The following is a 72,089-nucleotide window of genomic DNA, read 5'->3' as shown; positions in this document are numbered from 1 at the left end:
CCCATTTGGATACAGAACTGGCTCAAAGGTAGAAGACAGAGGGTGGTGGTGGAGGATTGTTTTTCAGACTGGAGGCCTGTGACCAATGGAGTGCCACAAGGATCGGTGCTGGGCCCTCTACTTTTTGTCATTTACATAAATGATTTGGATGCGAGCATAAGAGGTACAGCCAGTAAGTTTGCAGATGACACCAAAATTGGAGGTGTCGTGGACAGCGAAGAATGTTACCTCAGATTACAACAGGATCTAGACCAGATGGGCCAATGGGCTGAGAAGTGGCAGATGGAGTTTAATTCAGATAAATGCCAGGTGCTGCATTTTGGGAAAGCAAATCTTAGCAGGACTTATACACTTAATGGTAAGGTCCTCGGGAATGTTGCTGAACAAAGAGACCTTGGAGTGCAGGTTCATAGCTCCTTGAAAGTGGAGTCGCAGGTAGATAGGATAGTGAAGAAGGCGTTTGGTATGCTTTCCTTGATTGGTCAGAGTATTGAGTACAGGAGTTGGGAGTTATGTTGCAGCTGTACAGGACATTGGTTAGGCCACTGTTGGAATATTGCATGCAATTCTGGTCTCCTTTCCTATCGGAACTATGTTGTGAAACTTGAAAGGGTTCAGAAAAGATTTACAAGGATGTTGCCATGGTTGGAAGATCTGAGCTACTGGGAAAGGCTGAGCAGGCTGGGGCTGTTTTCCCTGGAGCGTCAGAGGCTGAGGGGTGACCTTATAGAGGTTTACAAAATTATGAGGGGCATGATAGGATAAATAGACAAAGTCTTTTCCCTGGGGTCAGGGAGTCCAGAACTAGAGGGCATAGCTTTAGGGTGAGTGGGGAAAGATATAAAAGAGACCTAAGGGGCAACTTTTTCACACAGAGGGTGGTACGTGTATGGAATGAGCTGCCAGAGGATGTGGTGGAGGCTGGTACAATTGCAACATTTAAGAGGCATTTGGATGGGTATATGAATAGGAAGGGTTTGGAGGATATGGGCCGGGTGCTGGCAGGTGGGACTAGATTGGGTTGGGATATCTGGTTGGCATGGACGGGTTGGACTGAAGGGTCTGTTTCCATGCTGTACATCTCTATGACTCTAAATTGGAAATTATAGTAGAATGATGCATTTTGTTTACTTAAATTTTATTTTGCCTCAGTAAGCTCATTTTGAACTTGTTTATCCCCAAAGTGTAATTGTCTTGTTTCACTACAGCCTCTTGATTTCTGCATAAAACACTTTTCAAATGTGTCATACATTCAATGCAAAAAATGATGTTAAAAACATACATCAACCAACTAAATTAAATACATCTTTACAGGTCAAAATTGCATTTTTTTAAAACCAATTCAAGAAAGTACAATTGTAGAGGCTATCGAACGAAGGGACCAAACAGACAGTCATAACCGTAGCTATTTTTCCCATCCATGGTTACATGTATTTTCAAAAAAATGGCCATCAAAGCTTCAATATATACAACCATCCTACACCATATGAAGTTGAGACTGCGGTGTGTGTTATAAAGTCAGATGACATCAGGTTATAGTCCAACAGGTTTATTTGAAATCACAAGCTTTCGGAGTACGGCTCCTTCATCTGACTTCTGACTTTGTCCGCCCCAGTCCAATACCGGCACCTCCACATTAAATCCATTGTTAAATTTATTAAACATTGACTTACCTCCATGAATCAATCTGAATGGTTTCAGCAACCATTAACAGCCTGAAATATACAGTAGTAACTGTGAGCAAGAGTCTGACCTGGAAGTGAGTGGCTCATCCATTCCTGACTTGTTGTTTGAAGATGACCAAATAGCAGTTATCGGGTCAGTTGCCAGCTAACAGTATGAGTACTCATCCAATTGTCTTTAGAGGGAATGGCATTCAGGCACAGAGTTGGTATCGTAACCAGGAAGAGTTCACAGCCACTCAATTAAAGGGATTCCTGGCATGGAACTGTGTCAGATGCACCAAGGGTGGAAAGTTTGATTAGATTAGATTCTCTACAGTGTGGAAACAGGCCCTTTGGCCCAACAAGTCCATACCGACCCTCCAAAGAGCAACCCATACAGATCCATTCCCCTACATTCACCCCTGACTAATGCACCTAACACTACGGGCAATTTAGCATGGCCAATTCACCTAACCTGCACATCTTTGGACTATGGGGGGAAACCAGAGCACCTGGAGGAAACTCACGCAGACTTGGGGAGAATGTGCAAACTCCACACAAACTGTTGCCCGAGGCGGGAATTGAACCTGGGTCACTGGTGCTGTAAGGCAGCAGCACAAACTGAGTTTCCTGAAGGGAGGTAATTTTGGTGTTAATTATATATATTTGGAACCATCCATACAGCTGAGTGTATTCATTATTTCTTTTTTTTATTGTTTTCATTGAAAAGTTCAGAAACTTTGAAACAAAAAGCAAAATTGTTGGAGAAACTTAGCAGGTCAGGCAGTAACTGTGGGAAGAAATCAGAGTTAGTGCTTCGAGTCCGGTGAATCCTCATCAAAACTTTTAATGGCTAGAAAAACCTGTTATTTACATTGAAGCTGAAGTGGGGAAAGAGATAGAAGAAGATGGAGTCCAGAGAGAGAGAGTGAGGGAGATAAGAAAGGGGTGGGTAAACAAGGAGGTAATAGATAGCAGGCTAGGACTGAAGAAGAGATAATAAGAATTAAGAGTGAGTAACTGGGTCCACTGTGCTAAATGCAATCACATAATGTGATATTGGGAGAAAGTGAGGACTGCAGATGCTGGAGATCAGAGCTGAAAAATGCGTTGCTGGAAAAGCGCAGCAGGTCAGGCAGCATCCAAGGAGCAGGAGAATCGATGTTTCGGGCATAAGCCCTTCTTCAGGAATGAGGAAGGTGTGCCAAGCAGGTAGGGAAGGGAAGAGGGACTTGGGGGAGGGGTGTTGGGAATGCGATAGGTGGAAGGAGGTTAAGGTGAGGGTGATAGGCCGGAGAGGGGGTGGGGACGGAGAGGTTGGAAAGAAGATTGCAGGTCAAGAAGGCGGTGCTGAGTCCGAGGGTTGGGACTGAGATAAGGTGGGGGGAGGGGAAATGAGGAAGCTGGAGAAATCTGCATTCATCCCTTGTGGTTGGAGGGTTCCTAGGCGGAAGATGAGGCGCTCTTCCTCCAGGCGTTGTGTTGCCATGGTCTGACGATGGAGGAGGCCAAGGACCTGCATGTGATATTGGACCTAGAAGTACAGTGGGAATGAGTGACTGTACTAAAAATAACCCGTAGGCTGGCCACTGATATCCATTATAAACCCACAGTTACACTGACTATACATTCTTGCACCCTGCTTCCAATAAAGACTTCATTCCCTTCTCCCAGTTACTCCGTCTCCATCGTGTCTGTTCTGACGATGCCAGCTTCCATAGGGAGGCCTCAGAAATGTCCACCTTTACTCTCAAACACGGATTCCTTGCTAACGTGGTCAACAGGACCCTAGGCATGTTTGACCACCCCGTCCCCCTCACCCCGCCCTCCACTAAAACCCCACTTCAGCTTCAACATAAATAGCAGATTTTCCAAGCTTTAACCAGAGTCACCAGAGGAAGGCAATGGGATGGTGAGATCCAAGGGGCATTTTCTACAGGTGAAACAGAAAGAGCTTTTCCAAAGGGGGTTGCATGGTGACTGGATTGCTGATAATGAATCACCCAGTGGTAGTGTGTGATTTTAAAGGCTCTCAATGATTGGGATGCATGCTGCAAGCTGTGTAATGGAAAGAAAGAGTAATATCTCAGTGTGTTTGTTGTGTAGGAGATGTGCCTTTTCATTCACAATGTAGTTAGGAAATGTTCACACCCTTCCTGTTTTAGTCTCTTGCATTGGTGTACCATTGAATGGTACAGCACAAGCCCTGAGGGACCCACATTCACCTCAAAAGAGGAAGCTTCAGAGGATACAGCAGCATTTTGAATCTTTGCATTAAGAACCATTTCAGGAAGATATCATGCCTTGGAAAAAGGATAACATAAAACAATTGGGCAATTCACAATGCCACCTGTAGATGGAACAGGCTCAGACAGTTGGACGAGTGCTAATAGTGGTGTAGGTGCTGAGTCCCAGTAATTTCTGGAGTTGATTATAAGGTCAGGTATCAGGTGCAATATGTCGATTCCATGATGCATGAAGATGTGATGGAACCACCAGAGGGCTTGTGCATTCTGGCACTGACTTTAGAGTTTCCATCCAGGCATGTTAGCTCAGTGGTTAGCACTGATGCCTCACAGCGCCAGGGACTCAGGTTCAATTCCAGCCTCGGGCAATTTAGCATGTGGCATAGACTCGGGCGTAGACTGTCTATGTGGAGTATGCATATTCTCTCTGTTTCTGCGTGGGTTTCTTCTGGGAGCTCTGGTTACCTCCCACAGTCCAAAGATGTGCAGGTTAGGTGAATTGGCCATGCTAAATTGCCCGTAGTGTTCGGAATGTGTAGTTTAGGTGCATTAGTCGAGGGTAAATGCAGAGCAATAAGGTAGGGGAATGGGTCTGGGTGGGTTACTCTTCAGAGGGTCGGTGTGGACTTGTTGGGCCAAATCGCCTGTTTCCACACTGTAGGGATTCTATGATTCCATAGTACTCTGATCACCCGTCCTGCAATGAACCCTCCTTGGAGAGGCCAGTGATTGCACTAGAGATCCAGACCCAGCTAATTGCAGAAGCGATTGTGGGAATGTACATTAAATCCATTACCCTGTCATTGCTCAGGCTAAGAACATCAGGGATTAGATGCCTGGAGTTTCATTTAGCTCCTGGCCTCTCTCAGGAAAGCAAAGTCAAAAAACATCTCCTGGTGAAGGTTGTGGTGCAGCTGGCGCCATTCTCTAAGGTGTTTCTGATGGAGGTTGCCTTTCCTTTGTTCCTCTACCATTGGGACAATCACCATTGACTGCACCTAAGCCCTCATGACCTCATCTACCCAAAATACACCATTAAAGCCATTAAGCCTAAGGATGCAAATGAATCAATGGCCACTCTGTATTGCAGGCTCATGTCAGGGAGCAGCAACAGGCCATTTCATCAAGAAGAAACTCTAAAACTTTCACATTGCTATGTGGGTGTATTTAAATTGTGTGGACCTGACCAATGTCCAATGGATCATATTTAATGAAAGAGGTGTTTCATAAGCATCATGCGTGAGTACAGTGTTTTGGTTAGAGGTTGAGAAAATGGAGAGGGGTGACTTCCATGCAGTGTATTAGGTGAAGGAGTGAAAAGAGGTGAACTTGTGCCTGTAGTGATGATATTGGCATGATTTATGGACTCAGTTCCCATGAAGGTGGGATGGATGCAATGGAACTGGAGTCGATCAGTACAGAGGAGTTGTATGAATCTCAACAATATGAAGTATTCAGATGTCTCACGGGCATCCTGGAGCTTCCTTATAGGTCCTTACACTTCCCTGTGCAATGATTACCTCATGCCATCATGGATGCCATCATCAGAGGATTATCTGGTATCTTAGGACCCTTCTCCCTTCAGAGTATCCCCTCTCAGCAATATTATGGGTTGTGCAGGATGCACCACACACTGATTTGATTGATTTATTGTCATGTGTACCTAAGTACAGTGAAAAGCTTTGTTTATGCGCAGTATAACAGATCATAGGGTGAAAAAAACCAAAACAAAGGCAGACGGGTTACATTGCACAGGGCGTGCACTAAGCAAGATCAACATTAGCAAGATCAGTGTTATTTGAAGTTAGAGAAGCCATTTATCAGTCTAATAATGCCTAGGAAGAAGCTGTTCCTGCACCTGCTGGTGCATGTGTTCAAGCTTCTGTATCTTCTGCCTGTTGGAAGAGGTTGTGGGAGAGCATTAACAGGGTGCAATCAGTCTTTGATGATGTCTGCAGCCTTTCTGTGGCAATGACAGGTGCAAATGGAGTCCATGGATGGAAGATTGGCTTCCGTGATGGTCTGAGCTGTGCACACCAGTTTCTGTAGTTTCTTACAGTCCTGGGCAGAGCAGTTGCCATACCAGGTCATTATGCACCCAGACAGTATGCTTTCAATGGTGTATCTGTAAAAGTTGGTGAGGATTCTTATGGCCATGCCAAATTTCCTGAGCTACCTTAGGGAGAAGAGGCATTGTTGTACCTTCTTGACCATCGTATCTACGTGGGAAGTCCAGGACAGGTTGTCAGTTACCGTCACTCTCAGCCCTGTCAACCTCTGGTGGGGAGGGGGTGGAGGTGTTCTCTTCCTTTCTTTCTGAAGACAATAATAAGTTCTTTAGTTCTAGTGCTATGAGTTACTTCTTCAAAGGGTATCCTTTGTCACCCATCCTGCCAAGGCATCAGCTGGGACCCAAGTTCGAACCCCACATTGGTCACAGTGGAATTTGAATTCAATAATAAAAGCCATAGAATTAAAAATCTAATGATGACCATGGAATGATTGTCATAAAAACCAACCTGTCCTTTAGGGAATAAAGCAGCCATGCTTACCTGGTCTGGCCAACGTGTGACTCCAGGCCTACAGCTTAACTGCTCTCTAAAATAGCCTAACAAGCCTCTCAGAAAGGAAAATAAGACCAGATGGACCACCTGGAATTGAATAAGACACTGGAAATGACAATATTAAAGACAGCCCTGGCCACCCACCAAAGTCCTCCTTACTGACTAGTGCCAGAATTTGAAGAGATTTCTCACAAAACAGTCAAGCAGCAGCCTGACATAGTTATACTATGTCACTACAGAATCATATCTTACACACAATGTTCAAAACACCATCATTACTATCCCAATATATGCCCTGTCCCATTAACAAGACAGACCCAACAGAGGTGATGACACAGCGGTCTACAGTTGGGAGAGAGTTGTCATAAGAGTCCTCAACATTGACCCCAGACCTGATGAGGTCTCATGGCAATAGGTCAAACATGGGCAAACCCCTTGCAGATTGCAACAAATGGCATCCCATTCATCCCCTCAGCTGATGAATTAGTATTCTCCATGTTGAACAACTCTTGAAGGAAGCACTGATGATGGCAAGAATGTACTCCGGGTGGGGGACTTCAATGTCTACCACCAAGAGTAGCTCGGCAGCAGCACTACTAATCCAGCTGGTTGGGTCCTAAAGCACATAGCTGCCAGACTGGGTCTGCTGCATGTAGTTAAGGAACCAATAAGAGGGAAAACGTGCACTACCTCATCTGCCGGCTGCAGATGTATTTGTCCATGACAGAATCAGTAAGAGTAACCACTGCACAGCCCTCATGGAGATGATGTCCACTTCCATATTAATACCACCTTCCATCATTTTTTGTTGCATTGTCACCATGCTAGATTTTAAACAGATCGAGCAATGTAAAACTGAGCATCTATGAGGCACCGTGAGCCATCAGCAGAATCATACTCCAACACAATCTGCAACGTGAAATATCCCTCACTCTACTATGAGCATGAAGCCAGTGGATCAATCCTGGTTCAATTGAGAGTGCAGGAGGGCAAGCCAAGAGCAGAACAGCAAGGATATCTAAAAATGAGGTGTCAACTTGATGAAGCTACAAAATAGGACTACTTAGAAGCCAAACAGCATTAGCATAAAATGATAGAAAGGACAAAGTGGTTCTACAGCAGAGTGTCCCAGGCTCAACCAACTTCAGCTGCTTCATCAATGACCTTCTCTGCATTATGAAATCCAAACTGGGGATGTTTGCAGATGATTGCACAATGCTTAGCACCATTTGCAACTCCTCAGTTACTGAAGCAATCAATGCAGAAATGCAGCAAGACCTGGTCATCATCCATGTTTGGACTGACAGGTGACAAGAAACATTCACGTTACACAAATGTCAAGCAATGACCATCTCCAATAAGGAATAATCTAACCATTGCCATTTACATTCAATAGCATTGGCCTCACTGATTTGTCTGGATGGGTGCAGTACCAACAATTGTTAAGAAGCTTGACTCCAAACAGGACAAAGCAGACCACTTGATTGGCACCACATCCAAATATACACTCTTCCCATCACTAAAGCCCAGTAACTGCAGTGTGTACCATCTACAAAATGTACTACAGAAATTCACCAAGGTTCCCCAGACAGTACCTTCCAAACTCATGACCAATAGTTTCTAATAAGGACAAGGTCAGTAGATAGATGGGAATACCATCACCAACACGCTCCCTTCCACATTAAATATCATCCTGACTTGGAAATATATCACTCTTTCTTCATTGTTGCTGGGTAAACATCCTGGAACACCCTTCCTAATGGCATTGTAGGAGTACAGACATGAAATAGACTGCTGTGGGTCAAGAAGGCAGCTCACCACGACTTCTCAAGGGATACTAGGGATGGGCAATAAATGCCAGTCAGCCAGCAATGCCCAGGTCCTATGAGTAAATATTAAAACATCTGGCACTGAGGGTTCCTATGAATATAAGAGTCATGGCTGTTGCTCTGGCACAGATCTGCAAAATCTCTGCTGGCATCATATACTAATTGCACGTTAGGCAATGAGAGTCCTTTCCATTTGTAAATGCAAGGCTGCTCTGCTGGAGCCTCACTGATAACATGCATGCAGTCTACCCCTCAATAAACACTTGGAAATCCTGCCAATGTCCTAAAGCCTCTGGCAATTTCAGTCTGATGGGTCATGGTGACGGCAGTATACTGCCCTGCCCAGCTGATACACATCTGTAAAGGTGGTGTTGGGCTGCAGGTTATTTCACTGAAGTCCCCACACACAGCCTGAAGTGAGAATTATGAAAAAATGGATTGAACCCTAAATCACCCTCATGGCCATGACATTCTATACCCCACACCCTGGCCAGATTGATTGGAAGCAACATTCCCAGTGAGCATGTCACATAGTAAGGTCAACTGTTGCTCTTGAGGGCCTGAGACACCTCCAGCACTGTGTCCCCAACATTTAAAGATATGTCATTCTGACCCCATATAAACAGCTGGGCTGAATAAAGCCTCCTTCCACAGCTCTATTGTTGCACTAAATGTACCTTTTATCCTGTGCAGACTCGGCAGCCTCATTCTAATCAAGTGCTTCCTGCCCCTAAACATTTGATCTCCCCTCTCCTTTGCTTTCTCCTTCATCTCCGCATCACGAGAGAATTGTCTCTCATGAAGAGCACTGCCTCCACGTTGCTGCAAAGATACAAGCTGCAGTGCGGGACAGGCATCTGACTGCACAAACCAGCAGAGAACTTTAGAAGGTTAAAAACGTTGTCACTGATATTTGCTGAGAACTACTATTCACACACCTCCCAACAGAATGTACCTGTACTACTGAAATCAAATACAGTTATAAACTGTATTTGTGTTGAGAAGCAGCCATAGAGTTGCCCACCTTGCATTTTTTCCATGCTCAGATCATGTATTGTTGAGGTTGTTTGAACTAATAATGACTTTAATTAGACATAAATTGACAATTTGAATATAGTGGGCTCCCGATTTCGAGGACCGTCTGCCCACCATGTTATTGCCTTCTGGGGTGATGACATTGGACTCATGATTGACTTCACCACACCAGATATTATGGCTCAGTTTTACAATGAATCACGAATTCTTTCCGCAGCAAGATGGAAGTTGTGCATCGGTAATCCGTGGAAGCTTCAACCAGACCCTGAGGGACTTGTGGGCAAACTAAAGATTTTGAGAGGCAATTCCCTCATGCCTGAAATGTTTGGAAATGATTCAATTTTATCAGAGAATTTGGAAGGTTTTGCTGCAGTTAGACACATGTGAAAAGTATGAAACGTTAGACTTATAAACTTATTCAAATTAGTAACTATTCAAATGACCCTGCAACTTACCACACACACTCTTAACTCTACTTCCCCCAAACCTCTTACAATCCCAAATCCTGACCCAACACCCGACCTCTCATCTGCACACTCAGGACCCCCAGATCCAATTCTGCCTGCTGCTGAATGGGACATTCTCCTACCCCAACACCCCCTTTTCCCAAGACTCACACCCTCCCCATTGTCCATCCGGGGACCTGACACCGTTTTCCCTGTCACCAGACCCAACCCCTGCCTACTCGACTTCCAGACTAGTCATCAACCCTTCCACCTCTTTTCCTCTTGAGACTTAACAATCCATTGCCCATTTAGGATTTGGCCCTCTGCCCGCCATATTGTCTGCTTCCCCTGTCCCCCTTGGACCCATCGCCCCACCTTTTCCACCTTCCCCAGATCCTCCCCCTTCCACGCCCAGACCCCTCACAGTCCTGTTGTTACCTCAAACAAACCCGCATTGGACCTGACATCACCTACCACTCCCAACATAACCTAAACACTCCTTCACTCAACTGACCTCCTTAGCACACTATTTACCTGGCATCCTAACCTCACACTTTCTCTAATGTTCCCTTTTATAGGAGCTGTCTAAGTGGCTGTCAAGGTGGACCTTTACATTTCAGACAATAGGAACTGGCTGCTGTAAAAGATAGGCTGTAGTTTGCCTTCTCATAACCAATCTGTGCTACGAGGGACCCATCTAAATTAAAGGATGATTCTACATTTCTGATGAAAGCACTGACCGGAATCTCCAGCCAGAAATGTTGAGCTCTTGGCTTTTTTTTTTGCAGAGATGAAGAAATGGAGTAGCAATAGCATAGCACCACACACAGATTGCCAATCATCAGAAAATCTGGCTCTATGCCCACGCAGGCAGAAAGCAGGTCCATTTTCAAACCATACACTTCAGTCTAATAATTATCTTGTTATTTCTGTCCGGTGTTGTCACTTGTGGGGCTGGAATAAAGGTTCTTCTTCTTCAATGACAACAGCTTAATAACACCACGTGTCAAATCACAAAAAGCTTTGAGATTATCAAGGTTCTGCTCATGCTATCACATGCTTTCACTATTTTATTCTCCTGAGGAAACCAAATAAGCAAGGATAATATCTCCACTTGGACAAAACATTAAGACACTTATTTTCTACTCAGAAGGTAATTAACCAAAAAGCCCAGCATATCCACAATAGCATCATCACTCACACAATACAGCTCTGATTACTCTCAGATCTTATCAAAGTTGAAGTGTGCTGTTATACACAAATAACATACAGCACTAACATCCGGTTATTAAAGAAAGAAACAAAGAGTCTGCATTTTAGAAAGGGCATTGTCTGTCCTCAGGATAACCCAAAGTCCTTTACAGCCAATGAAGTACTCTTGAAGTGTAATCACTGTTGTAATTATAGCAGCCAACTTGTGTACAGCTAGCTCCCACAATTACCAGTACAATTTGATCAGATAATCTGTTTTAATGATGTTTTAGTGGTAAATATTAGCCAGGACACTTCCCTGCTTTTTTTGATTGTACAATGGGATCTTTTGAGTACACCTGAGTGGGCAGACAGAGCCATAGTTTATTATCCCATCCACAAGTCAGCAGCTGTGACAGTATGTCATTGTGTCTGTAGTGTATTGAAGTATCAAAAGCCTGAAGTATGGGCTCTAGTCTTTTGACTGAGATTTAATCCATCACTTTATAATGCAGGCACGAGAGTGCTACCACTGAAGGGTTATACACAAAACGTTGGCTTCTCCACCTCCTGATGCTTGCTGCCTGGCTTGCTGTGTTCTTCCAGCTGCCTGCTCGTTTACCATTGAAACATGGCAGATGCGATGACACGTAGAAGTATTGTCAGACTAGGTTTTGATCTGACAGAGTCAATTCTGCAAACTTACTGTGGGAGAAAATTCACTACCCTGTCCACCCACAGCATGGCTACAAAGAGCATAAGGAACCATGTCTGCCTAAGCCACAACAGAAACTACTCAGAGTGCCTCAGCCTTGACCAAACAGGCTAACTAAGACACTAGGCAGCAAACAGGAGGTGACTCAAGCCACATCCAGACTGGGGAATACACTTCCCGAGACAGCCAGACAATAGACTTCCTCGCCCTCAATAAGCAGAACTACTCCCGAAGACCTAAATGCAGCCTCACCCCTCACACATACTGGAACTCCACTAAGGATGCTCAGACTGGAATGCACCAAGGTACCTCGCTTGCAGATTCACCACAATGGAAACCCATTGATGTCAGGATGAGAAATATTAGCACCTACTCTCACAGAGGATCGGAATCTCCTAACTCAATCACGGACTGATAGCTGCTACCGGACAGCTGATTATCCTCCCCGTTGATTGTGTTTTACACGATTGTACTGTAATTAACACCACATTACTGTACCCCTACAAAACTGCCTGTGCCCACTGCGCAAGGAAGAGAACCCTTGGTCTACCTGTACAGACTTTCAGTTCTGTGTCAGTCTAGACAATTTCTCTTCCAGTGATGTCACTTGTAATAAATAGTTTGTCAATTTCACCCCATCTGCGCTTGTGTGGTCTCTGTTCAATTGGGTAATTTCTCTGACAGTTACCATAGCAACAGAAAGCTCACATGTTGTGAACTACAGGCATGTTCCCCATTGTTTTCAATGGCTAAAGTTTTTTCCTCGATTTAGGGATATGCTGTACTTTCTTCAGTATCCTGTACTATAGAGTTATAGAGTCATGGAGATGTACAGAATGGAAACAAACCCTTTGATCCAACTCGTCCATGCCAACCAGATATCCTAAATTAAACTGGTCCCATTCACCAGCACTTGGCCCATATCCCTTAAACTCTTTCCATTCATATACCCATCCAGATGCCTTTTAATTGTTGTAATTGTACCAGCCTTCACCACCTCCTCTGGCAGCTCATTCCGTACACGCACTATTCTCTGCATGAAAAGGTTGCCCCTTAGATCCCTTTTAAATCTTTCCACTCTCACTCCAAACCTATGCCCCCTAGTTCTGGATTCCCCCACCACAGGGAAAATACCTTGTCTATTTACTCTATCCATGCTCTTCATAATTTTATAAAGATCTCCATAAGATCACCCCTCAGTCTCCAATACTCCAGGGAAAACAGCCCGAGCCTATTTGGCCTCATCCTGTAGCTCAAATCCTCTATCACAGGTAACATCCTGTGATAAAGCTCAGCATTATGGTCCTTAAGTTCCAAAGTAGCGAATCCATGATAGATTTCACTTCCAGGACAGGAGTCCACTCTGGGCCTAAGAGAGTCTACATGAAGAATTGATCTAAGAACAATTAGATGAACAGAAATATAACTTGGGTGGTACAGTAAGCTTTGTTGATGTCAGGGAATGTTTTCCTAATGGTGTGCATTTCCTGCCTCCCTCATTACGTAACTATTTCTATGTGTACTGTCATCAGTACTACAATAAACATGCATTTTGGTGGACCCTTTGCCTAAAATGAAAATTTTCCAGAAGGGGCTGTAGACTGGGAACTAGTTATGTTATATCTATATTGGGAGTGGAGCTTCATAAAATATCCTTTCTTTCTCGTCAAGAGACAAGAGTTCAATGCTTATCCAAAGTTTGATATTGCTTGTTTAATGAAAGTGCAAGAACTGGTCGGTTTCTGCCAATTTTCTCAACTACTTACAAATCCTGGACACAGACAGCTGTAAAAGACAAGATTTCTGAGAATGGAACTCTGTTAGCTGCTGCAGAAAAGTTGCAGGCACTCACCTAAATCAGAGCAAGAAATCTTGATTACATGTCGTGATCACATGGTCCAGATTGGCCTCCCAGTGGGAGCTAGCTATTATGAGGAAATAGAGATGGATTTTAAATTAATCAGTTCAGAGATGTTGTTACATACTTCTGGAGCTGTTGAGACTTAAAACCAGGCCTCCTAGTCTAGAGGCAGGGATGCTACCACTGCAACACAATAGTCCCATTCATAATGAAATGGACACTAGTGTAAAGCTGTAGCCATTAAGGGGTTTTATTTAAACAGGCTGTTTAATTCTTGCAGAGTATCAATCTGCAAATGACTATTCAAAAGAGGAAACATGTTCCTTCGTTGACTTTACATCAGAGATACTTATGGAGCAGCAAAAAGGGTTTGGATCCTTGGCTAGAATCTCAGGCCTGTCTCAAAAAATACATCCATAAAGTGTAAAAAGTTAAAAATCATACAACACCAGGTTATAGTCCAACAGGTTTATTTGGAAGCACTAGCTTTCAGAGCACTGGTCCTTTGTCAGATGGTTGTGGTTCCATAAAGTGGTAATGGTCAGTTCTATGTCTAACAAGTGAAACAATAGGAGTAAATGAGGGAGAAGAGTTAACAGCTGGTGGATGTCTATTATGATTGGGCCACTGACTATGTCACTTACACAACAGAGGAACCCTGAATTTCCTCTCGTTGTGTCAAACTGTCACATAATATTCAATATACTTGTTATGGTGAATTATTGTGCGAATTCACATTCAGCTTCTCCAGAAATTCATCAATGAAGGAAAAAGGTTAAATTCCCATTTCAAATTGAAACTGTTAGATTTCTTTTCTGTTTCAAGATAATGGATCTTCAAAACAAAGACATTGCTGATGTAACAGATGACAATAAAGTTCAAAGAAAGATAATGCCCACAAACAGACAAAAATACATTCCAGTACGTAGAGAACAGGCTGTTACTCATAAGAAGACACTTCTATGATTAAAAGTGGGACTAAAGGTTGTTCTGATATGACAAATCTCTGAAGAGCAACAAGGGACTGTTAATAGGCAGAGAGACCTTAAGAATGGCTAAGCACAAGATAAAGAGAATAACAAATGTCAGAGGTCTGCCCTTATGGTTCAACTATGATAAGTAACCCATGAGAACTGGCCCTGACAAGTAGATTATAAAAAGCCTGCAGAGACTAGGCATACTGGTGTTGTCAGAGGAGAGGACCAAGTGGCAGATCAGTAATGTGCAGACATGATTACTATTAACCCTGGATGTGGAAGAGAAAGACTACAATGTTGTTCAAGTGCGTGAACCCAATCATACCTTGAGAGGACTGAGTGTTAAGGTCACATTGTGGTAATATGTTTAATGATTGATGCATTGCAGAAATGTTGAAAAAAAACAAAAAGACAGACTTCAATCAATGTTTATGACCCTCTCTGATTCTGAGTGAAAAAACAATTACCAGAATGAATAATGGGTGCAGTTGCTTTTTTGCAACTAAACATTTGTGAGAATGCTCAAAAAACAGGTAATGCTGATAGGTAGACCAAGGCTTGGTCTTGTACAGCTAAACCAGGAGCACATTACACATGTAACAAAACTACAACCTACAGGTGTGGGTTAAATCTTCACAAAACAATTCCTTTGAATTTTCACACATCTGCCCATTCTACAACATTCATTCCTGAATGGCTACATCAAAATGAACTGTGATACATTATTATTTCACATGACTCATAGATATATGCATGCTTATTCATACATAAGTTTGGCTATATAGTTTCATTCACTTCAAATCTCTAACAACCGAACACGATTTATTGATTTGCAAAACGGAAGGAAAGAAAATCTAATCAAGAACAGACCAAACTAAATTAAACTAATGAATCAGTTTGAACAGATTAACATCCTGGAGCCTGAAAATGTAGAAGATGAGACCATTGCATTGCAGAAGACTTTGGAAATATTCTGGATTGGAACTCTCCTTTTCATAGGATATATAAGGGTACAGCACAGGAACAGACCCCTCGGTCCACCATGTCTGCGCTGACCATGTTGTCATTCTAAATGAATCCCATCTGCCTATATATGGTCTGTGTCTCTCTATTCTCTGCCTGTTCCTGTATCTGTCTAAAAGCTTTTTAAATGTTGCTATCCTATCGGCTTCTACCACCTCCCCTGGCAGCATGTTCCAGGCACCTACCACCTTCTGTGTAAACAACTTACCTTGCACATCTCCTTTAAACATCTCCACTCTCACTGTAAATGTATGTCCCTGAGTATTTGATATTGCCAGCTGGGATAAGGACTCCAACTGTCCACCCTGTCCATGCCTCTCATAAGTTTATATATTTCTGTCAGGTAGCCCCCTCATCCTCTGACACTCTGGCAAAAACAATCTAAGTATGTCAAACCTCTCGTTATCACTAATACTCTGCAATCCAGGCAACATCCAGTGAAACCAGACATTGCGAGAAATGAGGTGTCAGCCTGATCAGCTACCAAGCATGTGACCTACGAGTTCAAAGGTCTCCATCTTACCCCAGGATCATCTGAAGCATGAGACACTACTGAAAGTTTGCTGTTAAGTTGTCATCTAAGATTTATGTACAACAGTTAGTTGTAATAAATGTTTTTTTTTCTTCATTGCCACACTATCCATACCTAGGTCAGAATCCTATGGGGGTCTGAGTGACATGAGTTATGGTGAAGCGTGTGGCAAAACCAGTCTCAAATTTGGCAAGGCCCATCTCAACTTCAAGGTCAGCTCACTCCATGCTCGGGAACTCCTGACTCTGAAAACACAATTTTGCTTTGCAGACTGGCATTGAAAACCTGCAGTGGGAACACTTTGTTGACAGGGGTAAACAGACATATGAAGCAAACCAAATGAATCAATCCCAGCAATGGAGAGGCCTCCACATGCACATGATGGTCTATTTTTTCCCCCAGATGTAAATACGTTCACAAGGTTACCTCTCTAAATTTCCCATGATTTTACAAATTAACAACACAGTAAGCATAGCCATTGTTGTCAGCATGAGTGCCAACATCAGATACTGTCCAATAATGACATTCGTCTTCAAAGATGAGGAATGTGAAAGAGATACATGACAAGGAACCAGGCAGAGAACTATCACAACTGTGCACTGGGCAGAAAGTGCAAGTTAGAAAGTCAAATACAAATACTTGGATGCCAGCAAGGTTTTATAAAATATGCACCAAACCAGATCATTTGAAGTCATTACTGATCATAATGCTACATTGCAAAAGGATGATAGCCAGCTCAGACCAATATACAACACACCAATTGTGCATGAATAGAATGAGGGAAAACACTCCAGTGATGATGATTGATGATGTTGAGTGACAACAACCAGTAGCAAGGCAATCAAGTCAAACAAGTCCAACACACTTCTCTGGCAAAAACAATCTAAGTATGTCAAACCTCTCGTTATCACTAATACTCTGCAATCCAGGCAACATCCAGTGAAACCAGACATTGCGAGAAATGAGGTGTCAGCCTGATCAGCTACCAAGCATGTGACCTACGAGTTCAAAGGTCTCCATCTTACCCCAGGATCATCTGAAGCCTTGCTGTTAAGTTTGCTGTTAAGTTGTCATCTAAGATTTATGTACAACAGTTAGTTGCAATAAATGTTTTTTTTTTCTTCATTGCCACACTATCCATACCTAGGTCAGAATCCTATGGGGGTCTGAGTGACATGAATTATGAGGATATGGTCATCAGACTGAGATAAGTTGTCAGATCTCCAAAGTGTTGCATTGAAGCTTGAATTGCAAATTGAGTAAAGTCTGTTTTAAGTATCAAGTTGATAATCATACATATCTGCTTGGGGTAAGAGTTTATCATTGGAAAATGGGGATACTACAATAAGTCTCATAGTCAGTATGTCAGTATACCTGTTAGTATGCCTTTAAGAAACATGCTCATGATACCATCAGTGTATCATAGCATGCAGCTTAAGAGTACAAAGGTATCATAGGGCCCCTGTCGTTTAGCAATAAAGCCACTATATCTGAGTCAGAAGGGCTTGGGTCCAGTCTCACCTGCTCCAGAGGCATGGACGAACATATCTGAACAGGTTGATCAGGAAGTATCTATGAAGGTCTCATACCCTATGATCAACTGAAGCATGAGATGCTATTGAAAATATGCTACTCTGATGTAATCTAATGTTTATGTGTCACAGTAAGCTATAATAAAGGTGTGTTGGATTCTTCAATACCACCTAGTTTCTTATTGAAATAACTGCAGACAGGTAATTTCCTGTCACTGAACCAAACTTCATTTACATGTGCACAATATATGGGTTCTAAGCAGCCACCTCAAAACCAGTCCCTAGAATAAGGAGAAAGTGAGGTCTGCAGATGCTGGAGATCAGAGCTGAAAATGTGTTGCTGGAAAAGCGCAGCAGGTCAGGCAGCATCCAGGGAACAGGAGAATCGACGTTTCGGGCATAAGCCCTTCTTCAGGAATGAGGAAAGTGTGTCCAGCAAGCAAAGATAAAAGGTAGGGAGGAGGGACTTGGGGGAGGGGTGTCAGAAATGCGATAGGTGGAAAGAGGTCAAGGTGAGGGTGGTAGGTCAGACTGGGGTAGGGACGGAGAGGTCAGGAAAAAGATTGCAGGTTAGGAAGGCGGTGCTGAGTTCGATGGATTTAACTGAGACAAGGTGGGGGGAGGGGAAATGAGGAAACTGGCGAAATCCGAGTTCATCCCTTGTGGTTGGAGGGTTCCTAGGCGGAAGATGAGGCGCTCTTCCTCCAACCGTCGTGTTGTTGTGGTCTGGCGATGGAGGAGTCCAAAGATCTGCATATCCTTGGTGGAGTGGGAGGGGGAGTTGAAGTGTTGAGCCACAGGGTGGTTGGGTTGGTTGGTCCGGGTGTCCCAGTGGTGTTCTCTGAAACGCTTCGCAAGTAGGTGGCCTGTCTCCCCAATATAGAGGAGGCCACATCGGGTGCAGAGGATGCAATAGATGGTGTGTGTGGAGGTGCAGGTGAATTTGTGGCAGATATGGAAGTTTCCTTTGGGACCTTGGAGGGAGGTGAGGGGGGAGGTGTGGGCGCAAGTCTTGCACCTCCTGCGGTTGCAGGGGAAGGTGCCGGGAGTGGAGGTTGGGTTGGTGGGGGGTGTGGATCTGACGAGGGAGTCACGGAGGGAGTGGTCTTTACAGAATGCTGATAGGGGAGGGAAGGGAAATATATTCTTGGTGGTGGGGTCCGTTTGGAGGTAGCGGAAATGACGGCGGATGATGCGCTGTACATGGAGATTGGTGGGGTGGTAGGTGAAGACCAGTGGGGTTCTGTCCTGGTGGCGGTTGGAGGGGCGGGGCTCAAGGGCGGAGGAGCGGGAAGTGGAAGAGATGCGGTGGAGGGCATTGTCGACTACGTCGGGGGTGAAATTGCGGTCCTTGAAGAAGGAGGCCATCTGGGTTGTACGTTTTTGGAACTGGTCCTCCTGGGAGCAGATGCGGCGGAGACGAAGGAATTGGGAGAATGGGATGGCGTTTTTACAGGGGGCAGGGTGGGAGGAGGTGTAGTCCAGGTAGCTGTGGGAGTCGGTCGGTTTGTAGTAGATGTCCGTGTTGATTCGGTCACCTGAGATAGAAATAGAAAGGTTGAGGAAGGGGAGGGAGGAATCTGAGACTGTCCAGGTGAATTTGAGGTCGGGGTGGAAGGTGTTGGTGAAGTGGATGAACTGTTCAACCTCCTTGTGGGAGCACGAGGCGGCGCCGATACAGTCATCGATGTAGCGGAGGAAAAGGTGGGGGGTGGGGCCAGTGTAGTTGCGGAAGATGGAATGTTCCACATACCCTACGAAGAGACAGGCATAGCTGGGGCCCATGCAGGTGCACATGGCTAGTCCTTTCGTTTGGAGGAAGTGGGAGGATTAGAAAGAGATTTGGAGGAAGTGGGAGGAATGGAAAGAGATTTGGAGGAAGTGGGAGGATTGGAAAGAGATTTTCCTCATTCCTGAAGAAGGGCTTATGCCCGAAATGTCAATTCTCCTGTTCCCTGGATGCTGTCTGACCTGCTGCGCTTTTCCAGCAACACATTTTCAGCCTAGAATAAGGAGACTCTTTAACTCTCCTGTCTATATCTCTCAGCCAGGGGTCCCTGATTGGTCCAGGTTAACAGCCCCATTCATGGATCTCATAGTCAATGAGATCCACCTGGCCCTCATTCCAAACAATGCATTATGTTATGAGGGATAATGTAAGCATTGACGCATTAGGCAAATTATCCTGCATAATCACATCATCCACAGATGAGATTATTCGTGGTGAGGAAAGAAAGAAGCCTCTCCTCTTTAAGCCATTATTTTACGAGGCCTCTAATCAGCCACTGGCTCCAAAGAACTGGAAAAGCTCAGCCCTGTCTGTTCCTTTTCTGTTTCAGGACATCAATGCCGAGAAGCAGCTCAAGGCTCTGCAGCATCAAAGGCTGATCTTTCACTGTAGCGAGTGTCGTCCATTCTTTTTGCTGCAATTACTAGTGCAGGTCTACTTAATCCTGTATATTTAGAAAGTTTAAGTGTTCTGAGTGAGACACAAAACAAGAGTGAGCATAAACAGTTATTATAATCCGGGGATTTGAACCTGATAGAGATTGGATAGAAACTATGTGGAGCGCCAGTGTGCCTTGTTTTTATTATAGAGTGTGCCAGGTACCCTTCAAAGACTGGGATTAACTAAGCTACAAGTTACTTAGTATAAACTATAGTAGTGCTTTCCACATACATGGGGAACAATTTATTGTACCTCCCAAAAACAAGAATCCAGCTCATCCTATTTGGCCAGACGTGCTATCTGCTGCCTAATATCAAGCAGTTGAGAGACCAAAACTGTAGACAGATCCAGAAAATCACCTCCTACCATTTTTCTGATTGAATGTTTACAGTTATAACAAAACAAGTTCTGAAATGTAGGGCAGGTGTTCAAACAAGACATGTTCGGAAGTTGTCCGATGTCTCAACAGACATGATTTTGCATTCCTTCAAATCTTAAAGAGCTTCTTGTATCTAAAAACATTATGAGAGCACAATTCTAACTCTGAATGCTACAGTTCAATATAACAACCTATTCAACAGCATTTGGAGATGGGCTGGTCAACAATGTCCAGGTCATGAATTAACCCTTGTGGAAATATTTGCAATTACATTAGCATCGTGCAAAGCTTTTGCCTCTACCTCTGACATTTTGACAACAACATATTAATAAGCTGTCATTGAGTTAAATGTTGCAATTTACTATCTATTATTACCAAGTGCACTAATTCCAGTGATGTTCTGCCAATATATATTTAAGATAGTGTAGCTGAAATAATCATTCTGATTGAGGTAACCACATTCCAAATATTTTTAGGCCGGTTGATTGAAGTGTTGGTTAATATTGAAAAGCTAATGCCTGCCTTCACTTGTGTTTGTGATTCACGTTCTACACATTGTTAAGGCCTCTCTTTTTAACCCTCTCTTGGTGGGTCTGAACAAATATTTTCATTCCTTTTTTAACGCAGCAATCAGACTTCAGTTAAATATTAGTCAACAGGAACAAAATGAAGAAGTCAATTACAAGGTTTTCTTGAGTGAAAGGAGGTAGACTTACTGTATTTTCTTCACTACGCTTAAAAAAAAAGTGACATCAAACACACAGAAACACATTTAGTAAGTTTGAAAAGAATGGGGTGGGGCTGTGTAGACACAAAGTTAAAGACAGCTGCAATTTAAGATCTTTAGACCCTTTCCGTTCTGAGAGTGAGACCTGAGTCCCAATAGTTAAGTTGTTGTCCTGCTTGCCCAGCTAAACTTGATTTTTTTGGTGGACAGTAAGCTTAAATGTTACTTTCTTACTGGCACTGCTTTCTGAGATTGAGAGGGGGTGGGGAAGTGGAGACAGCAGCTTTTCGTATCCATGTTTCTATCAACCCATGTTGTTTTCTCTCACTCTTGTTTTTTGCTCAAAGGTTGGTGTTGATGTACCTACAGTCTGTACAGAGATTTTGGCATCTAATGTTATTGTTTTAATCCAAGCTGGATAGTTGTATCAATGTGTCTATTTATCACGCAATATCAGTAAATCAAGGGATGCAATTTTTTTGACTCCTCACTGAGTTTCATTGCCTTGTGATTAAAATGGTAACTTCCAATGCAACCCATTGATATATTCCATGTGGATTGCTTTGGCTTACCAGGTGAGCACTGCAGCTATTTTATGTCAATACTGTTATTTTTAAAAACATTTGTTTTTGTCTATGAAAATCTTAGGTATTGAAGTCAAAAGATGAAATTAAATATTTGTTGTTCATTTTCACTACAATCATCACAATGTTATAGAGTCAGTTTTTCTGTTCCTTGTTACATTTTCCATTTCCAAACCTATTTGTTTTCCTTCTTTTCTCTCATTCCTTATCTCTCTTTCTGGTTTTATTTTAATTCATAATGTTTCCTCTGCACTCTTCAGACATTCTTTGTCATACATTTGGCCTCATGACTTGTTTCACACTCCACTTCAGACAGCACCACTGACCTGAGGTAACCTCACTATTGTCTAACACAAGAACAGAAATTACTGGAGAAACTCATTAGGTCTAGCATCATCTGTGATTTCTCTCCAGAGGTAATGTTTCAAGTCTAGTGACATTTCTTCAGAACTGAAGATGCTACCAGATCTGCAGCAATTTCTGCCCCAGTTTCACCAGCAATTTCTGTTCTTGTTTCAGATGTCCAGCTCTTTGTTTTATCTCACTATTCCCTGCTTGGTTTAATAGTGTCTACCTCCTGTCAAGTCTGCTGCCAACTATTCATACCTTTTGGTGTTTGATTGGGCTTCTCGCCTCAGGAGCCTAACCTCTGACCAGTTAAGCCAAGTTCGCACTCTTGAGGCTGCTCCATCTAGATAGGCAGCTCTTTCCTGGCTAACTTGTAACTCTCAAGTGCCCTGCTCTTTACTCAAACTTTCTGACCTACTAGGAGTCAAGAAATGTGGTGCTGGAAAAGCACAGCAGGTCAGACAACATTCGAGGAGCAGGAGAGTCGAAGTTTTGGCTTTGACAGAGTTTTTGCACTGTGCCTGGGTTTGTACTTGCTGCATCTTTCTGTTGTCTCTTTCTATTTCCTCATGATCCTGATATGGGCTTGGTTTGAGATCATGCCTTAATAAGGGAATCTCTGTGTACATTTTTTTTTCCATGAGTAATTCCACTCTTGAGCATACTTCATGTACTGAACATCTGTCTTAATGACACTAATTCCCAATCTGTATTTTTGGCCATTTCTGATTTTAACCACCCTCTCTGCTTCTCTTTGTGCCTATGGATAAAGTGAAGAACTTGTGATCTGGTTGATACCTGCTTCTGTCAAGAATTTCTTGAACACTTCACTCATGATCTGTGGCCTATTGTCAAAAACTATCTTCAGTAGAAAATGGCACTTTGAAAACATTTCAGTATCTTAATCTCTGAGTCACCCATGATTGTATGAAGTCCAGAAACTTCTTTCCACCTATTAATCTACTGGTACTAATTGTGTTTTACTCAAAAGTTGAATAATACTATGCAATCCTTTGCCAAGGCCTATCTGGAAGTAGTGATGACATTAATGGTTCTATTATTGGCCAACCAATACAGATATCAACCTGACTGTTGGTAAATTCCTGTAATTTCTTTATTAATGTTCTTGAATACAGAATCCTGAGACAGCTCCCTAGCACAGTGTTTCCATTCCTCTCTTCTTTGAGTCTTGATAGCATGTACCTGATGATGTCAGTCTATCCACACTCGGGAGCCCCTGTTCAGCATCCACCTCTGCTAAGACCACTCAAATGCAGGAATAGCAAATCAGGAATCCAATCTGACACAACACTCTCGGAGGTTGCACGCACCCTTACCTTCAAACCCATTTTGCAGGGAAAGGAAAATTCCCCTCTTAAATCTTCTATGAGTGGGAGTCTTGTTCTGGTTATCTCAGTGTTTAAAAGCTGTTGATCTCCAAAATTTTCTCATTCTGATGAAGGCCAATGAAATTAAAACACTAACTCAGTTTCTCCCTACATAGATGCATCATGACCTGCTGTGATTTCCTCATATTTTATGTTCTTAATCCTACACCTTCAATCTAATTTTTAACATTTTATTCATTCCTGGGATGTGGGCATCACTGGGAAGGCCAACATCTATTATCTATTTCTAATTGCTTGGATGCCAGTCAAGATCAAACCACTTTACTGTAGGTCTGGAGTCACATATAAGCCAGGACAACAGATTTCCCTCCCCAAAGGACATGAGTAAACCAGATGGTTTTTACAACATGGGGCGGCACGGTGGCACAGTGGTTAGCACTGCTGCCTCACAGCGCCGGAGACCTGGGTTCAATTCCCGCCTCAGGTGACTGACTGTGTGGAGTTTGCACGTTCTCCCTGTGTCTGCGTGGGTTTCCTCCGGGTGCTCCGGTTTCCTCCCACAGTCCAAAGATGTGCAGGTCAGGTGAATTGGCCATGCTAAATTGCCCGTAGTGTTAGGTAAGGGGTAAATGTAGGGGTATGGGTGGGTTGCGCTTCGGCGGGTCGGTGTGGACTTGTTGGGCCGAAGGGCCTGTTTCCACACTGTAATGTAATCTAATGTAATCTAATCTAAACAATTACCAGTGGCTACATGGTCACCATTAAGCTTTTTTTTTTATTTTTCAAATAAACTCACTGTCTGCCATCATGGAATTTGAATCCATGTCCCAAAACATTAGTATGACTTTCTGGATTACAACTTCAGTGAAATTACCATTACACCACCTTCCCAAAGTAGCCACTTTGCACGTTAACTTGCTAGCATGTATGCTTACTTCGGAAGAAATTGTATTCTTAAAATAGCTTCTTAAAATATTTCCCAGATGCTTCTGAAACTCAGTAATAATTTTCTTCTAGAATTTTGAGTGAATTCCCTTTAAAAGTGACTAATAGCTTTTAAAGCAGTTGCTATTAGCTCCTCCATCCAGACTCTTGCGATTTCTTCAGCACCTTGCACAGTGTGCTGATAGAAAATGAGCTGATGTTTCATCAACATCAAGAATGCATCAGATGCATGTAAGCATATGTGTTTCCTTTAGAACATCAGTCCTCCTATACTGTACTGCACAAAATTGTTCCAAAAACAATTACCATCATCTATGTGATCAAACATACTCATGTTTTATTCATTTATTGTTAAACTATTGATGGGATTTGGCAATATTCTAGCTCATGTACCACATATTGGTTAAAGAAATGAAAATTTAAACTAACAGGAAATTAGTTTAGCAGAAATTAGCTAATTTATCTTCAGTTATATAGATACGGTTCTTTATTATACATACTTACATTAACTGCTGTTATCAGTACTTTATTATTGAGATCATCACTTTTCAGAACCCTATATAAAGGCACCAAGACTGCCTCATACTTACTCACCAAATCTCTGCATTAAATACTAACACACCATATACCTTCCTATTACTTGCTACATTTGTATGTTAAATTACTATGATTTGCATACAAGAACAGTCAAATTCTCCTGCTTATCGATATTTACACATCTTTCACCTGTTAAAAATATTTTTACTTTTATGTTTTTCCAAGCAAAATGAATCATTAAATATTTGCTGATATTATACCCATCTATCAACTCCTGGCCCACTCATTTAATACTTTGCAATCCCCTTGCACCCTTCTCAGTGTTTACCTGCTTTGTCTTCTTTTACCAGCTTTGGATTTCAGCAAACTTGGCTATTTGGCTTTCAGTTGCCTCTTGTAAGTCATTGACGTAAATTGTAAGTAGCTGTGACCCAACATGATCTTTATAGCACACCACTCATTATGACCTGTCAGTGTAAAATTTACTAATTTTTGTTGTCTATTTGTCAACCAATCTCCAATCCATGCTAACAAATTACAAATAATCCAATCTTGTGCCCTAGATTGTACAAAAATCTCTTGTTGGCACTTTATTGAATGCTTTTTGAAAAGCCAAGTATAGATTTACCAATTTTGCCTTCCCTACCCTGCTAGTTACACCCTCAGAAAACTCAAATAAATGTGTAAAACATAATTTCTTTTTCATTAAATTGTCTGCCTCAGATATTATAATTTTCCAAATACCCAATTACCACACACTCATTTGTAGCAGATTTTACATTACCAGAGTATGACAGATAATATCATTTGCCATTAGACACCCTTCATTTAACAAATTGACTTATATTAACAGATCCATACGTTAGATTGTGATGAGGTTAATGTTTGCATGTTGATAATGCAAAATTCATTCATTGATAATTCCTCAGTTACATGATTGTACTCTAGATTGTTTTCAGAGGGCTGATATATAATTATGGTTAACAGGAATGTATTCACCTCTGCCTTAAAAAATATTCACATGCTTAGCTTCCACCACCTTTTAAGGAGAGTTCCAAAAATTCAGAACCGTCTGAGAGAAAAAAATTCTCCTTATCTCTGTCGTAAATGTGATGTAGAGGAGCCAGTGTTGAACTGGGGTGGACAAAGTTAAAAATCACACACCAGGTTATAGTCCAACCGGGTTATTTGGAAGCACTTCCAAATAAAACTGTTAGACAATAACATGGTGTTGTGTGATTTTTAACTCTGTCATAAATGGACGGCTCTTTCATTTTAAATGGTGACATCTTGTCAAAGTTCTCCCACAAGATGAAACATCCTTTCTCCAACTACCTTATCAAGTCCCATCAGGAACCTATATGGTACAATCAAGTCATATTTTACAATGATAAGGTCTAATGCATACAAGCCTGGCCTGTTTTCATAGGAAAACCAGGAACTAATAAGTCAATCTTTTCTGAACTGCTTCCAGTGTATTTACATCCTTCTTCAACCAGGTCACAAATACTGTGCACAGTATGCAATACATTGTCTCACCTGCACTCTCTGTAATGAAGCCTAACCTTCCTATTTGTGTGTTTACTTGCCCTAGCAATAAATAACCATTCTATTAGCTTTGCTAATTATTTGTTATACCTGCTTACTAGCAATTTGTGATTCATGTATTCGGACTTCCAAATCCCATATATCTCTGTGTTTTGCAAACTCTCACAATTTAGTTAGTGCCAAAACAAAACAATTCACACATTCCCGCATTACATTCCATTTGCCATATCTTTTTCCACTTGCTTAACCTATCTGTACACCCTTGCATGTCCTCTTCAGAACTAACTTTCCTATCTATCTATCCTTGTGTTACCACTGTGCCTCTTTATCCAAGTAATTCAGATAAATGGTAAAATGTTGGAGCCCCAGCACTATACTTGTGGCACACCACTCGGATGCTGCCTGAATTGCTGTGCTCTTCCAGCACCACTGATCCAGAATCTGGTTTCCAGATCTGCAGTCATTGTTTTTACCTCATTATATCATGCCAATCAGAAAATGATGCATTTATTCCTGCTCTCTGTTTCTTCTCTCCTTGCTACTGTTACCCCTTTACCTTTATTTCCTGCAATAACCTTTGATGCAGCACCTTATGAAATGCCTTCTGAAAATCTAAGTGTTATATGTCCAGCAGTTGCTCTCACCAACAGCATTTGTTACTTTTTCAATAACAGAGTTCTTTTGTTACCTTTCCAATCTACTGGAACCTTCCCTGAATCTAGGGAATTTTGTAAATTAAAACCAATCTATCAAGTATCTTGCCACTCCTCTCTTTCACAACCCGAAGATGACATCCATCAGGACCTAGCCACCTGTCAGCATGCACCTCCAACAACTGTTCAGCTCTAAATCGCTGATAATTGTGGATTTCTTTTGTTCTTTGTTTCCTTTTATTTCCTGTGTTTCTTGTGGCTAGTTCTGTAATGTTACTTGTATCCTCTACAGTAAAGACAAATGTTTAATTGTTTAATCAAACATTCTAAAATAAGTTTAATTCATCTGTTGTCTCCTAATTTTCCTTTATTCATTTCTCAGACTCACCTAATATAAAGTCAGTTTCACTATGTTAACTCTTTTTCCTATTTTAAAAACATATACAAACTCTTGCTATCTCTTTTTTTATATTTCTAGCATTTTCTCAGACTGCATTAATAACTTTTAGTCATTCTTTACTGTTTATTAAATTCTGTCCAATCTTCTGACCTGCCAATCATCTTTGTCTAATTATGTAAAAAAAACTATTTTCTCATCAATCAGTTCAGAGATTTATCACAGAAGGGGCTTGTGCAATTATATGCTTTGTCTTGAGGTTAAATGCTATCCTTAACTTATTCGGTTAACCTTGGATGATGGATCCTCTCCTTATTTCTCATTGTTCTGTACCTATTTTGTGTATTCTAAACTATCCTCTTAAATGTCTACCACTGCATCTCTACTAACTGATCCTGACAAAATAATTTGACAATTCTCGTTGGTTCGTTGTTTTTCGGCCCCTCACAATTTCCTTTATATAATTTTAAAATGTCAGTCCTGGACCCACTCCTCTCTCCTTCAAACTGAGTGTAAAATGTGATCGGTACTCATGGATACGGCCCTGAGTTGCTGTATGGTCTTACCCAACGTGGAGATCATATAGAGCAAGCAGCAAGCTGAATTCAACAGATATCTGCTCTGGTGATGGCATGGTGGTTCATTGGTTAGCACCGCTGCCTCACAGCGCCAGGGACCTTCAGGCAACTGTCTGTGTGGAAGTTGCACATTCTCTCATGTAAAGGTGGGTTCCCTCCGGGTGCTCTGATTTCCTCCCATAGTCAAAAGATGTGCAGCAGAAGTGGATTGGCCATGCTAAGTTATCCATAGTGTCCAGCGTGTGGAGGTTAGGTGGATTAGCCTTGGGAAATGTGGAGTTACAGGGATGGGATGCTCTTCGAAGGTTGATGTGGACTCAATAGACCGAATGGCCTGCTTCCATACTGATTCCCATCCCAAATTTTCTTGTTGTCTTGGTTGTTGAGCATGTGTGGTAACATAAAAAGCTGAATATTAATGAGGCAAATAGGACCAATAATAAGGCATTTAACAAGCAATAATCCCCTTCACTTGGCAATTTGCCACTTCCTGGCGAGAAACTCATCAAACCAACTTACAAAAGCACAAAAGATGAGGCAAGATGCTCCTGACATTGTGATAGGCCTCTCTGGACTTTGTGCCCACATCACTCAGACTCTGATAATTCCCTGTCTTCTTTGATCACTTTGATATAAAACCATTGGTTTGCATGTAACACTGATTGGCAAATACTAATCTACAATGTAGAATAAAGTGACAACAGATTTATAAATCAGCATGGTGTAACATGCACAAGAACTTCGGTGCATTAAAACTATTTTTAAAAAATGCTGGAGAAGAAAAGGCCACCATAACTGAAGAAAGAAAATACTATGTCTAGGAAACATGTGTGAGGTAGACAATGCCTCCTTATCCTAGAGGAATATTTTGAGCAGTTTCAAAGAATGTTACCATATTTGTATTTTTAAAATTTGTCAAATCCTTTCACCACATGCATCAAGTTTATGGTGGTTTTCATCTTTATTGTTGACAATTTATTAAATCTCTCATCAGTTTTTATGTTCATGTTATTGAATGTTCTCTTATTTGAGTTGAACTGTAACATGATTCATTTGTAGATCTGAAGTTTTGTACATCTAAAGAAAACAATTCAATACATGCAGTAACTATGCTCAATGTCAAATGTGATGCTGTGTCAAATATTCAAGTCTGTTGTGCGCTTGAGTTCCCTCCTTAAACCTTTTCACCTCTCTAGCTCACTTTCCTCTTTTACAAAACTGCTTTAAAACTCATCTCATTAACCAAACCTTTAGTCCACTGCCCAAACGGGTCTTTATATAGCTCAGTGTGACATTTTATTTTATGCTACTGCTGTGATATTGTTTGAAATGTTTGATTATGATAAAAGTGCTACAAGGGAAGAACTTGCTGTGGCTTGTCCATTTGGCGAGATTGGTCCCTAAAGGACACATTAGATGGAAAGGTTAATGAGCGAGTGGGGATGGGTAAATGAGCCAATGTCAAGTGCCTCCATGATACTGTTGGATGATGCCAAGAGAGGTACAGAAGGAAGCTGCAGACTAGTCGAGCATAGAGTTAAGTCTAGGACTGCAACAAGAGAACAAGAAGACTGAGCAATAAAATAAAGCAAAGAACTGTGGATGCTGCAAATCTGAAGCAAAACCAGAAAGTGCTGGAGAAATTCAGCAAGTCTGATAGCACCTGTAGAGAGACAAACAGAGCTAATGTTTTGAGTCTGGTGACCCTTGGTTGTGAAAGACTGAGCACTGCTGATTGATTGGGATGAGGAATGGAGAACTGAAAGGAGGATTGACAATCAATGTGGGTAGAGTACAGAGAAAAGTCATTAAAAAGAAGAAACAAAAGTGGAGATAGATTGTTGGGCATGAATCCAGAAAGACAACAAAAATGTGCTTGCAGATGAACTGAGAGAGAGTTGAAGTCACTTAGTTACATAAGAATTAAGATACATGAAATTTGATACTTGAGTACCACTGAAAAAGAGACTTTTGTGGAAGATTTTTGCAAAAAATGTCAATAAAAGAGAGAAACGACATTTATACCAGAGAAGTTAATCCAAATCCCAAATGGTTACAGGTGCATTTGGAGATGAGTCAGTGGTGTCACCTTACACTGAAATATCCTTCTTTGTCAGAATGCATCTTGCACATGCGTGAATCCTGTCTGTTTGCTGGGTGGAGGTTTCCTTCTGTTAAAAAGAGAGCCTCCTGCAGCGAATGGCACAGAGAGCGCATTATGTTCCACAAAGTATTTTTAAACACAGACAGCAGAAGCCCTTAAATCTGATCAGATCACTCATAGAAGTGCAGTCCGTGCTATAAAGCTGGCTTTTTTAAAGCCTGGATCTACTGAAATTAGGCACAGGCATGTGTCCAGTAAGATCAGGGAGGTAATTCCTAGCACGAACCATACTCCTTGAGTTAATTTCAAAGTCTTAAGTTGTGCATTTTTGATGATCCATCACAGCCAGAGGTGAAATGTTTGTTACTTTCAGTGGGAAGTTGATGATCACAACTCTGACTGCATTGCGATTATATGGGCAGCACCATCTTTGCCAGCTCCAGGCAGATGCCATTCCACTGCTAAGCTGTGTTTTGCGTGTGTGTCACATTATCACTGTATTACCCTGTAGCGAAATTCACAACAAATACAGTCCAGTTATACTGTATCAGTGGAACGTACTGAGTATTTGGACTCTGATTGGTAGGAACATTGCCAAGGAGGATGCACCAGTTAATGATGATTGTCTGTTAGCCGCCAGGCTTTGCTTAGACTTCAAATCAAGCTTGTTGACTGATTTCACATAGTAATGCTGTGTCCAATGAACTAGTGAATGGCTGTCATCTATCTTGTCAAGTTGTAACAGGCATAGTGCATGCAAATAATATTTTTATCGCAAAGAACAGGCCCCTGTACCATACTGCAAGCCCGAATGATAAGCCTAAGTTGGTTATCAATGTAATTCTTTGCGGATTGAGGGTTATGTAGCTAATATTATCCAAATGCAAAAACAAACTTAAAGTTGGAAACTGTGTTGGGAGTTTTATAAGCATTGGCAATTGTTAATATCTTACATGTTGCAAACAGTCAAAGAAGTGCTCTGTTGCATATGATCCACCAGTCTTTGGGATGTACGGTCAATATAACTGGCATCACCCTGGCAGTTGAATTCATTTACTATACTACTAATTTGTGTGATTGATAGAATGTCTTTTTGGCTTGATGGCAGCATCCTGTTAGTGGCAAACACACTCATGTTGCTATGGCATAGCAGGAGAGTGAAACAGCTCTTGCTCAAACGTTTAATATGATTTACCTTTCTAAGGTAACCAGAGGCAGGCCAGGAACATTTCAGGACAAAGAGTGACTGTCATAGGGCCTTTCATTAGTTTGTATGATATACTGTGAGAAATTATCTGATTAGGATAGCCTCTATCTCGCAGGATTGCTTTGATGTGCCATACTTCAGTATCAAGCTTGTATGGTGAACAAATGGCTTGGGTCCTAATTATGAAGTCCCTAATAAGGCCAGTTTTATGCATCTGTACATAAATTGGGAAATAGGATTTATATGGAGGGCATACTGGAATCCCCTCCCTAAGGGCATTGAGGGTCTAACTATTGCACATAGAATGCAGCAGTTCAGGAAGGCAATTCATCATCACATTTAAAAAAAAGTTAATCAATCCAGAGTTAAAGTAAAAGGCCACATTGTGGAATGAAGATGATTTAGTTTAGGTATAGTCAGCATAGAAGATCGATCATCCATTTGGAAACGGGCAAACCAAATGAACGACAGAAGCTGTTTGAAGAAAAGTTATTGGACAATGTAATGGTAGAGGTATTTTTGTAGAAATTAAGATCTAGGAGATGTACAGAGTCAGTTGCTGAATACAAAAGTGAATTTGGAGGACACCAAATTCTCTGGCCAATATCAGGTTGAAGTGGTAAAACCAGGAGAACCAGTAGCTGATCACAGACTAAGCCTGACACCAATGTCTCTCAATCCTCCTCTCAATAGGAAGAAATAGCCTAGTGGTATTATCACTAATAATCCAGAGACCCTGGTAATATTTTGGGAACCCGGTTTTGGATCCTACCATAGCAGATGGCAGAATTTGAATTCAATGAAAAGAAAATCTGGAATTAAGAATCTAATGATGTTGATTGTTGTAAAAACTCATCTGGTTCCCTAATGTTCTTTAGGGAAGGAAACTGCCATCCTTACCTGTTCTGACCTACATGTTGCTCCAGGCCCCCAGCAATATGGTTGACCCTTAAACTGCCCTCTGAGTAATTAGGGCTGGGGATTAAATGTTGCCCTCATCCCATGAATGAATAAAAACAATCAAAGCAATGATGGCAGAAGAGTAATAACACAATGCTATATTGTACCATTGAATTGACATTTAAAACGTAATTTTCATATGGCTTTGGAGTTATGTGCATTGTTACAGACAGAGAGAAGAAGGACCTTTAATCTCAAACTTTGTTGTGTGAATTGATTTCTTTTCCTGGTTTTTGACTGACAATAATGGAAAAACAAGTGGGAAATTGAATATTGTGGCCCCCAAATCTAGAGATCAGGGGTCTATTGGTTGCCAAGTTTTAAATAAACTTATTCTCAAAACATGTCTAACTTACACAACATTTTAAGATGGCAGAATTAAATGCAAGGAAAAACTAATCCTCAAAATTGTTCTTATCATCAGGGCTATAATAAAGTACATTCCCAAACCTGTGATTCAAAGACCTACACTGTGATTTCTTATCAGATGTATAAAATACTTGATTCTGTATTAAGGTGAGACATGGCTCAGAACGTGGGACAATACAAATGCAGTGCTACATGAACAAATGCATACAGCTCAGAAGGTTACACCAAGTCAATAACAAAATGGATCAGTTTCTGCAGATGTGAATACAATTTTTTTCATATTAGTATATTTAAAGAAGTTGATCAGCTGCACCAGCTTAGCCTTCTACACGCGACACCGTGTGTTAGACAATAAAGCCATCAGCAAGTGAATATAAATCTTAGTTATGCAAAGCAGTTATCGTCACCACATTGCTGTATTTGTTTGAGGCCTGGGTTGTGTATCAGTGACACATTAGGGTGCGAGAGAAATTCCATCAGCATTACCTCCATCACAATCTCCAGATTCAATAGGAGAACCATCCAACAAACACTCATGACCTTCTTGAAGCCAGGTCTACAATCATTCAGTCAACTGAACCGGAAAACCAACTAAAATGGATTGGATACTCTATCAGGGTGGCTGAAAGACATCTCCCATATCAAGAGCTGTATCCACACCTGGCCAGCATCCCAGGTGGTGAAGGAAAAAATACTTCAAAGACGGTCTGAAACTCTCCTTGAAATGTAGCAATATTGATATTAATATTGCCAATTGTTGCCAATTGGCTTGTTGCCAATTGTTGTTGACAATTTGTCCTTCAAACTGTGCCACTCTGAGTCCGGATGCTTTAATCATGAGGCAAAGCCGCCTTGAGTAGGCATTTTCCTGAATCAAAGGGCAGCTGCCTCTGCCACAGGATTTCTTATTTCATACCGTGAGCAAAGGGGGAAAGCCAGTAAGAATCCAATAGTACTTGGAAATGAATGCCTTGGTTGTACTGGGGTTCCATTTTGAGGTACACAAGGTAAGTCAAACCTGGATATGTTTTTCATGAGTTTTGCTGGTTTTTCCTCTTAAGTTGCTTGCTAAAGGTACTGGGGATTTTATTTTGTGCTGCCTCTGATTGCCTACCTACTCGATCTAATTGACAGAAAACCTCAGCAAGGTGCCTCTACATTCCTGACAGATACCTTTTATGAATTGGAAACCTTATTTTGTAGCTCAATTTACCATAATAGGTGCATCAGTACACAATACATTTTGGTAAAACATGCCCCAGCATATCATGTTGACAGTAAAAATGAAAATGGACAACTAGGCAGAGTTGCCTAGACACTATTGCACTTCGTCTGATTCTGCGATCAGATTGGGTCACAATTTTAGAAAGGTTAGGAACAAAACCTATTGCTCCTTCTTTTTAAAGATTGCAAAGTTTTAGGTTGACTTGTGACTTATGTTGTAATGGATCGACCTAAAACTGTCCTACAACACTTTAAAGCCTTAATCAATTACTCAAACACCACCAGTATCTAGAAGCTTTACAGTTGACACATGTCCACCTGCCATATGGGGACTTCCAGTTAGTGTGCAGCTGGAAAACTGACAAATGCTTTAATGGTAAACTTGATTAATCACTTAATGTTTCAAGGTTTCTGCAAAAATTTACACTTCAGAATGTCCTAGTCTCACAAATTGCTTGAGTATATGTTACCTCAATACATTCACAACTCTATTTTGGCACAGCATTAAATGAAATGTGATTTCTAATTTACTAATATTGGTCATTGGTGAAATGCATTTAATGATTACTTTGATGTCTGTCTCCACCTGACTCCCTGACTTTGGTTCAATAATGCCTTTTTGCTGTACTTTCTTCCTCCAGTTTCCAAACAGATGAAGAGGATTTTGTTAAAAGGAACCCTTCAAAGTACATCACCGGGGCTGTTATGAAAAGGATAGTTTTTTAAATGTCAATTTTCTGATTTACTCCAGCTTTATTATTTTGTCTAATGGGGGAACTCAAAAAGAAGCTAACTGGAAACAGTAACATTTTGGGCCTTATCATTAGTCATGTTCAGAGCTGTAGGCAGCATTCATCATCTTTATTTGGCTCACCCTCTGGGTTTTTTTTTCTGAAGCTTAACTTGATTTTGTCATTGCATATCATCTCAGAGGTAGAACAACATAAGCCTTCCTTGGCACAACTTTCTGTGGATCAGTTGACAAAACACTCAGTTGTTTATTGTACTTTTGTAATGAAATGAAATGTTCGATTCAATGATACTAGCATGAATGAATCATTTCAAACTGATACTTTCATTAGAGCTGTGCCCATTTTGAAGGTGTCAAGTTGACACCGAGGCATCCAATCTGCTGGTACATTGTACATGTATGTGTATGCCATACCAGAAATGTGCTTTTTTCCCAAATTACTAAAGGTTCATTCAAAGATGTCATGGCCCATACCTGAATCAAGCAATACCTGCTTTGCATAAGATAAACTGATCTTCAGAACTCTTTTACAATATTCATTAATAATTCATCACATGCAACTCCACATATTGTTGCTACAAGTCATGTTTTTTGATGAAACATCAATGGTCCATATTTTGCATTGGCCAAATAGTCAGTAGGTAGGAACAACACACATGAACACTGAAGGAATTGCGCAGGAAAATTAAATGTTCCTCAGGGTAATTCCCCTTAGCTTAGAACCTTCTGAAGGTTCCATTATCTGCTTCCTGGTAGGTGAGAAAAATCACTGGTTTCCCGAATGTTGGGGTTTGGAACTGATAGTGGCAGTAGACCAATTGGGACTGTTTTCTTGTGTGAGTCTCTACTGACCAAAATCTGGGGAGAGGACAGAAACCCACGTAATCTTTTGTGGATCACAGTTCAAATCCCACCACAGCAGATGGTAGGTTTTAAATCCAATAAAAATCTGGGAAAGATTATAATGGTGACCATTGTCAAAAAACTCATCTGGTTCAATAAATTCTTCTAAAGAAGGAAATGGCCATCTTTACCTGTTTTGGCCTAGATTTGACTCCAGACCTCAGCAATGTGATTGATTCTTTACTGTTTTCTGAAATAATCTAATAAACCACTCAGTTTTAACAATTGTTAGAAAGTCTTAGAATTTCTGGATGGACAACGTGCCATTAACTTAGGCATTGGAATTGACAATGGCAAACAAACTCTTGTTGACCTTGTAAAGTTCTCCTTACAAACATCCGGAGGCTGGCGCCAAAGTTGTGACAGCTGTCTCAGAGATGAATCAAGCAACAGCCTTCCATAATTATCCTCATGGCATCATACGGTACAAAGTCCCAGTCTCCACTATCATCATCACAGAGGCGACAGCACAATGACTTACAGTTGGAAAGGAGCTGACCTGGGAGTTCTTAGCATTGAATCCAGTCTCCATGAAGTCTCATGTTTGCAAATCAAAAATGGCAAAGAAGCCTTGCTGGTTATAATGTCCCATTACCAAAACACTCACTGATGAATTGGATTACCTCCAGGTTGAAAAAACACTTAGAGGAAGGCAGAAGTACAGAACATACTCTGCATGGGGATTTCAATGTCCACCACCAAGAGTGGCTCAGCAGCAGCATTACTGATTGAGCCAGTGAAGTCTTAAAGGACATAACTGCCTCTGCAGCAGTTGGTGAAGGAATCAACATGAGAGAAAAACATAATTGACCTCAACCCTACCAATCTGCTGGCTGTGGAAGCATCTGTCCGTGACAGTAGTGCTAAGAGTGACCAACACATAGTCCTTCTGGAAACGAAGTCCTGCCTTTACATTGATAATATCTTACATCATGTTGTGTGGAACTATCACTTTGCTAAATGGGACAGACTTCAAACAGATCAAAGCAACTCAAGACTGGCATCCATGAGGTGCCCTGAGCCATCAAGAACAGCAGAATCATACTCCAACACAATCTATAACCAGCATTTCCTCCACTCTACAATTACTATCTACACTGGTTCAATTAAGAATGCAGAGGGCATGCTAACAGCAGGAGTAGGCACACTTAAAAATAAGGTATCAACCTGATAAAACTACAAAACAAGGATGACTTGCATGCCAAACAGCAAAAACAACAAGTGATGACAGAGCTAAGCGATTCCACAACCAACAAACCAGATCTAAGTTCTGCAGTCCTCACTGATGGGGACGTCAGCACAATTTCTTTGAATTCTCAGAGCAGTAATTAATATTCTATAAGCTGTTGTGAAAAAGAATCAAAACAACAGTACTTAAAAGAGGAAGAGAGACAAAGGCTGTGACCACATGGAAGTGAAACAGATGGAAAAACAAACCTGTACAGCTGTCTGACCCAGTAGTGAAGCTGCACAGCTGACTGCTGTTTGGTTTCAAGTATCTCTGGACATAAGAGTTTATCTAAAAAAAAAACAAGCAGTGAAATTCACAGCTGACCTTGGAGGGACCTGTGTGGGGGAGTTCACAGCAGGGGAGCACATAAGTGGCTAGTTTTAAAATGTAACCTTACTTTTCTTTGTACATCTACAACAATAGAGTGGTTTCTTGTTTGATTATATGTTTTTATTGAGATCTGTGTATTGATTAAACTTTAAAAACATAAAACATTGGTACTAAGCTCGTCTGGAGCAGTGTTTTTGGAGGAGTAAGTCTGTGCTATTTTCTGCAGATTATTAAAGTACAAAGATGGCCTTCAGTAGAGCGATGTGCTCTTCCTTTTGGATGTGGGATTATGTCTTAGGAAGTGTTTTTGGTTATGAATCCTATCAGATCACATGGATTGGTTGGAGCAACAGTTAGAGGCAATGAGGAATTTACAGGAGCTAGGGGTGAGATGGATGGCAGTTATATAGGAAGGGAAGAAAAAAATGCATATAGTCAGATGGATGGGTTACCGCCAGGCAAAATAGGAGAGGGAGGCAGGTAATACAGGAATCTCCTGTAGCTATCCCCATCTCAAATATGTATGCTGTTTTGGAAAATGCAGAGAGTGAAGGACTCCCAGGGGAATGTAGCACTGACATACTTTCTGGTACCGAGACTGGCTCTAATGTGACGAGGGGTATGTTAGGTTCCAAGCGGCCGATTGTGAAAGGGGACTCTCTGGTCAGACTCACAGGCAGATGTTTCTGTGGCCGGTAGCAAGAAATCAGAATGGAGTATTGCCTCCCCGGCACCAGGATCAAGGATGTCTCAGAGAGGGTGCAGAATATCCTCAAAGGGGAGAGCGACCAATAGGAGGTTGTTGTACACATTGGAACTAATGATACAGGAAGAGAAAAAGATGAGATTCTGAGCAGAGAATACAGGAAGTCAGGCAGAAATTTAAAAAGGAGGTCCTCAAGAGTGGTAATATCTGGAATACTCCTGGTGCCAGGAGCTAGGGAGGGTGCAGGGAGACGGATTCACATTTCTGGATCATTGGAATCTCTTCTGAGGTAGAAGTGACCTGTATAAGAAAGACGAATTACACCCAAAGTGAAAGAGGACTAATACACTGGCAGGGAGATATGCTAGACCTTCTCGGGAGGATTTACCCTAATAAGTGGGGGGTTGGATCCAGGGAGGTAGTGAGGAAAGAGATCAGTCTGAGACTGGTACAGTTGGGAAAAGGAGTCAGTCAAACAATCAGGGTAGGCAGGAACAAAGCAAGAGAACAAGGCAAATTAAACTGCATTTATTTCAATGCAAGAGGCCTAACATGGAAGGCAGATGAACTCAGGTCATGGTTGGGTACATGGGACTGAGATACCATCGCAATTACAAAGGTGTAGCTCAGGGATGGGCAGGACTGGCAGCTTAATGTTTCAGAGTATTATGCTACAGGAAAGATAGAAAGGGGGGGGGGCAGAGAGGAGGGAGAGTGGTGTTTTTGATTAGGGATAACATTACAGTTGTACTTAGGGAGAATATTCCTGGAAATATGTCCAGGGAAGTTATTTGGGTGAAACTGAGACATAAGAAAGAGATGATCACCTTGTAGGGATTGGACTATAGACCCCCCAATAGTCAGCAGGAAATTGAGAAACAAATTTGTAAGGAGATCTCAGCTATCTGTGAGAATATGAGGGTGGTTATGGTAGGAGATTTTAACTTTCCAAACATAAACTGTTAAGACTCGAATGGAGAGAAATTGAGATTTTGGTCAAGAATATGAAGGAAGCATATGTCCATGATAAGGGTGGATGCACTTTGAAGAGTCAGTGTTATTGAGCTGAATGGCCTGTTTCCACACTGTAGGGATTATATAGACAGCTGAGATCAAGGAAATCCCAACAAGAGTACAAAGAGTGTACTTAAGAGGGAGATCAGAGCAGCAAAAATCAGACATAAGATAACTTTGGCAAATAGGGTTAAGGAGAATCCAAAAGGATTCTGCAAATATATTAAGAACAAAAATGTAACTGGGGAGAGAATAGGGCTCCTTAAAGATTAGCAAGGCTGCCTATTTATGGTACTGCAAGAGATGGGGGAAATAATAAAGAAGTATTTTGCATCACTGTTTACTGTGGATAAGGATATGGAAGATAGAGAATATGCACAAATAAATAGCGACATCTTGAAAAATCCTATTACAGAGGAGGAGATGATGGATGTCTTAAAATGTATAATGGTGCATAAATCGATGGGAAGCTAGGGAAGTGATTGCTGGGCCCATTGCTGAGATATTTGTGTCATTAATAGCCACAGGTGAGGTGCTGGAAGACTGAGGGTTGGCTAACATAGTGCCACTATTTAAAAAAGATGGTAAGGAAAAGCCAGGGAACTATAGACCAGTGAGCCTGACATCAATGGTGGGCATGTTGTTGGAGGAAATCCAGAGAGACAGGATTTACATACATTTGGAGAGGCAAAGGCTGGTTAGGGATAGTCAACATGGCTTTATGCGTGAGAAATTATGTCTGACTAACTTGATTGAGTTTTGTGAAGAAATAACAAAGAGAATTTATGAAGGCAGAGTGATGGACATGATCTATTTGGGCTTTAGTTAGGTGTTCGATAAGGTTCATCATGAGAGACTGGTTAACAAGGTTAGATCACATGGAATACAGGGAGAACTAGCCATTTGGATACAGAACTGGCTTGAAGGTAGAAGACAGAATTGGTGGTGGAGGGTTATTTTTCAGAATGGAAGCCTGTGACCAGTGATGTGCCACAAGGATCGGTGCTGGGTTCACTGCTATTCATATTTATCTAAATTATTTGGATGTGAACTAAGAGGTATGGTTAGTAAGTTTGCGGATAACACCAAAATTGGAGATGTAGTGGACAGCGAAGAAGATTACCTCAGATTACAACAGGATCTTGATCAGATGGGCCAATGGGCCAAGGAATGGCAGATGGAGTTTACTTTACATAAATGTGAGGTGCTGCATTTTGGAAAGGCAAATAAGGGCAGGACCTATACACTTATTGGTGAGGTCCTGGGGAGTGTTGCTGAACAAAGAGACCTTGGAGTGCAGGCTCATAGTTCCTTGAAAGTGGAGTCAGAGGTAGACAGGGTAGGGAAGAAGTGTTTGGTATGCTTGCCTTTATTGTTCAGAGCATTGAGTATAAGAGTTGGGAGGTCATGTTGCGGCTGTACAGGACATTGGTTAGGCCACTTCTGGAATACTGTGTGCAATTCTGGTCTCGCTGCTATATGAAGGTTGTTGTGAAACTTGAAAGGGTTCAGAAAAGATTTACAAGGTTGTTACCAGGTTTGGCAGGTTTGAGCTATAGGGAGAGGCTGAATAGGTCGGGACTATTTTCCCTGAAGTGTCGAAGGCTGAGGGGTGACCTTATAGAAGTTTATAAAATCATGGGGGCATGGAGAGGGTGAATAGACAAGGTCTTTTCCCTGGGGTGGGGTAGTCCAGAACTAGAGGGCATAGGTTTAAGGTAAGAAGGGAAAGATTTAAAAGGGACCTAAGGGGCAACTTTTTCACGCAGAGAGTAATGCGTGTATGGAATGACACAGGAATTGGTGGAGGCTAGTACGATTGCAACATTTAAAAGGCATCCTGATTGGTATGTCGATAGGAGATGTTTAGTAGGGTATGAACCAAATGCTGACAAATAGGACTAGATTAAGTTCAGATATCTGGTCGACATGGATGAGTTGGACGGAAGGGTTTGTTTCCGTGCTGTACAGCTCTATGACTCAGTGAAAAGGTAAGGCTCTACTATTTGTACCAATCTTCAGCTAGAAGAGCAAACGCAATTGACCCTAACTCACACTTTGCTCTTTTAAAACTTTTCTCATCAACTCCGTGGACGGCACGGTGGCACAGTGGTTAGCACTGCTACCTCACAGCGCCTGAGACCCGGGTTCAATTCCCGCCTCAGGCGACTGACTGTGTGGAGTTTGCACGTTCTCCCCGTGTCCGCGTGGGTTTCCTCCGGGTACTCCGGTTTCCTCCCACAGTCCAAAGATGTGCAGGTCAGGTGAATTGGCCATGCTAAGTTGTCCGTAGTGTTAGGTAAGGGGTAAATGTAGGGGTATGGGAGGGTTGTGCTTCGGCGGGGCGGTGTGGACTTGTTGGGCCGAAGGGCCTGTTTCCACACTGTAAGTAATCTAATCTAATCTAAAAAAACCTCCCTAGTTTGTGATTGATGTAGTGAACCAGGTATTTGACACAGGAAGTGATGAGTGATGGGACAGCGAGATCTCATAGCTGACGAAGATGATGATATGAAATCAGGGTTACACAGAAATCATGCTTCAAGCCCCAATGCCTTGCAAAGATCTATTACAATATTGTGAAAGGGCAAAGCAAATTATCTGCACATAAATCCCTACACTTAAGGATCCATGAAGATGAACTTTGACAGACTTTTCCTAGATAACTATGTCAGCTGGAACTGAGAGATAATGTAGGAATATCCCTTCTCACACTGCAATGGATGAACCTAGAGGTTACATTAAATATCCTCCAAAGCTCCTGGATGTTGGTAAGATTAGTATTGATAGAATGTAATCTGAAAGGTAGATCACAGGAAACCAATAGACATTTTAAAAATATATTTGGATTTCCAAAATCCCTTCAATAAGATTCCGCACATGAAACTACTTGATAAGATAAGAACCCATGGTGCTGAGGGCAGTATATTAGATTGGTAGAGGATTGGCTAACTAATAGGGTTGGGACAAATGGAGAATTTTCAGGATGGCAGCCTTTCATTAGTGGAGTATCACAGAGATGAGTGCTGCAGCCACATTATTTTCAATATATATATTAGTCACTGGATGAAGAATGTGAATGTATTATTGCCGATTTTGCCATAAATTGTTGGGAAGGCAAGTGGTAAGGATGGCAAAAAGAGTCAGTAGAGGAGTATAGATACATTATGTGAATAGAAGATGAGATGGATGAATTTTTAATCAGCAGGGGAATGTAGGAGTTTGAGGAGAAAGCTGGAAAGTCGAGGATTCTGAGAGCAACCATGATCTCATTGATGGTGGAGCTGATTCGATGGGCCAAATGTCCTACTTTTGTTCCAACATCTTATGGTCTCATTGTGATACAGAAAATGACATGGATTAAAGATTTTTTTTAAACAGTAGGCAGAATGGGTTTGAGAAATTGCAATATCCCTATTTGTAGTATACACTTGCCAGGAACAGACCACGACAAAGAATAAAATAACTCATCAAGTAAGCCACAAGTTATATACAAAATCATGACTAACTTCTTTTTCAGCAAGTATCTTAAATACGCTTTAGTATGATTAACTGGAGACTAAAATCAGGATCAGCTAGAATTAAATTGTACATGGCAGTATGGCGATAAATCTGTAGTCTGCCACAATTGGCAATGTGCCAGTACTGATTTGCCAAGCTGTGCAGGCGTTATTAGTTCGAGGAGAGTGGATGTGGATATGCAGCTGGCAAAGCTTCTTCAAGATGTGACCTGGCTGCTGAAGAAACCCTATCCACAAGGAAGATCTACTTTGCAAAATCAAATTGGAAGAACTTCTGCAATATGTGCATGCATTTAATTTTTCTACAATGAAGGCTTGACACCAACTTGGAGTTTTGCTCCATGTGGTGTTAAGCCCTAATGGTTTGAAATGAGTGACACGTTGCTGTACTCAGTACCAGCTTAGTGTCCTGGGTAATGCTATGACTTACACATGGTTGTGGAGAGGAAGTTTTTGCAAATGTGTATGAAAGTGGCAAGAAGCTGAATCCGTTCTGGTTCAATCAGGTTTTCATGTTGGAACTGTTATCATCAAGGATTGATTTTAATCTTAAAAAAAAAGCAATTCAAAGCATAAGTAACAATGACAAATCTGGTACTAAACAATGTAGTGCATGAGTGTAACAGGAATAGCCACGCACATTAAGATGAGATCATGATTATGTGTCATTGCTAAAGTGGTAGCAGAAAAGAATGTATCAGGATCAGGGACTGTGCAGAGCACAGCAAAGCGTAAAATCGCAGAAACAGAAACAGAACAAATCAGTAAGGTTTGGATTGTCATTGACCAATTGCCCATAAAGCTATTCAGAACAGAAATTTGCCAATGATATTTCTTGCTTGAATAAAACTTGAAATAATTTTGAAATGCCTCAATGGGAATAAAAATAAGAAACTCTAAAATGCATTGCCATTTATTACAATGAACCTAAAATGTCATTCATCCCATTCTGTGCAGCAATGTTTGCAGTTCAACAACTGGACACACTGTATTTAAATGCAATATTTGTGCATCTGATGCAAAATGCCTAAAATGACAATGAAGAAAAGTAAGAATCAATTTCATCCATTGATAGAAATGGTAATGTCACTGTCCACAGGACTGATATTTCACACATGGTAAACACAAATGTTATTCCATACACAATGTTTAATGATCAGTAGAAGATGCAGCCTTCCAGAACTGAATGCAAAGTCACTCAGCCAGGAACATGAACCTGCAGAATAAACAGAAAAGAATTTTAAGCAATCTTCCACTCATTTGTAGAACTATCTAAATTCACTTATACTTTCGATACTTATCAGCTCTACATCCTCACCAGGGACCTATCATTTAGTCTTACTCATTTCTCCCAAGTGAGAAGTCCTTCATAAAACACTAAACAATTACGTCTTTGAAAATATACATTTACAAGCTACAATAGCATATATTTCCTATGTAATATTGTGTTTGGTTTACAAAATGATTTTTATTGTTTATTGCTTGAAGCATGAGATGATACTAATCTATCGTTCATACCAATTAATATGATGAATATACTGAACTTTGATTTTCAGTTATTTATGACCTGTAAATAATTATAGTAAGACTAAAACAAAAATAAGCAAATGGAATAATTTTGTATGTCATTTTGAATATATTGGGTTTGAATTAAAAGCAGCAACTCAACCTTTGAGTTTAAATTATGCTTATACATTACTGCTCATGTATCATTTAGACTGTGACCTGAGATACATTATTCTTCATTACTGTCAGCTGCAATCTACTTTGCATATTTTGGATCAACTGACAAATATAAGAATATAAAGGGGAGTAAAAATAGTTTATACAGCCCTTGAGTCTGTTCTGTTATTTAACAAAAATCTCTCCTGAACTTTAATAACAATTCCATTTTTTTAGCCCTATCCACAAATCCTTTGGTGCCTAAAACGTTTTAAATCTTACACTTATCGCCTGAGCATGCATAGCATTCAGGTAAACTGTCCCAAAGCTTTGAACTCTCTGAGTGAGTAGATTTCTCTCCATCTTGGCCTAAATGGACAAGTACTAATCTGAGACTGTGTTTCCTACTTCTGATTTTCTGCCAGAGAAAACACTCTCAGCATCTACCTCATCAAGTAGTCTACAAACTTTATGTGCATCACTGAAATCACCTTTTAGTCTATAAACTCCAGAGTATTTATGATCATTCTACCCAGCTGTCTTTAAAGGACAGTCCTCTTATTCCAGGAGTCAATTCAGTAAACTTTCAACACATGATGGCAAATCATTGAATCATAGGATGGTTACAGCTCTGAAGGAGGCTATTCAGCCTATCCTATGTGTTTTAACTCTCAGAAGGATCAACTAAGCTCATGCCACACATGCATCTTCTACCTGCACATTCTTCTTTTTGAAATAATAATTCAATTCCCACAACACTGCCTTGATTAAAACAGTATCCACCATACTGTACAGTGATGCATTCTAGATCCAAAGCAGTCATTGTATACATAGTATTCCCTTATGGCCAAAAGGCTATAAGACCATAGGATATGGAAGCAAAGTTAGGTCATTTGCCCCATCGAGTCTGCTCCACCACTTGATCATGGCTGATATGTTTCCCAACCCCATTTTCCTGCCTCTCCCTGTAACCCTTGATTCTCCTACTGATCAAAAACCTATTTATCACAGCCTTTAATAAACATAAGCATTCTGGCCCCACGGCTTTCTGTGGCAAAAAGTTTCAAAGACTCATAACCCTCTGAGGAAAGAAATGCTGCCTTATCTTAGTCTAACATCGGTACCCCCTTATTCTGAGGCCATGCCTTCTCATTGCAGACTTTCACATGGGACAAACATTCTCTCAGTATTTACCCAATTAAGCCCCTTAAGAATTCTACATGTTTCAATGAGATGACCTCCTATTCTTTTAAACTTTAGTGAGTAGAGTCCCAACCTAGTTAGCCTTTGCTCATAAGACAATCTCTCCATACTAGGGATCGTCCTAGCAAACCTTCTCTAAACTGTCTTCAATGAAATGATATCTTTCTGTTAAATAAGGGGACTGAAATTTCTCATTGTATTCCAAATCTGGTCTCATCAGTACCACATACAGTTCCAGTAAGACTCTTGTACTCTTATATTCCAATCACCTTGAAATAAGGGCCAACATTCCATTAGCCTTCCTGATTACACTTGTGCATAAAATTTGTGTGTTTTGTGCACAAGTACCCCCAGTGCCTTTGTGTCACAGCTTTCTGCAGCTTTTCTCCATTTTAATAATACTGTTCTTTTGTTCTCCCTTCCAAAAGGAACAACTTACACTTGGTCTAGGTCCAAGGTCCTGCTCCTGTACCCCATTGTGCACTTCATTCTATGGTGTCCTTTTGTGTTCATCCCACCAAAATTATTCACTTCACACTTCACTGCATGAATTTTCAATTGCACTAATTTATGTCCTTTTGAAGTTCTAGACTGCCCTCCAAACAATTTGCAAGACTTCCAAGTTTTGTATCATTTTAAATCTGTGCCCAGAGAACTTCATCATAATCCTTCCTTCAGGTTGAAAAAGATACCCTAACCTTACTGTCTGTTTTCTGTCATGCAGCCAACTTTGTACTTATGTTGTGACTGTTTTTTTTTAAATTCTAACTTTGCTCACAAATCTGTTTCTCAGTATTGTGCCAAATTTCTTTTGGAAGTCTATGTGCACTACATTAACAGTATTATCCTCATTAAAACTGTCAAAAAAAGTGGTTAATAAATTTCTCCTTAACAAATCCATGCTGGCTTTGCTTAGTGAATCTGCAGTTGCCCATGTGACTATTAATTTTGTCTTAAATTATCAGTTCTAAACGGTTCTCTAGCACCAAGATTAAACAGATTGGACTGCTTGACTTATCTTTACATCCTTCCTTGAACAAGGTTGTCATATTTAGCAAGTCTCAGGCCCCTGACACCACTCCTGAATCTAAGGCAGATAGGAAAATTATAGTTAGTGCTTTGGCAATTTTCACTTTTGTTTTCCTTATAGCCTATGCTAGGTACAAATTCTAAGTAGCATTCCAGGTGTGATCTAATTTGGCAACATTAAAAAAATGAAGGAAGGACGGCCAGCATTAAGATTGCACTTTGCACAATTACTGGAAGTCACAAAATGCTTTACAACTAATCAAATATCTTTGATGTTTAGTGACTGTTTTGATGGAGGTAACATAGCAGATTCAGGTGCATGACAGGAAAGCAAGCCATTAAAATGTCCTTAGCAATTGTGAATGAAGGGTTACAAAGACTTAACATGTCAGGATTAATAGTTGGAGAGCAAAAATATCACTAAAAAGTAAGGACAACAGAAGACTAATTCAAAGTCAGATTAAACTTCTGTATTTATCAAACAGAAGCTTACAAAATCCATGGATCACTTGGTAAGCAGATGCAGAGGAAAGGGCTCATTGTGTGATTTTTCAGATGATAAACTAGCTAATGGAATTGTTGAGTTGATGGTTGCATCCATGCCCTTGAAAGCTTTCTTGAAATTTTTACTAGACAAGCTGAAATCCTATGGCATTGAAGAGCTATTGAAGGATAGTTGTAAGGATGAAACATTACTTGCATGTTGACAAAGGTCCTAAATATAAATGCAATAGTTGACACAATCACTGGAACACCCAAACAAAGCAAGACATGTGAAAAGTGTGACCTTCTACATGAACAAATAAAAGACCAGCTTTCAATCAATTTCTCAAGGCAGAAAAAGCCATCAGCACAGGCATTGCTTTGAGCAGGGGCTGATGCAACTACAAACAGTCATCCACTGACCCAAGCAGACTATGCAAGGATCACCTTCAAGCACCATAAAGACTGTCCACTATCCTGCCAGAGGCACATGTATTTGACAAAGCAGAATCTGACATTGTACATGATGAAATAAAGAGTAGTGGACACATCTTTCACCTTATTAGTCTCGTGTTAAACCTGAAGTTATTATCCAAAAGGTTTGCAAAAATTCAATTTATTTGCCCTTCGAAAACTAGTGACTATTCATTATGGGCATGAGTGCCAATTTAGTAGTTCTGTGAATTATAAAAACAAGTACCCACAAACATGGAAAGCCATGACAAAATTCACAAATGTAAGACCTTCAGCATACAATAATTCACTAATTCCCTATGCAGGGTTAATAGTCCTAGAGTGCAAGTACAATCACTCTTCTTGGACACTGCAGATATTCTGCTGGTCCAGCAATTGTAGATGAACTCAGCTATGAACTCAGACTCGTCACAGTCAGGTAATCAGTCCAACGTGAGTCCATCTCCTATACAAAATAAACTGCAGCAGCATTTGCGAAAACACTGGCAGAACAGAATATGAAAGAAGAACAGAACACAACACCCTCTTTTGAAGCTGAAATCTCAGCTTTAGAGAGAAGAGACAGTGCTCTAGAGGGAAAGGCTGATTTCTCGCTCAGGATAATTTAAACCTATGGATACTGTCTCTGTAATTATGCAGACTTTAGTGCTTGCCTCTGTTCAGCTCACAAAGATGACTGAGAGTTGAAAGAGAACAAAAAGAAGCAGTATAGACTATGAGCTATGTATCATCAATCCAATGAACATGCTAAACAGACTAGGGTCAAGATCCTAGTATGCAGGTATACAGTTACAGAATATTAGCCTTTGCTCAAAGCAATGCTGGAGAAAATGACAGACCTGTAAAACCAGGTGAAAATGCAGAGTGCATAAAAAGAGGAGTTCCCACTCACCCATGACACTGTCCTTTCAGAAATAAATGCCAACAATGATGCTCTGTTAGAAATATCAAAAAGTATGGGGAAGCCTAACAATCACTGAAAAAGCAAGTTGTTGAGATTTAGGCTTAAATATAATTCCAGGAGAAAATACACTGCACCAACAGAAAGCTAAAACTTTGATAGAAAAAAGAATCTAGCATATAAACCCCCAGAAGAGCTGCAACACAACAGTAAATGCCCAAGAAGATTTGAATCACTCAAAACTGCTTGAGAAACAAGATTAGTCAGTGGCTATTCTGGAATAAAATGTGGCTATTGTGCATCAGAATAAGCAAATTCTACAACAGCAATTGCAATTCAGGAAAGAAATACTTGACAACCACAAATAGGAATGACGAGCAATATCACTAATGTCTGTGAGAATCAATAGCACCTCCAGACAAAGTCACCATCATGAAATCTGGATGTGCCAGCAAATTACCTACATAATACAGAGCCCCTTAAGCTCACTAAATGTTTTAAATTATTAACCTTTGACTTGGAAAGGAGGGGCATGCTGTTTACGTACTTTGTCATGAAGGACTCCACGTGCTGTGTGTATACGATGTTGTGATGTTACCTGGCTTTAGTCTGCTTTGTGTTTGCAAGGTGACCTGCAGTTGACTTGCCTCAATGTCTACTTCATAAATTAAAATTTATTTAACTGTTTTAAATAAAATCACCCACAGGATTTAGCATTCCTGACGAATGATGGTTAGACATATGGCAGCAGGATTTTACGCTGGTATTTATGTCTTCTTGAAAAGCAATCAATATTGCTCTTCAAAACAATTTAACCAGGGCATGTACTTGAAGATGCTGGGAGACTGCTACCTTCTCAAACTCCCTGTTTTTCTATTCGCTATCAATTTTAGCATCCTAGCACTGTGGCTAGAATTTATCAACTCCTCAACTCGAACTCTTTGATTGGAAAAACACTACACCACTGTACCCAAATTCAGATTTCCTCGACTGATTTTGACTGTTTGATTCTTGTAACATTTTGGTTAACTTGGATACTTATAGAAAAATAATTATTAAAAATAATTCAGCTCCACATGAATTAAAGATGATGCCCATAATCACTATGAAAGAAGCTGGGGCACAGTACCCATTTGCTTGTCTGTGCTACACTGTAGCTCAAACGCTTCATTGTTTTAATGTATAACATTTATAAAAAAAATGCTGACTGTAATGGTTACAATTGCAGTTGTTTAGGAGGGCATTTTTGACTGGCATTTCATCAGAAAATCAATAACTGCTATAATAGCATTTGAAACTTCATGATGATTGATTGCAAAGAACATTGACCAAAATGTTTTGGAGTCTTTAAGCAGAATGTAACAAGATTGGATGAGTGTCATCAGGTACAGTTTGGAATGAAATTATCTCTGGTAATTTTCATCTGAGTAACTCATCCTTGCAATGATTTAAGTTAATAATGTAATTAAAGGGGAAAAATAATTGAAATTGAGCAGTCAACCATCAAAGATTTAAGCATTGAAGTAAGGAAAACTTCTCCAACAATATGATTCAACATTCTGTTATCTATAAGTAGCTTTGCTATGATTTGCACTGAATTGTATACACATCTCAGTTTACTGAAATAATTTTGACTATTTGTTTTAACTTGTCTAAGTAAAGCTTTTCTCTGTGTTGGTCGCATTATTAATATAATTACATGACTTAGTTTGTAGTGATTTAAACAAACAGTACACTGCCATCCAGAATGTTGAAGACAAAGGGAGGAACTGGACCACCAGCAAAGGACTATGCATTTATACAGTAACCAGCACGCACAGATGGAATGTCATGGGTGTCTGCTTGATTATTCTCTATTTTTGATGAATACCAGTACCTTTTCTTTCTCTCAATCTGTAGAGAAAATTAAATCCCTGCACTACAATTTGAGCCCACTCATTCTTCTTTATTTTGTGGTAGGTTTACCCCTTCCACATCCTCTCATCTACCATGACGGAAATTACTGAAGCTGTGGCTTTGTTTCCATCTGTACCATTGATTACAGGCTGCAGTCCTCTGTCCACATGCCCATAAGTTCTATTGTGTCACAGGTGGCCATGCATCCTGTGGGATACTGTCATTAATACACATCAAGGTTGATAAATACAATAGGTAATATTAAGGAAGTGAGATCAAACAAAAACATAAACAATGAACATACAATGATATAATGCCTTCCATTATGCAATGTTCACAGCCACTGAAGGGTTTATTTAGGATCCAGAAGTTCCTTCGTCCCTTTCACCTAGACTCCTCGGAACAAACAAACTCTCTTGTAAAGCATTTTTAATTTACAAAGTTTTGTAAGTAAATCCATTACTTGAGATACAGCTGTCGCTCTGGTTGATTGTGGTTAAAGAGAGAAACAAGAAGAGGAAAGAATGCACTTGATCTCAGCCTCACCAATTGTCTGTCGCCAATGCAACTATCCGTAATTGTGTTAATTGCGTTGAACACCATATAGTCCTACTGGAAACTAAGCCCCAACTTCAAGCTGAAGATTCCTTCCATCAAGTTTTATTGCACTATTACCACTGTGTTACGAATCAGAACAAGTACCTCGAGACCGTGTATCCATGTGAAGCTGCGGAACATCAGCTTCAGCAGAATTGCAATCAGTCACAACTCTATCACCATTGCTCTTAAATCAGGAAACCAACCCTGGTTCAGTGAGGATTGCATGAAAGGAATGCATGAGGCATGCCTAAAAATGAGTGCTAGCACAATGGTGTTATAACAAAACCACATACATGCTAAGCAACATAAGCATCATTTGATAGATAGACCCAGGCAGTTTCACAATCAATGGATTCAAACAGATCTCTGCAGTCTTCTCACACCCATTCATGAAAGCAGCCAACAATTAAACAACTACTTGGAAGAGGAGATTCCACAAACAAGCCCATCCCCATTGATTAGGGTGGGTGTGGGAGGGGTGTTGGGAGAAGACCATCAAGACAAGTCAAAAGACAAGGTTGAAGTATTTTCAACCATCTTCAGGCAGACACATTGAATGGATGGTTCGTTTCAATCTTGTCCTGAGATCCACAACATTATAGATGTAAGTTTTCAGTCAATTGAGTTCACTTAAGATGATAACCTGAAATAACCAAAAGCATTGGATACAGAAAAAGCTGTAGACTTCAACAACAGGCTAGCTGCTAATTTAAGGTACAAAACTAACTGTGGTCTAAAGCCAAATTGTCCCAATGCAGCTACACAACTGGTATCATTTCAATAATGTCTAAAACTTACTAAGCATGTCCTGTCCATAAAAATTAAGGGAAATCCTATCCAACAAATTACTGACCTTCAAGTCGACACTCAATTATCAATAAAGTGACTGAAGGTGTAATTATCAGTGCTATGAAGCGCTTGCTCAGCAATAATCTGATTATAACTTGATTGAAGAAGTAACAAAGAGGATTGATGAGGGCAGAGCAGTAGATGTGATCTATATGGACTTTAGTAAGGCATTCGACAAGGTTCCCCATGGGAGACTGATTAGCAAGGTTAGATCTCATGGAATACAGGGAGAACTAGCCATTTAGATACAGAACTGGCTCAAAGGTAGAAGACAGAAGGTGGTGGTGGAGGGTTGTTTTTCAGACTGGAGGCCTGTGGCCAGTGAAGTGCCACAAGGATCAGTGCTGGGCCCTCTACTTTTTGTCATTTATATAAATGATTTGGATGTAAGCATAAGAGGTACAGTTAGTAAGTTTGCAGATGACACCAAAATTGGAGGTGTAAGGGACAGCGAAGAAGATTACCTCAGATTACAATGGGATCTTGATCAGATGGGCTAATGGACCGAGAAGTGGCAAATGGAGTTTAACTCAGATAAATGTGAGGTGCTGCATTTAGCAGGACTTATACACTTAATGGTAAGGTCCTAGAGAATGTTGCTGAACAAAGAGATGTTGGAGTGCAGGTTCATAGCTCCTTGAAAGTGGAGTCTCGGGTAGATAGGATAGTGAAGAAGGCGTTTGATAGACTTTCTTTTATTGGTCAGAGTATCAAGTACAGGAGTTGGGAGGTCATGTTACATCCGTACAGGTCATTGGTTTGGCCATTGTTGGAATGCAATTCCGGTCTTCTTCCTATCAGAAAGATGTTATGAAACTTGAAAGGGTTCAGAAAAGATTTACAAAAAGAGAAAGGATGTTGCCAGGGTTGGAGGATTTGAGCTATGGGGAGCGGCTGAACAGGCTGGGCCTGTTTTCCCTGGAATGTCGGAGGCTGAGGGGCGACCTTATAGAGGTTTACAAAATTGGGATTAATAGGCAAAGTCTATTAAGTCTCTGGGGTAGGGGAGTCCAGAACTAGAGGAACTAGAGGTTTAGGGTAGAGGGGAAAGATATAAAAGAGACCGAAGGGGCAACTTTTTCACGCAGAGGGTGGTACATGTATGGCATGAGCTGCCAGAGAAAGTGGTGGAGGCTGGTACAATTGCAACATTTAAAAGGCATTTAGATGGATATATGAATAGGAAGGGTTTGGAGGGATATGGGCCGGGTGCTGGCAGGAGGGACTAGATTGGGTTGGGATATCTGGTCGGCATGGACTGGTTGGACCGAAGGGTCTGTTTCCATGCTGTACATCTCTATGACTCTATGACTCTATTTGAATCCAGACTGCACTGCACCCTTGGTTCAAGTATGGATAGAATAACTAAATTTCACAGATGAGGTAAGAATGGCTGCCCATGATATTAAGTTAGCATTTGACTAAGTCGGGCATCAAAGAGCCTCGGCAATGGGAATCAGGTAGACAACTCTCCACTGGTGGGAATCAAACCTCGCACAAAGGCAGATGGTTACAATTGTTGGAGACCAATTGTCTTAGCCTCAGGACTTTGCTGCGGGAATTTCTGAATGCAGTGTCTGAGTTCCAATCACCTTCAACTGCTTCAGTAATTACTTCCCCCCTATTATAAGGTCATAAATGTGGATGTTTGCTGATAATAGATAATGTTCAGTATCATTTGCAACTCATCAGATACTGAAGCACTGTGTGCCACATGCAGCAACATCTGGAAACATTCGGGCTTGGGCAAATAAGTAGAAAGTAACATTTCTGCTATTCAAAGGTATTCCCATTGCTGAATCGTCCACTATCAACATCCTGAGGGGGTACCATTGACCTGAGACTTGTCTGCATCAACCATAATGAAACTCTGTGGCAAATAACCTCTGACTCCTCAGGGTCTGTCTTATATAAGACACACATTGGATGTGTGATATACTTACCACTCATCTAGATAAGTGCATCTCCTACATCACTCAAGATGTAGGACATCATCCAGCACCATGCAACCTGCGTCATTCACAGCCCACCCACCACCTCAAACATTTATTTCCCCCATTATCAGTGCACAGCATGTGCCACTTACAAAATCCACCACAGCAATTCACCAAGCTTGCATTGACAGCATTTTCTAAGCCGATCAGCTCTCTTATCTGGAAGGATAAAGGTAGCAGATGGATGAGAATATGACAATCTGAAAATAACCCCTCCAAAGTACATCCAGTCCTGACTTGAAATTATACTGTCACTCCTTCATTGTCACTTGGTCAAAATCCTGACATTGAAACTTTGGTCAAAAAGAGAAAGGAAGCATATGTAAGGTTTAGGAAATTGAAATCAAACAAGGCCCTCTAGGAATATAACAAAGCAGAAAATAATTTTAAAAATAAATGAGGACTAAAAAGGGCCATGAGGAGGATTAAGGAGAATCCCAAGGCATTTTATATGTATCTTAGGAACAACAGGGTAGCTCGGGAAAGGACATATCCACTCAAGGACAAAAGAAGGGAGTAGATGCATGAGCCAGAGGAAATGGGTGAGATCCCTAATGAGTACTTCGCACTGGTATTCACCGAGGAGATGGACATGATAATGGTAAGATTAGTGAAAGGTATGTTAATGCTCTGGGGCATGTCGGCATTACAAAGGATGAGGAGGAGTTGGGTGTCTTGAAAAATATTAAGGTAGATAAGTCCCTAGTATTTGATGGGATCTATTCCAGGAAACTGAAAGAGGCAAAGGAGAAGATTGCTGGCCTTGACTGAGATTTCTGTATCCTCTTTAGCCACAGGTGATGTCCCAGAAGACAGGGGAATAACCAAAGTTGTTCCTTTGTTTAAAAACAACAACAGGGTTAATGCAGGAAATTATAGGCTGGTGAGCCATACATCAGCGGTAGAGAAATTATTGGAGAAGGTTCTTGGAGACAGGATGTGCTTGCATTTAGATAAGAATGGACATGTGTCGCATGGATTTATATAGTGGATGCCTAGACTCACAGATTTGTTTGCGTTTTTTTGAGCAAGTGACAAAGATTACTGAAGAAGTGGGTATTATCTCCAGTAACTTTACTTACTAACTCCCTTCTTAATAGCACTATAGGTGTATCTACAGCAGTCATAGAACATAGAACATAGAACATAGAAGAATACAGCGCAGTACAGGCCCTTGGGCCCTCGATGTTGCGCCGATCCAAGCCCACCTAAACTACACTAACCCACTATCCTCCATATACCTATCCAATGCCCTCTTAAATGCCCATAAAGAGGGAGAGTCCACCACTGTTACTGGCAGGGCATTCCATGAACTAACGACTCGCTGAGTGAAGAACCTACCCCTAACATCAGTCCTATATCTACCCCCCCTTAATTTAAAGCTATGCCCCCTTGTAATACCCGACTCAATACGCGGGAAAAGGTTCATACTGTCGACCCTATCTAACCCCCTAATCATCTTGTACACCTCAATCAAGTCACCCCTAAACCTTCTTTTCTCTAGTGAAAACAGCCCCAAGTGCCTCAGTCTTTCCTCATACGATTTTCCTTCCATACCAGGCAACATCCTGGTAAACATCGATTGCACTGGTTTGAGAAATCAGTTCACAAAGACCTTCTCAAGGCAGTTAGAGGTGGGTAGTAAATTCTGGCCTTGCCAGCAACTCTCCAATCCCAAGACATTTGCTACCAACTGCTTTGCCAGTGTCCATTTCCAGTTATATATTACACATTCTAAAATAGCTTTGCATTATGTGCAATGAAATCGTAAATCCATCTCTTATAACCTATTGCCAATATTACAAATGTGTGGTCACCAATTAGCAAAGCCAAAGCCACTTCTTTCAATTTACAGTCAAAAGCCCCTAACAAACATCTGATTATCTCTTGGAATTCAAAAGGCCATAATTAATCTGGTTCTCAATGAATTAAATCCACAGATGAATATACTACAAATATACATTGAATAACAATAATCTGCATTAGTTTGCTGTCTTTCTGGCTAAGACATTAGTTAGCTCATGTTAAGAATGTGTCTAATCTGTATCATACCTGACAGAAGGATGCATGATTTTGTCAGTCGTTACTTAGTTAGCTTGAGTTGATTGTCATGGGTCTGATTTTCAGATTAGCTTGACTTGCTTGAACCACAATTCAAAAAGCTAAAATTGTTGTCAAAAGTCACCAGTTCAGGTGAAAACCTTGTTTCATTTTCAAGATTTCTCTTACTTTGGATTTGTCTTTCCTGTTAAACAAAAGAATATATGATCTGTCTACAAATCTGAACTGACTGAACAAATCTGTTAGTGCACTCATTCCAATTTAAAACTGGAAAACAGCCAAATTACAGTAATTTGGTCCTGATTATCAGAAAATAAATGATACAAAAGCACAATTCAAAACTACACAGTAGATTTATTTATGTAATTCCTATTAGTTATAGACTGAAGTTGCTTTGTAAGATCTTCAACGATATTTGTCCTTTTGAAATTCAACTGTCAAAATTAATGGTGTGCAATTCTGAAGAGCCTATATCTATTCCCAGCTAAGCCAAGGAAAGAGGGGTCAACATGTTAAATATGTTTGAGAAAGAGTGATCTAAAGTAGGTTGCTAGAAATACTTAGTCATCTATTATATGTTATTTTACTAAAAGTACCTTGTGAAGAGGGAAACAAAACAAATTTACTAATGATCTTTGGAAACAGAAAGAGAATGCAATGTTTATAAATGCTGTAAGAAATCATAAGCAGTGTTGCCAAACAATAAAATTGCAACAGTATAATACGTCTGTGAAATGGTGCTGACAACTGGTGGATAAACTATCTCTAGAGTTCTGCAACTTGGGATGGTCTGGACAAACCATCGTTTTTTATTTTAGATGTGAATATTATGCTAAGGCTGGCACTTATTGGCCATTCCAAGCTTCCCTGAGAATTGATGAAAGCACTTGAATTGGTGAAATACTAGAGACTTGAACACCAAAGTTGAGTCAGCATGGAAACAGACCCTTCGGTCCAACAGTCTATGACAAATCAATCCCAAACTAAACTAGTCCTACTGCTTTCGCCTAGTCCATATCCCTCCAAACATTTCCGAATATCTTTTAAATGTTATAACTGTGCCCATATCCACCAGTTTCTCAGTAAGTTTATTCCACCCTCTGTGTAAAACATTTGCCACTGATGTCATTTTTGGATCTGTTTCCTCTCACCTTAAAGATATGCCCCCAGTTTGAAATCCCCCATCCGAGGGAAAAGACACCTACCATTAACCTTATCTATACCCTTTTGATTTTATAAACCTCTGTCCAGTCATCTCTCAACCTTCTATGCTTCAGTGAGAATAGCCTTAGTCTTTCCAGCCTCTCCTTTCATTCCATATTCGCCAACATACTGGTAAATCTCTTCTGGACGCTCTCCAGCTTAATAACACCCTTTCTATAATAGGGTGGTTAGAACTCAACACAATACTCTGACACAGTGTTGTGAGTGTGTTACACTGAAATATTAAACTAAGGTATTGCTTAGAGTGGTGCTAGAAAGGCACAGCAGGTCAGGCAGCATCCGAGGAGCAGGAAAATCGATGTTTCGGGCAAAATCCTGATGAAGGGCTTTTGCCCAAAACATCGATTTTCCTGCTCCTCGGATCTGCCTGACCTGCTGTGCTTTTCCAGCACCATTCTAATCTAGACTCTGGTTTCCAGCATCTGCAGTCCTTGTTTTTACCAAACTAAGGTATTGTTCACTTTCAACAGTAAATGTAATAAAGGATCTTGTTCTATGATCTTGAAAAAGAGAAGGGAGTTATCCCAGATTCTTGGTCTTTATTTATGTCTCAATCAACATCACAGAACCAGATTTAATTGGTCATTATCAAGATAATGTTTTTAGCAGCTTGCTGTGCTTAAATAGTCTATCACAATTCCTGCATGACACAGTGACTACATTTCAAAAGTACTTCATTGGCTTTAAAGAACTTTGGGATACCTTAAGATTCTGCAAAGCACTATTAAAATGCAAAACTTTTAAAAATTTGAATTCATAACTTGCCATTTTGGATTTGAACTTATATTCTCTGGATTATTACTCCAGTAGGATAATGAAGAAGATTTTCAAATTTTTCCTTAGCACAGTGATTAGTGGAAAGTTGGGTAACTGAAATCAGCTTGCGCTAAAGGAACTAACCTGACTTTCTGACAAAGTCAATGCACTAATTGGGGCTTTTACCCACCCTCCCACAAAAATAATGCCTAATGTCCCTTTTTCTTCAAATGGATGAAAAGTTTTTATGGAAACATGGAAGGAGTTTATTCAACCCATCAGCACACTGCTAGCTTTTTGAAACAAGAATCCAATTAGTTTCACTCGCTTGCACTTCCAATAACCTTTTATGTGGAAAGGTTTGGACAATTTTAGTAAATTCTGAGGAAAGATAAATCTACAGCATGAAACAATTCTAACTTTGTGTGATCACCATTCTCTCAAAGACTATACAAAGGTAAAATGTCAGAAAATTATGCTGATAAATTTGCATGGCATGCCTAAGCCTACTCCTCTGTTGCAAAACATGAGGGGTCATGCCTGTTTCTTCTTCTTTATTGTTAGCCCACAAGTGAAATCATGAGAATATACAGCTTTGAAATGCGTTCTTCTTGAGAATGTAATTTCACAGACATGAATTTTAAAAATTCAACCAGTTGCCATACATCAGTACTAATGACCCTTTAACCCTCATCAAGCAACTAGAAAGCCATTTAACTGTGGCAAATATCAGAAAAGTAATTTATTCATATATGAACAATTTCTGTGTAAAATGGCTGGACTAAATTACACACTATGTTGACATTCAATCTGCTGTAAAAGGAGTCAGATGTGAATGTTCATTGCTCCTTGCAATCACAATAGATAGACTCACTGCAAAAAGTATTTCTATATGTGATTCAATAATGAGTTTAGCAAAACTTGCAGAACACACTGAAGAAAACTTCTGTGACAAATTGGGAGATTCCCTCATTTTTATGTCACTTCAAAAAATTTAAATCACTTAAAAATGAAAAGCTGTGTAAGGATTCCATTGCATCCTGATGAAGTTGGTATGTTGTGATCAGTACAGAATGAATAATTAGCTGCCCATTATCAAATCTATTAAAGTCTTTTGAAAAATGCCTGACATCTTGAATGTTAACTTGTGTGTTCTCTTTTTCGATAATGCCTGATCCATTGTGTACACATAACACATCCTAGTTTCCCTTAAAACTTCTAACATATTCTACATTGTACTGTAATTTCTGTTGAATTATTGGACTTCACCAGACACTGCTCTTTTATTTTAAAAATACACTTTCATCTTCTGATCTACTCTGTCTCTTAAATCTTGCAGTTTGCCTTATTCTTCCCAACCCATCAAGATTACAAAGATGCTGCACACGAAATACCTTGCCTCAGATCTCCCTTGAAAATGATATCCCTGACCAACTGCATTCCCCACTCAACGGGTGCAATGACCATGTATGAAACTAAAAGTGCAAACATTAAAAGCTGCTTTGCATGATGTATTGACTTTAAAAATGTTATAATATGACCTACTCTTGGTATAGTTAATATGCACATTGGCTGCTTAGAAGTGGACAATTCTTCCATCCTGCAATACAATCAACAACTTGATGAGCACATTCGTCGTCAGTAACCTCAGTTTTCAGAAAACTATCACTAAAGCCCCATCGATTCAAGCCTTTCACCGCTAGAAATGTCTAAAGTCCTCAAAAGTAGCTTGTGACTGAAAATCAGAATGTCTTTGGTGGAAATGGAATTCACAGTAAAAAGACATTTACATGTCCAAACCTTGCAACGTAAGTTATTCATAATGCCATGAGATTGAAGAGCATAAAGTGTACAACTGATTTACAGAAAACGTTGAAATTTAAATATTGGTTGAGAGATGGAGAGGGATTGATGCACAGACACTCAATGTAATTAGGTACATCCAAGACACTGTCCTGAATTTGAGTTGAATCTTGGGACTTGTCTTTCAATCTGAGCTTGGCAAACAGCTGGATCATTTCAATGCTGTGCCATATCTCCATCACTGACATTTGAACTGGTGAGTCACTATTTGGACAGAAGGAAAGCATAGTGTCAAATTAATGATGGAGGAGCCAGGAACTGCCTCTAGTTAGCAATGCAGAAAGGCAGGCGACATGCACGATATGGCTTGCTGTTGCCTTACAGGTTGGAGTTGGCAAGAGAGCAGAGGGCTAACAGGGTTGTGGGAATTGGCCAAGGTAATAAATGACACTTGACCATGGGTGGGCAAGATCAGGTGCTGATGTGTTTTGAAAAAAGCGCCCACAGATGATGCTGTCTTCTGCACCTCCAGAACTTACAGTATTTTCAAAGTGAAAACAGGGGATGGGGAAAACCAACATCCTTCTGGCCACCAATTAACTGCTGGAAAGCTCTTTGAAGAGCCCACAATAGGCTGGAGAGGGTCTGAAGATGATTTACCAAACAGAGACTAGAGTTTGTGCAAAAGCATTCAGATCTCAGAAGCAATGTGAGGACCCAGTATATGATGCAACTGATGAACATAATTATGGGAAATAGGGTGAGGTTGCAGTGGTAGCTCAGATTTTTTTGAGATGTCTACGTGTTGCCATGCATTCTAGCTGTATGCCATACAGACTCAGGCTGTTGTCACCATGACGGTAAACATCAATGTTTAAAGGGGCTTCTAGGCTCCCACAACAAACCAACTGTGTTCCAACAGATTACTTGGAATTGTGAGGCTTCACACAATGGGAGCAGTTCCAAGTAACCAAACCTGCTCCACTCTAAGGCCAATAGGTGATCCCTTCATTGCCAGTGGACCAGTCTAAACTGCTAAGGGTGATGCAACCTGAAGCAAGGTCCTCAAAGCATACAATGACTTAAAGGCATCTTGCATCCACTAGGGATAGCACATCTTTGAAATATGAGGCCAGGCAAAATCTCTAAGGCAAAGCCGAAGGGTGATTTGTTCAGTTTTGTATGTAGTATTGGAGTTGTTGTTCATAATGTGATGGAAAGGTTTTCCGGCGATGATTCAATTTCGGGATTTTGGCTGAGGAAGCTATCATTGTCCATAACAGAGGGATGGAAAGATGGGATGTGTGGAGAGATGGTGACATGGAGGCTGAGATTTAAGGGAACCAGAGTTTGATTAAATGTTCATGGACAACCCCTCTGGAGTATATATTAATTGGATCTCTCACCCTTTAATTCTCACTCTCTTCAAAGACAAGGTTGGGTCTTCATGATGGTCGAGATACATTGAAAGTAGCACACCATTATGAATTTGGAAACACTCTCCCATAAGTATCGAAAAGCGCTCCCTGGGCAGTCTAAAAATTGATATAATTGTTAGAGAATACCAATTGTTTGCTTCCTAGCCACAATATGACTCTAGTTGTATCTATACAGTCTACATGTGGTTCGATGGTGGAAGGGTGTCATGAAACACATGCAGACAGAATAACCCCTGTCAACAATCACTCTGGTTTTACACGATCCATCAAATATGGGGAAACAAAAGACTGATACAAGATGAAACATTCTGGCGAGGATAGTGAGCAATTAATAACATGCCCTTTGTTCATGGCTGCTCCTCAACTGCTTATTAAGGATGTGGTAGTATTTGCATTTTCAATATGTAACTCCGTGAACATGTTTGTTCTATGCAGGAAGTTGATGTCTTCCTGCACCATTGGGAAACCCACAAAGTTGGCAAAGTGACACCTCTGGTGCATATGCTACTATCAGGTTTAAGTGGAGACAATGAACTTTCCTTTCATGGCATATAGTTTTAGCCAATTCCAGCTTCGAATATTTCACTTGGTTAGGAACTTTATGTTATTGGTAGTGACTGGCAGTGACGTCCTTGTTGTGCTCTGTGGAAGAGATGGCACTTTCTAGTGATCCCCTCCTTATCAAATTGTTATCTGTTCCTTGCAGAAGTGTGGAAAATACTTATTATGCACTCTTGTTGTGGATGACCTTTTACAAAGCTCCCTGGTCCTCCTCTTTTCCAATGTTGCCAGGGTTGGAAGGTTTGAGCTAAAGGGAGAGGCTGAATAAGCTGGAGTGTCAGATGCTAAGGAGTGACCTTATAGAGATTTATAAAATCATGAGGGGCATAGATAGGATGAACAGCCAAGGTCTTTTCCCCAGGGTAGGACAGTCCAAAGCTAGAGGGCATAGGTTTAAAGTGAGAGGTATCTAAGGGACAACTTTTCCATGTAAGGGTAGTGCGTGTATGGAATGAGCTGCCAGAGGAAGTGGTACATTTAAAAGGCATCTGAATGGGTTTATGGATCGGAAGGGTTTAGAAGGATATGGGCCATATGCTGGCAAATGGGACTCGATTAATTTAGATTTTCTAGTCGGCCTGGACGAGTTGGACCAAATGGTCTGTTTCCATGCTATACAACTCTTTGACGGTATCCCCTTATATCATGATGTATGTCAAAAGGAATGACAGCTATAATACCCAGGAGTCATAGCAGGCTTGCTACTGTCAGGCTTTTAAAATCCACTGGTGTCCTTGCTAAAGTTCAGTGACACTTTCTTCTGACTCAACTATTTTTTCTGAACTTGTTCTACAGTGCAGCATGCATTCTTTTTCTGCATCCTACATCAACAAAAGAAAATCAAAAGCACCTCACCCAGAAGTGTTATGTTGACTGGCCTTAAATAGCATAAATAGACGGTCTGTGTGTAGGAGGGTTTTTCATTTCATTGAACACATCTTCAGCTGGGACTACTTAAAAGAGGATATTAATTAGATTTGTGAGGCCCAAAATTAAAAAGAAACAGTTTAGGCAAGCAATTAGATGCTGTGTAAGACCACAATCTGCCCACACTACATGTTTTCTGCCAATGCACACCCACGCTAGCGTGCCACATTGGAAGTGACCAGATGCAGCTCAATCATCATTTTCAATATTCTGGGTTTCCATTGTACTGGCTCAGGTGGTTGTATGGAGCTGAGTGGGGATGCCCATACTTATAAGAGTGGGAGTCTGATCCTTCTGGATCTGTTTGCATAGCTCAGTTCACATTTCATTTTGGCACTAGAGTTACCAGCATTTAGGCTTCCACACTCCAAACTGTTTTGCAGAGTGCTATAACTTCTTTACATTTGGTGTCAGGTTTCCTTTGGATTTAAAACGTATCTACATTCAGCCTCTATATGACCACAATAGATCAGTGAGGAACCAAACGTTGGATGTCTATAATTGCATCCTTTTTTGAATCTATCTGAATGTTTTACAAAACAAGACCTGGAGAATAGCTATTTTGTCTGTAGAGATAATAATATTTATATGAATACCTATTAAGTGATTATGTCTAGCAAACGTGCCAAAGGGAAATCAGTTATTTTCTGTTTTTTGCACTTTCTAAGTTACCTATTTATATATCAGAAAGCATTCACTTCTTTCTGGTTTACTCTTCTTTCATTATTTAATTCATGTCTGGCCAAATCTTCTGATCCCCAGAGTGTCAGAGTCTTGACATATGGCTGTGATACATATCAGAAACCTGAAACAGTCTGATATGGGAATTACCTCAGAAATTTCAGCTTCTGATTGGAAATTCTCCTGCTTGTGGGTCCTGTTGTGGATGTCTCCCACTCTAACTTGAAGTCTTGTGATTGTTCCACAATAGTTATCGAAAGAGTTATTCAGGAATTCTAAGAAACATTGCAGCCTAGTCAAATGCCTGAGTAACCACATGACTGCCTCCTCCCCAAGTCAACTACTCCAAACCCGACCCCCAACCCCAAAAGCAGTCTGATCTCCTGACAAACCACCCAATTTGATCTGTCTTTCCCTCTGACTCAACCATCCACTCACCCATCACAACTCAGCTTTTAGCCACCCACTTGCCTCATACACCCAACTTACCCAGAATACTCATCTATCCCTTACTTACCCACTTCTCCAATGCACCCACTGACCCTGATACCATCTTACCCACCTAGTCCCTAACTATTCAATAACTCAGCCATTCATAGAGTCACAGAAATCTACAAAACAGAATAAAGCTCTTTGGGCCATTATGTCTATGTAAGACAAAAGCAATCACGTAACTATTGTAATCTCAGTTTCCAAACCTGGCCCATAATCTTGTGCATTTGTGATGCCAAGGTATACATCTAAATATTTATAGAGTCATAAAGTCACACAGAACAGTCCAATTAGTTCATGCCAATAATAATCCCAAACTAAACTAGTCCCACCTGCCTGCTACTGCCCCATATCCCTCGAAACCTTTCCTATTCATGTACTTATCTAGGTGTCTTTTAAACATTGAAACTGTGCCCACATGCACCACTTCCTCATTCTACATGTGAACCACCCTCTGCGTCAAAAAATGCCCCCATGTTTTTTTAAAAATCTCTCTTCTCTCACCTTGAAAATATATCCCCTAATCTTGAAATCCCCCATCTTCTTAAATGTTATGAGGGTTTCTACTTCTATCACACTTACAGGCAGTGAGTTCCAGATTCCTACTACACTTCAGGTGTAAAGGTTTTCATCATATCTCCTTCAAACTTCTTGCCTCTTACCTTCAATCTAAGTCATTGATAACACCATCATTCATTCAAGAGGATTTATTGAATAATGTTAAGATCAGACATTTAAATTTGCCAATTGGAAGTTAGCGTCATTAAATGGGGATGTGTCTTGTCTTCCACCAAGTCTGCACCGATCTGATTGTGGTTTCTGAGGGATGCTGCACTCCAATATTCAGGAACAGCTGGTATTGGAAGATCCCAGTGGAAATGTAGAGCAGTGCCAGATTGTGAAAATCTGATGATGATTGCCAGACTTTGGAAAATCTGAGGTGAAACGTCGGCAGCACTGTCAAGACGAGCATTTCTAGCATCCCTAATCGCCCTTGAAGATATAATGGTGAGTGAATCAACACAGAGATTGCTGGAGAAACCTAGCAGATCTGGCAGTGTCTGTGGAGAGACAAAAATCGAGTTAACATTTCTGGTCTGGCATGACTCTTCTGCAGGATTCAATTTTTTGCGTTTACTTCTGATTTCCTGCATATGCAGTACTTTATTTTCATTTGGTGGTGAGCAGTCATCTTAAGTCACAACAGTCCATTTGATGTGGGAATAGTCAAAGTATTGTTATGAAGGTGCTCCAGGAGTATGATTCCATGACAGTCAAGGAATGATGTTATATTTCCAAGACTGGATAATGAACAAGATTGTTTTATACGGGTGATGCTCCCAGGCATCTTATTCTCCTACATTTTAAGGTTGATGGAATGGAAGGTGCCAAGGAAACCTACATTTTAAGGTTGATGGAATGGAAGTTGCCGTATTATGTCTTGTAAATGCTACACAGTAATTTCAGTATTTAATTCTGGTAAATAGCATCAAGTCTGTCTTATATCAGTTTATAGGTGAGGAACTTATGTAGCCGAAGGACTTTGTTCTTGAGATGTACATGCTTTGTTAGCTGAACTGAACTCCTTTTAAAAATTAAATGTACAGATACAACTAATGCAAAAAAGAAAAATGCAACACACAGTTAATAAAGAAACATTTTCTGTTGAACAAGTGATCAATTTCTTTGTTAGGTGAAAAGAAAGATGTTATCAATGTCATAAGTTTCTTTGAAGGTATCTGGTGACTTTCTTCTTTTAGTTAACTCAATCATCCAACCCATTTCATAATCTATGTAATTCTTTCTCATATGTGGAGGTTTGTAGGTTAAAAATATACTGATAACACAACTTTAAAAAATCAGTTGCAGAGAAATGGCATTTTACAATTGCATATCTGTCCAGTGATAACTGAATCATAACTAATTATGAACTATAAAAAAGCCACGAACAAATCAAATTTTAAATGATGAAATAAAGTGTTATTAATAACTGCAAAACGTACATAAGTCAATATAATGAATTCCATATATTATGCTGAATGGAGCTTATCAGATTGGCTATAAACACAATGCTGGTTGGAAGTATTGGCAAAGAGTTTCAATTAGATTATTTTGAAAAGCTAAGTGAGATTGAGTTAGCTTTTCGAATGATTGCAAATATATTGATGGCAATCTTCCTTGTGTGTAATTATGCACTAAGTCTGAAATATCATCGACCTGCCTGTGTCAAAATCAAAGAACTCCATTGTGTTTGAAGACATAAGAACTCCAATTAGTTAACTTTTACCCAATTCCTGAAATTAGTTGCTGGCCTTTAGGCACATGCGCTAAATTCTGGAAATGCTACTTCATGCTCTCAAATCACCACAAAAAAATGTGACATCCTATTACTTTATAACCCTTTTCTGTCCATTCATTAAAAAAAAGCATAGAATTTATACAAGATCTTCCATGACTGCAGAGCATTCCAAAAAGCAAGTGATGTATTTTTTAAGATTAATGATTGCCACAACACAGGAAAGGCAGTAGCCAATTTGCAAATAATGAAATATCATGAGCAATCATCTTGATGTCCCATTTACTGCAACTTCAGATGTAAACATTCATGGTAACTAAACAGGTAACCTTTGCTGATTGCAATAACTTCAGTCTCAGGCTTTTATAGTGTATAGTTCTATTGATGAGTGAATATATACTGATCAGAACACAGGCGTGAACTCTCCCGTACTTCTTTGAATAGTACCATGGAATTTTTAACGTACTTTGGAAACTGCATTGAGTTCTTAGTCTAAAATCTGTTTCAAAAGGCACATGTGTGAAGGAAAAGTTACAGCTTTCCTCAATGAAAATCAATGCTGAAAAGTTTTGACTGAAAAGAAGCACTTCATTCAGCAAGATGTAATATTTTCCATTTTTTTCCTTTGAAACTAAGGATATCCAATATAATCTGTAAAGTATTCAGTGGTAACCAGCTACTTATATTACCCTAACAATGTATGAACTGTCTTGTTTCTTAGTCTTGGTGAGTTGGAAAGGAGATATTCTGTTTCAGTTCATAGTCCCGTTGCTGACTCAGGATGTGACAAATGTTCAACCAATGAATTGTGTACATAGCAGAACATACATGTATAAATTACATAACAACACCGGTAACAACTTATGTAGCACCTTTATGGTAACAAGAAAGGTGCTTCACAAAAATATTCTAAAACAAAGTATGATGTATAGACACATAAGAAGATATTGGTAACATTTTCTGATTTGGGGAGATCTTCATTTCCTCTAAGATGAGTGAAACTCAATGTCACTGCAGGCTGAGATGTTCCAAGACATTGTCACAGAACTGTGCCAGTTGCTGTACCAGGATCTGTGATCTGAAGGATTGGCTATCCTATCATGATGATCATCAAGGTGACAGCTGCTCCTGGACTGATTTGAGATAATATGCTTGATGTGATGTGCTAGTACCCTAGCTCAAGGGTCTCTCTTGACCTGACTGAGGACTACTCCTCTCAGATTTTGAGACATTACCATTGATTGAAGCACATACTGTGTGCTTGCTGTTCAAGCTACTGGCACATGTTGTAGGGTAACATTGGCATTGCACAGTGCTGTATGCAATGGTGCCCTCTCCAACCACCCCTCAACTGATCATAGCTTGCAACTTCCTGGCTTTGTGTCTCTGAGCCAAACAGCAAGGCGAAGTACCGTGAGCCTTCAGTTCTTAATGAGGTGACTAAGTGCAAAATGACAAGGCAATGATGGTGAGAGCATCAAAGTAGATGCAAAACGAATGATTGCTAAGAGAGCCAGTAAACAGCCTAAAGATGCAGCCTGTTCCAATCATGAGGTAGGTGCCTGTCCCTGTGCATGAAGGGGCCTGGCATCAGCATTGCAGTGAAAGGTGTAGGTGTGCTCCAAAGTGCAGCATTGAATTGGAGCACTGTGTTTGTAAGTGGGTCAGAGATGTGAGGTGGCGCATGTCTGATGCCAACTCCAATGAAATATAGCAACTGAAATGTGGCCACTGCTGTCCAACATGATAGCCTTCAGATCACAGATCCTGGTCCATGCTGGAGGAGCAAGTGGTGGGCTGGAGCCACTGGGTACACACTCTGACTTTTATGCTGGGAATTGCTATTTTCTAGTTCTATCTAGCATGTGGGAGATAGGAAATTCATAGAAACTCCTGATGAGAGGCTTATGCCCGAAACATCAACTGTTCTGCTCCTCAGATGCTGCTTGACCTACCGTGCTTTTCCAGCTCCACACTTTTCAACTCATAGAAACATCAAAACTTCAAAAATAGGAGCAGGGTAGGCCATTCAGCCCTTTGACACTGCCCTGCTAATCAATATGATCAAGACTGATCATCCAACTCAGTGCTCTGTTCCAGATTTCTTGAGCTCTAAGAACTATATCCAACAATTTCTTGAAAACTGCAATGTTTTGGCATCAATAGTTTTCTGCGGCAGAGAATTCCGCAGGCTCACCATTGCCTGGGTGAAGAGAATTCTCCTCATCTCAGTATCCATATTGATGAATGAGATTAAGTATGAATAGCATGTGAACCCACGTAAATAGGTTTCTTAACGCTTGCCAGTAAAATTATTGCTGATGCTACAGCAGAGATAAGTTTGGGTTCCCAGTGGTGTCTGCATCCAGCGCAGATTCATGGTGGCAGTGGTAGTAGTGAGTTTGGGCCCGAAGTAGACTCATAGAATCCCTACATTGTCGAAACAGGCTGTCTGGCTTAACAAATCCACACAAACCCTCCGAAAAGTAACCCACCCAGAACCATTCCCTTATCATGTTACCTTACATTTACCCCTGACTAATGCACCTAACCTACACATCCCTGAACACTAGCAGCAATTTAGTGTGGCTAATTCAACTAACCTGCACATCCTTGGACTGTGGGAGGAAACTGGAGACCTGGAGGAAACCCATGCAGACATGGGGAGAACGTTCAAACTCCGCACAGACAGTCGCCTGAGGCTGGAATCGAACCTGGGTCCCTGGTGCTGTGAGGTAGCAGTGCCACCATGGTGGCTGCAGCCAAGTTTGGGCTGGTGTGGTATTTGGCAGCATTGATGGAGTCTGCATTGGCAAAGCTCATTGAAGACCCATAGTGATAAGGGCATTGGTGGAGGTGAGTTGGTTCCAAAGAATGGCAACTTTCAATCCAGCAGCAGCAATGCGGTGAAGAGGGTTTCTGCCTGGCCATCAGGCCTATGGCTCATGGCACTTGACAGGAAGGACTGTGAAGTTGAACACTTTTCCTTTATTTCTTCATTTATCTACCTTTATATTCTATGTTTTGCTTTATGTTTTTCTGTGTTTTAAGATGGTGCTGACGAGTGGTGACACGTTTCATTGTATTTTGTGAAAAAAATGCACCTGACAATAAATAAATTTTAAAAATCAATATTGATTCACTGTTCAAAATTTGTTTGGAGAATTGGACCTTTCTTCCCGACGTCAAGAATTTTATTTTTGACTTTGCATATTTTCCCAACTGATATACCATTGCCCAGGCTGTTCAGGGGTGGGGAAAATTCTGCCCATTGTGTCCACCTAACAACTGTTCACAAGGTTTCAAAATCACAGCACCAGATCCGGGAATCTCAAGTTGCACGAAATGCAAATTTTCCCTTAAAGTTCTGTCAGCTTTTGCACTGATTACATTGACTTCAGGGGGAATTGCACCAAGAAAACCAGTACAATCAAAAATAATCTCCAGGCATTTTTGGAGAACCTTTAGTTTTGTTACAGAAAATATGTTTTATTCTATGTGGGTATTATCCTATGATCAATGGGATAAATGATCTAACAGGATTCATTTACTGTAATACAGAACTCAACAATAACAATGATATACTGTATATTGCAACAAATAAAACTGCAAAGCTTCGCACTAATCTAAAACAGAAGCTTTTATGTATTTCCTTTGCAAGACTAATGACAACATAATGAATGGAACCAGTTCGATGTCTTTGTCTAATTGTACCTTTAATCAGCAGAGTTGCATGTGTTTCTTCTTAGTGCTGGAATCTCGAGTGTTGTTTTATTCACCCTGATCAAATGGAGTAGAGTCACATAACTTTTCAAACAATTAGCAAAATTTGTTTGAAAACTCCTCCAAAAGGCTTTAACGAGACAAACCATTTACAGAAGCCTTGCTGCTGTTACACGTGAAGATATTATTCTATGTGGGTGGCCTCAGCATTAAGGTAACATTTCAAAAGCCAGCTGCTTCTGGTCCTGGTTAAATGGCATTCTGGGATTCACTTGACATAGGTGTCGTACTTAATAACAGTCATATATGAATAAACCAGTGCCATATGCTTCAACTTGACAGAGGCATTATCAAGAAATAATCCTGGCTTTCACGTAAAATGCATCCTGACCAAACAAATATATTTTTCAGCAACGATTTGAGACACAAAGTCACTCTAATGCATTGTGGTGAAAACATTGTTACTCTTTGTCATAGTTCACCCTGTACCGAGAGGGCTCAGACCTGCAGATGGGCATTTGTGATAAACCTTTCCCCAGCAAATTCTGCGATTGAGGCATATTCATTTTGATATATATGAGGAAAGAGATAAATGCTTGGTAAAAATTTCTACAAAACAAATTCTATTCACATGCATCTCTCTTTATTTGGTGTATGAAGCGTGTGTGTGGTCATATTAGTGTACATGTGTATTCTGACCACAGTGAGTGATGACAGTGCTTCAGGCTGGACCATTTTACAGTTTTACCTTTGTTGACAGGATTAAGTACCCTTAGTTTTCAACTAACAGATGATAAGGAATAGATCATAGGCAAATTGGGAATCCTATCAAATTACCATGGTCTGGTATTATGATCTAACCTAGAAAATCACCCAGATCAAACAACATCTGAAACATGAAATTTTTTGGGTGTGACTTTTCATCAGAAGTATTGGAGTCATATTTGAGATTCAATCATTTGTTTTTACTTTCAAACTGGTGAATATTTGTCTGCTTGCATATTTCTCAGATCCATTCTTATTCTTTTAAAGCCACATCAGACAGTTTTCATTGCATTTCTGTTGAAACTTCACTTTGTGGTCAAGAAGACCACTCTGTGCCAGATCTAAGAATAGGTCTGTATGAGCATTCCCTTGGAACTAACTTAGGTCCAAAGTGATTTCTCTTTGAATGTAAACCATTTTTCCATTATTCAAAAGAGGCCCCTTTGGAAAATTGTTAATTTCAAGGCTGGTTTTATTAATTTTTCCACACAACAATCACAATCAATTTCCTTCATTTGAAGTATGGTTTATAAGAATTCAAATAAATTGAAAAAAAAACAATGAAAATTAAAAGGACAATCCCAGGAGAAACAAATATTTTATTTGAAAAAGCATAGACTTCATTTATTTACACAACAGGAACAATTACAGCTCTTATGAATCAGTATTGACTGGCACTGTGAATGTAATACAAGATTTAAGGCAAGAAATTGCAGTGGGACATCAGAAGGAATTATGGCAGTCATTTTGCGTGCAGCCAGGTCTTTACGCTTTGAGAACACTGGAAAATCTTGCTCCACATTAAGCAACAGAACTTGCTTCCCTTCTAATAGCACTATAGATATACCTACAGAAAAGCTGAAACTGCAGCAGTTCAAAAAGGTGCCTCACCAACACCTTCTAAATGCAATTAAGGATGGGCAACAAATTTGGTCTTGCCAACAGACCCCATGTTCCATGAAAGAATTTTAAAATGAAAGAATTTTAAAATGAAAGAATTTTAAAAAGTGTTCCTAGACTAGGAAAAAGAATGCGATTGAGCCAGTTAGATCTTGCATTTGCACAACTTCAGGCTCAACCACATTACCTTGCATCTCTGGTTAGATATATTACTCTGGACTCTGGTGAGATGGCTGGTGAGTCCAGTGCTGGACTCTGGCATCAAGGAGGCTGCTGGTGGAGGGGAGTGCATGGGGAGCCGGTATTGGCTGCTGCATCGGTGGAGGCCAGTGACAGCTTCGGCATCAATGTGATTTATGAACGGTTTTTGAGATGTCTTTTGAGCAGCTTTTGAGATGATTTCCTTCCTGGGATTGGTGATGGCCCAGTGTGGATGACTTGTTTTGGTGGCGGCTTCTGGCCTGGGATCCCAGTTGCTTGGCTTGACAGTCTTGCAAAGGTACTATCTTTTCCTGAACTCAGGAATTGGGACTTGAACTAAAATGAACTTTGTCTTAAGTTGTTTTTCGTATCTATGTCTTCTGTTATTAATTTAGCACTGTGGTATGGCAATTTAAACACTTTTCTCTGTACTTTTTGCTGTAAAAAATACAAGGGACAATAAATGACTATTCAGTATTATTCTACTAACACTCTTGCTGAACTCACATCATGAAATGTTGCCAAAGGTACCAGAAAATAACTTGTGCTCATAGAATTAAAATGCCAAATGTTTTAGCATCATCACAGTTAGTGAAATAGAGATATAGTGCTGACCCCAGAATCCAAACGCCCTATTGGTCAAACAGATTGGAATCCGAACAATTATTTCGAGAAAATTTTGCCCTAAAATCCGAACACATTTTCAGAATCTGAACACCACATACCATTCAGGTCGCACA

Source organism: Chiloscyllium plagiosum, unplaced genomic scaffold (genome assembly GCF_037043375.1).
Source record: "Chiloscyllium plagiosum isolate Xiang-an unplaced genomic scaffold, Cpla_swu_hap1 HiC_scaffold_25, whole genome shotgun sequence".
Classification (NCBI taxonomy): Eukaryota; Metazoa; Chordata; class Chondrichthyes; order Orectolobiformes; family Hemiscylliidae; genus Chiloscyllium; species Chiloscyllium plagiosum.
This window is presented reverse-complemented; position numbering follows the sequence as displayed.